The sequence below is a fragment of the Notechis scutatus genome, chromosome 2, assembly GCF_049901735.1.
Source record: "Notechis scutatus isolate UNSWTSFEM ecotype Mainland chromosome 2, rNotScu1.2, whole genome shotgun sequence".
NCBI lineage: Eukaryota > Metazoa > Chordata > Lepidosauria > Squamata > Elapidae > Notechis > Notechis scutatus.
The window spans coordinates 177,331,644-177,384,133 of record NC_142010.1 but is presented as its reverse complement, the minus strand read 5'-3'; the positions used below and the strand labels follow the sequence as shown (position 1 = coordinate 177,384,133).

At 39.8% G+C, this 52,490-nt stretch overlaps 1 protein-coding gene across 6 annotated transcripts; it reads left to right on the top strand.

Annotated features, from left to right (window-relative positions):
* The first annotated feature begins 8,970 nt into the window (after positions 1-8,970).
* LPL (lipoprotein lipase) lies at positions 8,971-40,035 on the top strand. 6 transcript variants are annotated; one of them, XM_087957489.1, is made up of 11 exons: positions 10,784-10,880; positions 13,563-13,663; positions 22,239-22,414; positions 24,693-24,872; positions 27,544-27,655; positions 29,448-29,681; positions 30,993-31,235; positions 32,323-32,443; positions 34,204-34,383; positions 35,527-35,631; positions 38,033-40,035. In XM_087957489.1, coding segments are annotated over exons 4-11 (1,167 nt in total). In that variant the 5' UTR covers positions 10,784-10,880; positions 13,563-13,663; positions 22,239-22,414; positions 24,693-24,701; the 3' UTR covers positions 38,034-40,035. The 6 variants fall into 6 exon arrangements, with proteins under 6 accessions (XP_087813614.1, XP_026536393.1, XP_087813617.1 ...); XM_087957488.1 differs by lacking the exons at positions 10,784-10,880; positions 13,563-13,663 and adding an exon at positions 8,971-9,651; XM_026680608.2 differs by lacking the exons at positions 10,784-10,880; positions 13,563-13,663 and adding an exon at positions 9,728-10,007.
* Positions 40,036-52,490: the final 12,455 nt, after the last annotated feature.

Here is a 52,490-nt window from a genome sequence, read left to right as displayed (position 1 = left end):
TGCACGTTGAGTTGCGGGAGAATAACATGGTTTTTTTTTTATTACTTTTATCTTTTACCAAGGATTTTAAAAAGGGAAAGAACAACAGTGTGGGCACAAAGGATTGACTTATAATGCCACACTATTAAATATTCAAGGAAAATAGAGGGACTGTGACAGTAGTGCTGCCATTTATTACAATGATGATGATGAGTAGCTGGTCAACATTTAGAGAACATGGGTAGATAAGAACTCGCTATGGCTTCACTGTAAACTGGGCTTACCAGTTGAAAGACTGAATGGAATAAATAAATATACCTAGTATTTATACTTAGGGGGTTGAAATGCTCAAAATACTTCTGAAACTGCCCTTTTATACAAATCAGTTGTTTGAAATGGATACAAATACTCCCGATTCAAATTTGAATATTTTTGCCTACAACTAATTCAGATCAATCTTGCATCACTTCGTAATGACAGTGCCCTTATTGCTGTTTGTATTCTGTCATATTCTCTCCTTTGTTATAATTATTGCATTCTGTTTAAATTATGTTGGCTTTACTGTATGCCACTCAGAATTGGGGGGAGTTGGGTGGTGTCTACATTAATTTAATTTAATTAAATAACCAATATTTCCTCCTTAAGCTGTCATAGTACTTTGGTGTAAACATGTCATGGGAAAATCTCCCGTACCTTTTAGGGAAGGTCTGCTCATAAGATGTTGCTTTGTTTGTCATCAATCATTTGCAAGTTAATCTGTATAATTAAAAAGGATGTTGGCAAATACAAACCATTAGTTATTCTTCATCCAATCATGATCCTCAAATTGTTCAGCTACCAGCCATGTGATTATGGCTTGATTCTGCTAAGAAAGTATTCTCTCTTTCCTCTGAAGATCAGGAGGAAAAACAGTAACTTGGTTGATGTTTCTCTGATTAGGTTCTCCTTACACACCATCTGGAAAAAAAATGCAACGTGTTTGCTCTCTCGCTACATAGAAACCCAGAAAAAATACTATATTTAGCCCATATGTGCATTCATATACGGTCATGACAGAATCTCCTCTCTTTGGAACGACCTGAATTATTAAGTCTTTCAAGCAATGCTTGAAAGTAGTTTCATGTCCAGACTACCTAGGACAATCTCAAAGAAAGCAAAGCAAATTTTTCCAAGGATGGCTGTTTATTACAGAACAGATGTGACAGCTAAGGATGTTCTCCTCTATGTTTTATCTGACAATTCCTTCCTGTGATTTAAATCCCATTACTTCATTTCCTGCCCTCCTGTGGACTGGGTGGAAATATACATTTCAACAATCCCACACTATGGATCACAACACAAAGCAGTTGCCAGAGGAGCTAGTCTGTCACAGCAACAGCAATAGCAACAGCAAGTCTTATGGACCTAAGAGACTAATATTAAGCCTTTATTCTGACATTCCATCTTGTCAGATGTATGGAAGATTATGATGGTTGCAGACAGTTTGTACATTCAGTGAGAAATGAAATACAAGAGATGCCAAGAGCGATGATTACCTGCTGATAGATGTCTTTCACAAAGGAGTTGTCGAGCACGATATAGGCATTCAGAAAAATTGACAATTTGAGTTATAGAGTTCATGAAATCTGTAATCTCTCCTTCTAATTGTATGTTTTACTGTATGTTTTTAAAACAGGAAACCATTCTCTAAACTAGGCACAACACAATGTGTTTAGGAAATGTGCAACGGAGTCTTGTGTTTATTTCTTAGTTGGTCCCAGTTTATCCAAGGGATTTGGTGCTTATTACTTTCGCAGGTTAGAGTAGTGTATCTGTTTACTTGTGCTCAAATAATGAGTGCAGACATATTATGATTATGCAAATAGTGCAGGATTGAGGGATAAATAAGAGATGCCGCAGCAATCTGTCAAGTAGTATTTGTATCAATGTTTTTAAACAGCGGTGAGCTGGTAAGAAATCCATGATCTATGATCCTTTACCTAATAGAGATCAGGCAAAAGGAGCACTGTGTTAGTCTATAGTGTTGTGGTCCGCCAGCAGCCTGTGGAGCTGGCAGCAGAGTCAGACAGTGGGGAGGAACATGGGCCAATCTGGGGAGGGCTCGGACAAGGGATCTGCGTCCGACACAGAGATGGGGCCAGGGCCATCTGAGAGTTATGTGCTGACCACGGAGCCTCCAGAATCTGACATCAGTGAGGCAGAGAAACAGGGGGAGCCTGTTTCCAGTGTGCACTTGTGCAGAGCTGCCAGGAGGCAAGAACAGTTAAGACAAAAGGGGTGACTCAGGAGTAAAGCTTGGAGATGATTGGCCCCTCCCATCAGACATAAAAGAGGAGCAAAGGGACATGAGCCTTTGCAGGAAGCAACTTTGTTCTGATCGGTTTAAATTCTGAAGCTCCCTGTTGACTTTGTGCTCTGTTTTGCCTTGTACAGCTAATTGGCAATTTAGTCATTGGCAGCATTTCAAAGAAGATAAAGGTGGGTGCTTATCAGCTTTATCCCAAAAAGACTGTGGCAGACTTCTGTTGGATTATTTCCAAACTGTTTAGGACTCATTATGGGCTGTGAATGAATATAATTCACAGCCGTTGAAATAAAAAGAGGGTTTGGGGGACTAAGCATAAGATTGTTCCCGTCTCAGGAAGTCTTGGTCAGAACAGATAGTAGCTTCAAATCAGAAGGAATCTGGTAGCATTTTTTCCAACTACCAAATGTTATTAAAAGACTTTTATTAAATAAGCAATTTAAGTATGCATTCTATGCATTTAATTACATGAATTTAATAAAAGTCTATGTCTTTTAATAAAATGGATTAATCAGGAAAAGTAATACCAGACTCCTCCTGATTTTGTATAAGGATGAAGAGTCACACCACACACACACACACCTACCAGTAATCTCAAACCAATTCAGCATCCCAACTCCCATTATTTGCATCAGGACAAAAACCCACACCGGAGTCCAAGGCTGATGAAATTCTGCAAATCTAATACCATGCTGTCAATCTCTGAAGGGTCTGGTAAATTTCTCTTCCATCTTCAGAGAAATCTTCTGAGGTATATTTGGCTGAGCAGAGATTATTTATCCCAGGCCCCCAGATATGTCCAATACTTTCCTTTATTGTGACTCGATTTGCATAGGCAATTCCAAAGCAGGCAAAATATATGCATTCCTCGGATAAACCAAAGGGAAACATGCAAATCCTTAGAGGAAATAAGCTGCATAAATCAATCACTTCCTCTTAGTTTATAGGAAGAGTACAGTTTATAGGAAAAGTACACAATACATACCACATTCGTTCAAGAGGTTTTTCTAGCGTAGCAATTCTTCCAGTATTCCTAAGAATTTGCATTAAAAAAAAAATTAGTTGTTCGCAATTGCAATCAGATTGCAAATAGTTTTATGAGATGACCTAAATACACTCAGTTCAATGTTAGATTAAAGTTAGATGAAGTAAATAGCCTATGTGCAAAACTGTATTCATTCCTGAATCTTGACTTTTCCATTTTGAATCAACAAAACTTCAAAGTGCTTAACTTTGACTTAATTGTACGCAGAAAGAATATATGTATAATTTGGAGAGGGGGAGGAAGCTAGGAAAGTGATTCAAAATAGATGTATTAACCATAAACAACTTCATCCTTAATGCAAAAAAAGTGCACCCATGCCAAACACATGCACAAAGGGGTGGGTTGCTTTGATAGTGTAATATAATCTTTTGGCCCCTGCCCCCACCCACCTCTGGAAATCTTTGGTGGAATTCTTATCAAAAAGTTAAGAAGTGTCTACATTTTGAGGTGTGACAGTGGCCAAAATCTGGGAAATGCAGAGTACTATTAAACTTGTATGCCTCTGAATCTCAATTGCTCTGGGCAGCTTACAACAAAGCATCAAATATTTTAACAAAAGGCTGTAGGCTCCCATATGTAACAACCCTTCTGTCCTTTCCTCACATCTCTGTATCTTGTGGAGCATTGCACATGGCCAACAGGTTTCAGGTTGCCCAGCTCTGGCATAGGACTAGCACAGGGGTGGGCAAACTACGGCCCGCGGGCCACATCCGGCCCGTTGGTCTGTCCAATCCGGCCCGCCCCTGAAAAAAAATCGCTGGGCGTGGCGTATTGCCCTGCGCCACGTGGCCCCCAAAGCTGCAAAGCAGTGCGGAGCGCTCTCGGGGTAGGAAAGAAAAGAAGAACTTTGCAAAGGCCTCGGCTGGGAGTTCGAAATCACCTTCGAGTGCAACCTCTCCGAAGGTGAGTCCCCGCCGATCCCCCTTTTTTTTCCGGGGCTTCCAGGCTTAAACTTTGCAAAGGCAAATTTTGCAGGCGGGAGCGTCTTCCGGCCGAGGAGCGGGAAGGGTTCCGCCCGGCGGGCGGGGCGGGCTGCTTGGAGCCACCTAAAGCTAGGCCGCTGCTGGTGGAGCCTTGCCCTGCCTTGGTGCCCCGTTTCCCAGCTCGGCGGTCCTGCTCGGGCGGCACTTTAAAAGCCTGCTCCCAGCAACTTCCCAGCAACTTGCAGCTTCCTTTTTCCTCACGGGCGCTCGCGCCTGGCCCTGAGCCACGCGGTGGAGGGGAAACCCGGAGCACCGCCGGGTCGCCTCCTCCAAGCAGCCCGCCCGCCCACCCGCCGGGCGGAACCCTTCCCGCTCCTTGGCGGGAAGACGCTCCCGCCTGCAAACTTTGCCTGTGCAAAGTTTAAGCCTGGAAGCCCCGGAAACCCGAGCAACTTCCCAGCAACTTTTGGCTTCCTTTTAACTCGAGGGTGCTCGCGTCTGGCCCCGAGCCGCACGGCGGAGGGGAAGCCCGGCGGGCGGGCGGGCTGCTTGGAGGAGGTGACCCGGCGGTGCTCCGGCAGCAGCAACAGGCAGTTCCGCCCGGGCTCCGCTCAGGTGTCCGGCTGGGGCTGTCAGGAGTTGCTACCGCCGGCGCAGCTCCACGCGGCTCCAGTCCCGCATTGCCTTGGGAAGGAAAAGACAAAACTAGGAGCCGCTGAGCCTGAGCCTCCGGTGCCGCTGCTGCTGTTGCAAAGCACCGCCGTGGCTCTTCCTTTTTGCCTTTCCCTTCCCGAGGCAATGCGGGACTGGAGCCGTGCGGAGCCGCGTCGGCGGTAGCAACTCCTGGCTCAGGGGGCCTCCGAGGGGAGGGGAAGGAGGAGAAGAGGGGGGGAAAGGGTGGGGGGGCGATTCCCAAAAAATCTTGTGCTGACCCGGCCCGTCTGTCAAATTTTAAAAGTCAATGCAGCCCCCGAGCCAAAAAGTTTGCCCACCCCTGGACTAGCAGCTACCAAATTCATGGATCATCTGAAATAAAGCTGTTTTGTTATTCATCTTTTAGTCATTAGTTAAAACTGAGCTCAGCAAGGTTGCCTCATTTATCAAGAGCTTTCTCTTGCCTCCCCATTTCATGACACCTATCTACATTACACTGATATGGATTACATACACTAAGGATACATAGAATGTATAAAGTAGTCTAGATATCAATAGTTTATATACACACACACACATATATAGTTTGATCGCATTACAAGCTAATTGCAGTTCTGTTAAATTTGGCATTAAGGTTGTTTCTTGGAAAATACTAGTGGCTAAAAGATGTTTCTTTAAGAGACTGACTAGTGCAAGGGTCTTCAAACACAGCAAGTTTAAGACTTGTGGACTTCAACTCCCAGAATTCCTGAGCTAACATGACTGGAGGAGGAATTCTGGGAGTTGAAGCCCACAAGTTTTAAAGCTGTCAAGTTTGAAGACCCCTGGACTAGTGGATGTGACTGCATTAGTGATGAGATTTATGTTCTATTTGGTGAGATTAAGAGTATAAAGATGAAATGTTGCAGCCAAGGAGGAGGGAGAGAGGGTGGGTCTAGGACAACTCGCTGTAGCCAATCTGCCACAGCCAACTCACTGTGGCCAACTCACCATGGGACATTGGTACAACTCACCAGGGCACAAGAATTACACTATTATCAAAGAAATGGTGGAATAGAATCATTAAACAAAGAAGGCAAAGAAAGGGAGGGACAAGATGAAATGTGAATGATTAATTTTTTTAAAAAAAATAATTAAATTGAATTGTTGATGTGTCCCATGGCAAGTAAGACGTGGCAAGTTGGCTACGGAGAGTTGACCAGTTCCAGGAGGGAGGCGGAGGATTTGTATCTGATCCAAAGACATCCTGTCAAGATTAAGGACTTTATAGTTTGATATTGCTTCACTTTCAAGCACACTAGGCTTTTATATTATAGTGATAGTTAAGCAACATGATAAAAGTTGGCAAAACATAGATATGTAGAACAGGAAAATCTAACCTACAGACTTCAGTCTACTTTAAATAATCCTGCTACAGATTACTGGACAAAACAGCTCACCAACTGGAACCAGAATGGACACAGAGGAATAGGCAACTGGAGGGAAGGAAGGAGGGGTAGCTCTAGTTAATTTTGATACTGGGCCCCCATATATTACTTTTCCTTTGATAGAAAAAATAAGTCTAACTATGGCTGAATGGATGATTGACCTCACAAACCATCTTGAACTTCACTAGCTTTTCCCACCAGATTAGCCTGATAATTAGTCGGTGGGGAAGAGATATCTGGTTACCAGTTTATAATTGCAATAGGAAACAATGAATTGCTAGGGGGAAAGAAGTAAGCCTCATTATCTCCTAGTAACCATTAGCAGGGAAATCAGTTATCTCCGACTGGATTGTTCAAAGGGAAAGGGAATACAGGCTTCCCACCCTCCTCGTGACCCTGTTTAAGTCAGTGGGTTTTTTTCCCCTTTTCTTTCGGGAAGCCATCCAACTGCAAGTGTGTGACTGAGAATGTTGGGGAGACTAAGAGAGTGATCGGGGAACGTTGTAGTTGTGTGCATATCACAATGCACCTATATCCCTTTAGTCCCTACTATAGATGCTCACAAACCCTGCCCTGCACTTCCCAGATTTTGGCCACTGTCACATGTCAAAACGTAGGTGCTTCCTAACATTTTGATAAGGATTCCACCCAAGATTTCCTGGGATGGAGGGAGAGGGAAGGGACCCAAAATGGCTGCATCAAAGCAACCGTCCCTTTGTGCATGTGTTAGGCATGGATGCATGTACAAAACAAGTGAGTCTTTGGGCTTCTTGGTGCTTTCTGAGCTTGGTGGTTTTCTTGTAGAAGTTTCATTACCAAACTACATAACAGCATCAATGCTAGCACTGTTGATGTGGCCTATTTTGTTAATGAAACTTCTGCAAGAAAACTACCAAGCTCAGAGAGCATCAAGGACCACACAGTTCAATCCTGAGCTAGAGATATTTTCTTCTTCTGCTACAGGTGGGTTTTCTTTTTTTCTTTTTTTGCTCCCTGTAGATGCTAATCCTGTTTTATTCCCTGTACAAAGGGAAAGGCAGTGAAAGCAATATTTAATCTACAGTATAATGTGTGTGAGAGGGAAGGGGCAGAGAGAGAGAGGGGAAGAGAGAAATTTGAACGTTGAATACACTGAATGCAAGATATTACTGCTTGATAATTCTTATTTTAACAGGCTACTCTTGAATTCTTCAATTAAGAATCCCCTTTGAGAATATTGCAACATATCCTTGCCCTCCTCATTATCTACTGGAAAAAGTTGTATTTTACATTATCATTAAATAAAAACAGAACTCCCTACTCTCACTTAAAGTCAGTTTGTGTTGCTAAGCAACATAACATCAGAGGAATTTTTTTAAAAAAGTATGAAAAAAAATTGCCAAAATACCTCAGGGAAAAGTTTTCTTTCCAACACCAATCATGCTTTAAGGAAAAACAAGGGAACTGCTTCAGGCATCAGATGCTAAAGAGGTGCCCTGAGAAGCTGGAGGCCAAACTTTTCCTGCTTCATCCCACAAAGTGACCCAGCCATCGTCAGCTGGAGATGTTGCCAAATTGTCAGTGTTGAACCCCTCCCCACAAACTGCCAGTTTAAATTAATTTTCCACATGTATAATAATAGGGCATCATCTCGTCCTTTGCCCCAGGCAACAAAGGTCTTGGATTGACTCTGATTAAATTCATTTTTCCCAAATGGAAAGTGTGATTGCATTCTCTTTCTGATGAAATTGTATACTTCTCATTTGGGACTGCGGAAATGGCTTTTTTTTTTTTTTAAAGAAAGCTTTCCAAATGGAGAGCAAAGTTACTACGACCTGGGATAGAGATTGAGATTGTAGAGTGAATTGCCCCTTAGAAAATTTTAGGAACAAATTTAAACTGCAGGCATCAGAGGAAAAAAAATTACAAAAGAGTTCTGGGGAAAAAAAGGGGGGGATGTGATTTCTCAAGTGAGGAAGATAGGGGTGGCCTGGATACTGCATATTCCGGATTGTAGCACACAGGAGAGAACTGTTATTGAAGCAAGGGGCAAATGATGTGATGAAACAACTTGTGTGAACTTTGATCTGGCAGATCTTCCTAGACTCTTGCACATCCCCTCCTTATGGAATTGGGGTTACACAGAAAATTTTTTCCTTGGGGATTCATCTTTATGTTTCTCAAGCACCAATAAGAAACAGTTGCATTTATTGCAAAGCAGGACTCTAAATGCTCTGATTTTTCTGAAGTTAGAAACCAGTAAATTAAACATAAAATAGGAATAGTATTTTATGTCAGAGCAAGGAGATATTCTTTGCAATCCAGTACAAAATAAAAATAAAAATTATGTTTACTCCTTGCTAGTAGGAAATTACTTTTCCAGAGTTGGGCAGGGAATGGATGATAACTCCTAGACCAAGGTTATCCAACCATGGGCCACTTTAGGACTTGTGGACTTCAACTCCCAGAATTCCCCAGCCAGCATGGGTAGGTGTCATGGCTGGCTGGGGAACCCTGGGAGTTGAAGTCCACAAGTCCTAAAGTGGCCCAAGGTCGGAGACTTCTGTCCTAGACTGAAGACTGTGACTGATTAGTAGACGCAAAACAAATTGAACTTGTTCCTGGCTCTATGAATTGGTGATCACGGTTTGAACAAACGAAATAAGAGGAGCACCCTATCCACCTGACATTATCCCTCCGAAACGCTGTCACCGTGGCGGGAATACCTTTCGTGGAGCAAGCGGCCCTAAACCCACGAAGGCAAAAGGCCTGGCGGCGTTTGGGAGACGAAGCTGGGAAAAGCGATTCGCAGCAACGGAGGAGGGCCTCTTTAAAACGCAAAGGCGTTTCCGGGATGGCGCGGCTCCTGTGGAGAACTCAGGCGGGGAGAAGCGGAGAAAAGGCAAAGAAGCGTCCACCTTCCCGCCCTGCGCTCTTCTTCAGCCTGGGATTCCCAACCCACTTGCCCGCATTAAAAAAAAAAGTACGGGAACAAGGATCCGTGCCGGCGGGTCCGGTCCGGTTGCCCTGGCGAGCTTTGTGCAACACCGTGGCGGATCGAAACCGTCCCTAAACACACACCCCCGCCCCCGCGCACTCCGCCCACGTTCCATGCCAGACCCGTTTGTCCTTGTAGCAAACTCGGCGGCGTTGCAAGGAGAAAGGCCTTCCTTGGGGAAACGCGCTCAGTGCGCAAGGGGCTAAACCCCTCCCGCTCCATGCGAGGGCATCTTTTGGAAGAAGAAAGCGGCCGGTCGGCCTGTCGTCCAGCCGGCTCGGTTCCAATACCAGGGGCTATACAAGGGCCCCTCCCTCCTCCCTCCACCAAGAACGCGTGAGGTAAGAGCCAATAGGTGGGGAGTCTCATTTGCATATTTCTCTTCACGCACTTAAGGCGCGGGGCAAGAGGAGCCGAGCGCGGAGTTAGCGTCTCCTTTGCTCTTCCCGCGGCGGCGCCCCGGTTAAAACTTGAGGAAACTTTTTTTTCTTCCCTTCCTTCCCTCCTCGTTCTTTGTCAACGAACGCTTCCCTTCCCACTGCACCGCCCGCCCTTCGCCCTTGTTTTCGGTCCGGGCCACCGGCCGCCTTTTTCCGAGCCATGTGTAGAAGACCAGTAGCGCTCCTGGCAGCCCTGTGGATGTGCCTCGTCGCGGTTTGCGGGAAGCCGGCTAGCCAGAACGCCGTGACCTCGTCAGGTAAGTACGGTTTCGGGTCGGCGTCCCGAGAGAGGTCGCCTCGCCTCTCCCACGAAAGGTGAGGCGGAAAAAAACCGCTTGCGAGGCTCAGGCTCGCCGTGGAAGGAGAAAAGGAGCCGAAGTGAGTCTGGAGTATATATAACAGGCTGCCGGGCAACGAAGGAAGGAAGGAAGGAAGGGAAGCCGAGAGAGGGGTACGACAAACGGAGGGTTCAATGGGCAGGGATGGCTAACGGGGCGGGGAATTGGGAGGGAGCCTGACAAGCCGGGGTCCCGACCAAGATTTGCAAAGCTTGCGGACTTTGCAGAGAGGGTTTGTTTCGGGACATTCGTTCCAGGAAGGAGGCGGCTAACACGAGGTTGCGCCCGGGACTGTGTAAAAAGGAAGAAGGGCAGAGCTTGTCGCACGTCCCCTGAATGAAACCTACTACCAGCCAGGGGTAGTGTCAGCCTCAGTGGCAGGGACTTGAAGGGCGACCTGGCTGCCTCTTTGCCTTGGGCTGCTGCTGCTGCTGCTGCTCTTGCAGCAGCAGCGAGCGGTCTGCGCTACCGAGAGTATTGACTTGGTATCAGGGGAGAGAGAGAGACGGAGGGCAGGTGCGCAAAACAGGTTCAGGTGGGTTGTATCAGGTTATTCTCTTCGGGGGGGAGGGGGCGTGGCCGAGTGGGACCACCAGAAGAGGGGAGGAGGACGGCCCAACGTTCAGAGGGCGGGCGAGAGGGGCGTGTTTTTCGTCAGCGTCCCCCCCCAAACGTGGCGGTCTCCCGGGGCTTGCAAGGGAAATGTCTTTCGACTGCCTGCGACCCGCGGAGCAATTTAGAGCCACGATTACGCGTCTTGCGGCGGCGGCGTCCCCGCGCGTCTTGAAATCCGTTCGTTCCGTTGCTTTAACAAAAAAAATACATGTTGCGGGCCTTGTGCGTTGCCCGTGAGGAGACTCGCGGCTCGCGAAAGCCCAAGTCCAGCGGCCGGTTCGGCAAAGGGGACGGCTTTCGTAACAGTTGGGAAAGCGGGAAAGCCCTGCCGAGAGGTGCTTGGACCGCTTGGCGCGGGCGGAGCCGTTTTGGCGCGCGTTTAGTTTTGAGTAGCGACGGGAAGGTGAGGCGCAACCTCTGTGTAGCCCGCGGCGTGTCCTTCGAAGGCAACCGGCGCTTCCTTCCGCCGGTTACTTCCCAGCCTCCTCGCGTGTTTAACCTCCCGCGGCGTCAGGAGAGGGCAGAAGCGGCTCAGCCAGTGCGCTCGCTGGCGTGGAGGAGGGCGGGGAAGGGGCCCGCCGAAAGAGAAGCTCGGCTCATGCTTGGTGACCGCTAGTAACTCCTCCGCTGAGGAGCCAGCCGGCGCAGGAATGCCTGGAACGTGGGCCAAGGTCACCCTGGTTCAGGGGGGCTGCTACGAGGCGGGGGAAGGGAGGGGAGGGGGCCGGCGAAACCAGAGCCGGTCGAGAGCGCTCCGGTTCCCCCAGGACCAGAAAAGGCTGGGCTGGGGCGCGTGGCGGCCTGGAGGATGAAAGCGCCTGGCACGGAAGGAGGCTTTTCAGGAAAAAAAATCTGCCTCTGAGGCAAGGCGGCGCGGAAGGACGAGAGCGGCGAGAAGCGGTTTCCCCCACGAGTGGGACTTTCCTGGCGGGAGCAAAACAATAAAAACAGGACGTTAGGAAGCGGGACTTCATTTATTTACTAGAACTGTTTGCCCTACGTGTTCCCGCAATGGTCGTGTGAAAATTCACATAACTTTTTGGCAAGAGAAAAAAAAAAGGGGTATTCTCAAGTCATCCAGGTCATAGTTGTCTCAAAGGTGCAGTTTCCCCAAGCAAATATTCTGCAGGGGGTTGTAAGAAAAACAAAAAGATTTAATCAAATGGTTTTCTAGTTGTTCCTGTTTAGCAGCCAAAACAATTTTTGTTTGGATGCATGCTATGCTAATACTTTACAGTCCTTTCTCCTTATTTGCCCTTTCGAAAGAATTTTGTGGTTCTCCCCTCCTTTTTTAAAGTTACAGTTTCAAGATTGTCTCCTTTCTCCCTCTCTTGCTAGTAAAATTGATTAGTTTTAGCAGAATAGAAATATACTGGGGAGGAGGTGCAGATGTATTAACCTAGTTCAAGGTTAAGGTGAACTAGTATATAGAGTAGTAGACTATACACAAGTTCCTAAAATAGGATAAAACGGTTGCCCTTTGGCTAAAACTGTAGTGGGAAAAGTAATACCCATTTAATAAAGCATAAAACATAACTGCAAAACAAATTTATATAAAAACAGTATATAACAGTGGGATATGCATGACTTGTTCTCATTGGACAGAAATTGAATGCTGAAGCACTAGTACAACTTCTCACAAATAAGAATCTACATAAGTTTTACTGGCACTTTGGCTTGCTACCTGATCCCCTATGTTGCAGATTCATTGCAATGTTTAACTTTATCTTGCAATGCCAGTGTAATCTCTTGTGCTGACTGGACTAATAATATTGCTTCTTCACTTCTACCTGTCTCCATATTCTGCAGTGCTATTGGCAATTTGTGTAACCTTACTCCTTCCCCCCCAAATGTGCACATTTCAGAAATTTTTTAAAAGCAGCTGATATCCTCTGAATGCAGCAGCCTGAAAAGCCTATCAAAGAGATGTATTTTGTCAGATTATCAGGATTTGGGAGCCATTTGCAATGGTACCTAGAAAAAAGCTGCTTATGAAAGAATTTTGTGAAATATTGAGGTTTTCATCTTCTGCTATATAGAAGTCCAAATATTTTTTTTAAGTTTTAGTAGGCTTTTCAGAAGTTGTAGAGAAGCTGAGGGCTATTATCAGTGGAGTGAGGATATGGTATGTACACCCTTGTGTGTGGAGATGGTATCAGGAATGGATCTATCACCGTTGTATGGTGCTAGTACTATTAGAAAGAAATTATTCTTCTGTTATCACCTGGAATTACCATCATAACCTTGGTTATATGTTTGTGAATAATCATTAGCATTCAATTTGGGATAAGAACCATATTTAGGCAAGATCATGTATCATCCATGATCATAGGTCCCTAACATTTTTTTAGATCCTCCAACAGTGTAACTATCACCATTATCACTGAATCTATCTATCTTGCTGCTGGTTAACCTCTTCTTTTTCCTTCCACCGTTGCCAGTGTCAAAGCCTTCTCTAGAAGACAGGTGCAGCACCCTGGTACACCCATGTAAAAGCATAGTTTTATAAGCTACACTTACTTCCAGTTGTCTTCTGGATGCAGTCCAAGGTGCTTATCGTCACCTCTGAAAGCCTGTATGTTGTAGGTCTGCGTCACTTTAGGACTGCCTATCTCCAGTGGTTTCTGTACCTCCCACCAGATTCAATGGGGTGGGCGTGGGTAATGTCGGTCTCCTCTGGTATAGTCTGGTTGGACCTTGGAGATGCTTCTTTTCTGCAGGCATTACGTAATTGGCGCCAAGCATTTGCAATTAGTAGTATGCCCCTAGGCATGTTATGTGGTCAGGATGCATTTTGCTTACAGAATGGCTCTGTATTGTAGTGTGTTTAGTTGACTTTGCTCTTGTTTTCATTAACAGTTATCCTAGATTGACATGAATGGCCTTATAAAGTCTTTAAATTCATACAATTCAGTGACTTCTGTCTATACGGGATTAAGTTAGAATCAAGGCATGAACAGGTTATGTATCTGCTTACTCTGCCACTGAAGTTTTAAATAACCCATGTACAATATGTTTAGCTGAAATATGAAAAGTTTGTGCCCACTTGATTTTGGAATTTGCCTGTTCAAGGTTTCATATTCATATGAATTTGAATGTGTTCATATATAATTTCATATAATTTGAATGCACCAACATTCTTTCAAATCTGCTGAATGCTGCTTCATATCACTGCAGTGTGTTTGCTTTTATTTTATTTTATAAGTCCTGCCTATTTCACCAGCTGGCTGAAGTGGATAGAAAAGTATCCATACATCACTTCTAACATTCCATACTAAGCTGGGATTGTATACATTAAAACATCAGAAACTGGGAATAAGAGAGATGAGAGTACTTTAGTTAAGCATAGAAAATATGCAAAGGTTTTCATAATCCCTTTTGCAAATATATGAACTGCAAATAAGTTAAGCACCATTCCTCAAGGATTAGTTTTAGGACTGGTTCAACACCATACTTCATTTGGTGGACTTTGTTCCTAATTAATGGAGCTAAGGGTTAGCAGCATTATACACTTTGAATTGGAGAATTGGATTCACCAAGATCTGGTATTTTGCGAGTTATATAAATTCGGTTTAACAAGTTGGGTAAGTCAAATTAATGAGATTACTCTGCAGAAAGTTAACAGTATTTTATGTGATGTGTGATATACAGGGGTGGGATTCTACTGGTTCTGCCCGGCTCTGTAGAACTGGTAGCTCTGAAGAGCAGCAGACATAGAACCAGCAAAATGTAAATCACGGAACCGGTAGTTAGACCGGTCGGATCCCATCCCTGGTGATATACATATGCTTTGCTATGATAAAATGCAACATAATTTTCAGTTTATACAAAGAGACTATGTAGGCTCTAAAACTGACTACACTAGCCAAAGATGGAGAAGTTCTATATCTGTGATGGTGAACCTATGGCACGCATGCCACAGGTGGCATGCAGAGCCATTTGTGCGAGCACCAGCCAAACTTACCTGCACTGCGCATGCATGCACCTCCCAGCTGATTTTTGGCCTGTTTGAGGCCATTTTCGCCCTCTTTACAGTCTTTACAGCCTTGGGAGGCCAAAAAATAGGCTTTCTGGAAATACCAGAAGTGCCGAAATGGGCCATTTTCAGCCTCCCGTGGCTGCAGAGCCTTCCCTTGTGGCTCCGGGAGGATGAAAACAGCCTCTCCCGGGCTCCGGAAGCTGTAAATAAGAGACGAGGGTTGTCTTTATAGAGGCATCAATGTGCAAAACTATTTTTAGGCTTTTTCACATGGAAGCATTATTTTGAGCAAAATACCTGGGCCTTTGACATCTTCATTGGGTTCTGGAAACAGGTAATGTATCTAGATATTAGAAGAAACAAAGAAAACAAGAAAATGTCCTGTATAGCCAATTTCCATTTTCTTGCTGGATCGATCATACTAGTCTTGCCAGATCAAAAGCAGACCTGAACTTGATGTCATTTCTTAGCATAATCTTGATTTTACTCCAGAGAAGTGCATGTAAGAAAGTCTAAACTCCTCTAGCAACATTTTTCTTCCTCTGTGACTTGGGATTTGATAGTTAGTTGTCCTTGTACAATATATGTAAGGATTGCATCTTGAAAGCTGCAATAACTTTTCTATTTTTATAAAATATTCATACATTCAGACTTAGTTTGCAGATAATCTAAGCCAGGTGTGTTTTAATTACAGTTTGTAGAGTATCCCATAAGTTGACAGGGCTTGTGTTAATCCAAGTCAAGTGGCTTAGCATTTCCAGCCTGTCATGTCAGTTTCATTAAACTAACAGGAAAGCTAACTTTGATTTCAGTAAAAAAAAAAAAAAAAAAAGGACATTTACGGTGAATGGTTTTCTGGGTGTGAAAGGTTTTGAATATCCAGCAATGCAACATTTAAAAGTATAGTTTATATAAGCTACCACATATGCAGGAAGTCTAGTAAATTTTCTGGGTATGGTTATTTAATTTGAAGGGTGAATGCAGAGAGCCTTTTATATGGTTATATTCATCCACGCTTAGTTCTTTAATTTCAGTGTACCTATCTTGGTTGTGTCTAACTTCTCACTGATTTCAGTAAGTCTGTTCTTGAAAAGCACATAGATATCTCCTCCAATCTGGATGCTCTCCCTGAATTCCCTATTCAATATGGCTATTGATGAGAGCTCCAAAAAACTGAAGATCTGGATCTGGGGAGTTCCTAGTTAAGACAAGGACATCATAGATCCAATTATTTCTGTGAATCTTGATTTTGGTAGAAGTTTCTATTCTCAGCTGACACTTTTGGCCAGGTGGGGGGGGGGGATTTTTGCTGGCAGCATGTTGGGAAGAAAACTATTAGCTTTCTTCCTCCCAAAAGCTCTCTAGTGTTGGCCTATGATAAAAACAAAGCCTTCAAATAGAAATAACAGGCTTTATGTCACGTGTACTTGATGTTTAGTAGTTGTTCACATTCTCCAAAGGAGAATGACTATGAGGATAGGAATTAGAGATGTGTTCCAACCACAAGATTTGCTTTGGGACCCAGTTAAATATTTTGGAACAGTATACTTCAATTAGGATTTAAAATGTAGGCAATTGTGGATTGTGGGAGTAGAATGATCAGGGTGATGTTGGAAAGGAATGGATGGGAGCAGTCTAAGATCTTTTGATGGCCATGCAAATGATTAGGTGCTTACAACTGAGAATTTTTAAAATCCCAAGACGTGTGTAGACTATTGTGTTTAATTTCTTGTTCAATGAAGGAATCCAAATAAAAACATCCCAAGAGCAGATGAGTATTTAACCTCTACTTACATGCAACCAATGAAGGATGACACTCCCATCTTTCTGGTTGTTATTGTTATTGGGGAACTGCTTTTTTTAAAAAAAGATTTATACTTGGATTCATAGATCTTGGGATTTAAATATCACATGTTCAGTAAACTAGGACAACAGGAAGTAAGTCTTGACCATCTATGTGACATTCTATCAGATAAAGGTAGTCCTTGATTTAGAAATACAATTGAACCCAAAATTTCTGTTGCTAAGTGAGACAGTTAAATGAGTTTTGCTCCATTTTATGGCCTTTCTTGCAAAATTGTTATGTGAATCACTAGTTAAGTTAGTAAGACGGTTGTTAAGTGAATCTGGCTTCCCCATTGACTTCGCTTATCAGAAGTTTGCAAAAGGAGATAACATGACCCCAGGACACTGCAACCATCATGTGACCATGGGGATGCTGCAACCGTCGTAAGTGTGAAAAATGGTCATAAGTCACTTTTTTCAGTGCTGCTGTAACTTTGAATGGTCACAAAATGAACTACCCATAAGTCGAGGACTGCCTGTATACAATTTTCAAATCAGCCTCTGGCAACTTCATGGATGTATCCATGTATTTCTTTTTGACAACAGTGTGGAAGTGATTTGTCACTGTCTTTTTTCCTATATGTGCTTTTGAATTCAATCTAGTCTACAACTCTGGTTGTCTGCAAGGTCCACCCAATCCTGCTTAGTTTCCAGTTCTACACAAGATCAACCAGGTGTAGCCATCTGATCAGATTCAGTGACCTTACACTTAGGACCTCTGAGGGAATCGATGTGAAAGCTTAAATGTTGCAATGATTTGTTGTAGCTCTTCAGGATGAATGAACCAGTGCATTGCATCAGTAATTTTCAATATCCTTTCCAGTATATTTGCATGTATAAGAAGCAGATGATTTCTTTAATGTACTGCAACCAGAAAGCCATTGACAAGTATGGCTGTCTTTTAATCCAGGAAAGACAATCTCAGGAAAATAGCAATAGCACTTATATACCGCTTCACAGTGCTTTACAGCCTTCTCTAAGCGGTTTACAGAGTCAGCATATTGCCCCCAACAACCTGGGCCCTCAATTTACCCACCTCAGAAGGATGGAAGGCTGACAACCTTGAGGCTGGTGGGATTTGAACTGCCAAATTGCAGGCAGCCGGCAGGCAGCACAGGTATCATGCAGTACTGCACTCTAACCACTGTGCCACCTTGGCTCTTATAATGTAAAGGAAGATAGATTCCAATGTTTGAAAACCATTGTCCTGTAAACATAACTTTACTTACCTCCCACTGAATGTATAGATTTTTAGTTTGGTGAAGCAAAATTCAACTTTCCAAATGCCACTGTTGAAATGTCTAAAATTTTAAAGCTAAAATTTAGACCTATAGTCCACTGAGTCAGAAATTTCAAAGCTCAGACTGGCATTGGATTTTCATCCTTCTGTAGAACAATCTGTCACTTGAGCAGAAAGATGAGATTGGTTGTTTTATTTCATTCAAGAATGTCTAAATAATAGGATTGACATATGACATGTTAGAGAAGGTGCTGTATGGAGAATTTCTCCCTGCCTTCCGCTATGTTCTCAACTGAGAAAAAAGCAAGATAATCAAACAAGTCTAAAATTTTACTTGCAAGAAGAAGAAACAGATGTTGCTTCTTAATTCCCCTCCCACAGTCTATTTTAACTATCAAATTTATATAGAGCCCCATCTCACAAACAACTGTGTAAGCATGCAATGAAACAAAATTAAAAAGTCTAAAGCAGTGATCTCCAACCTTTTTGATGCCGTGGCCCGGTACCGGCATCAGCTGGGCGCCGCGGACCCGGTACTGGCATCAGCTGGGTGCGCCATCTTTTTGATGAAAAGTGCTTCCGGTGACCTCACGGAAGCACGCGTTTCATCAAAAAATGGCGGCGCTCGCCGATGAGCTTTTCTGGGTAGAAATGGCTTTCTACCCGGAAAAGCTCACCGAAGCTCTGGCGCCACCATCTTTTTTGATGAAAACGTGCTTCCGTGAGGTCACCGGAAGCACTTTTTCATCAAAAAGATGGCGGTGCCCAGCAAGCCAGCAGCCCGGTAGGAGTTGTTCCGCGGACCGGTACCGGTCCGCGGACCGGTGGTTGGGGACCCCTGGTCTAAAGCATCCATTAAAAACAGTTAAGCATAAATACAAATACGACCATGGTAGAATGAACAAATCCTACATAGTCCTTGAGCTGCAACCATTCATTTAAAGTTACAGAAAGAAATGACTTATCATTGGTCTTCATGCTTTACAACCATTGTAGCATCCCTATGGTCATGTGATCAAAGTTCAGGAGATTGGCAACCAGCATTCATTTATGATGCCTCCTGCATCCTGCAGTTATGTGATCATCATTTGCAATCTTTCCAACTGGCTTCTGACCAGCAAGTGGGATATGCCAGATTCATTTAATGGCTACACAAAGCACTTAACAACTGTAGTGATTTGCTTAACCATGGCAAAAAAATTTTTTTGATATAATTGAGTGTAAATGCACTTAGCAATGGCCTTGCTTAGCAATGGAAATTCTGGTTTCAGCTGCAGTCATATATAACAATCCTTCACTCTCCCTATTTCCATGGGATCCTACTGGAACCCTACTGGAAAAATCATGTATTAAAGAGATTTCCAGAAGGCCAGTAGATCTGGGACTAACCTCATTTCAGGGAATGAGGTTCCAGGGTGCCATGGCAGAAAAGGCTTGTCTCCTGGTCCCATCAGATGGAATTCTTCAGCAGACACGATCTGTAATTTGCAAGCCTGCCAGACCTATTGCTGTGATAAAGTTGCATATGTTCTGATGTCTGGATTGCTTTGCTTGCATATTAAATGAATACCCTTCAACACTGCTAATACATGAGAAAAGTTGACATGTCAGCCTGCTTTAATACTGGCTCAGTGTTAGGAATTCTAATGACTTTGCAGTAGAAAGATATTTAAAATTAGAGTATGCATATCTTTATCCCCAGAACCTTTTACAAGCAATTCGTCTTTTTCTTATTAAGCAAAACCTCAAAACAAATTGAGAGTAGTACTGCTATTCTTGTATGCAAATATAGTATTTCCTTATTTTAATTTTGTTTTTGCTCTTTTTGAAGTTCACAAATGCATTTCAGGAGTGTTGTAATATCGTCATGGAAATTATACATCAAATGCAAAATTGAGTAATCAGCAGTGCAGGCTTGTTGACATTTGTGTTACAAAAAGATGAATCAATATTTGAGAGATGGAGGTAAACCAAGTAGGACATGTGTTACCTAACTAAGGGATGAGTTTGTGGTTTGCCTGTTCAGAAAACAATTCAGATTGTTGCCATGAGGGTTCTGTTAAAATGCTTTCTAACCTTGGTAAAAGAGCAATATTTTGCACAGAATTTCCCAACATAGTGCTTTCCAGGAGTGTTATGACCTACCATTATCAAATAGCCTAGAAATTGTAATCCAACACTTTTGTAAGGTATTCAGTGTGGGCAGCCTGATGAACAATAGTTTGTTGTACGTGACATATCTACTTGATGGCTGCAAATGGATGGATTCAAAAATCAACTTATGGGACTCTTTAGTATATTAGGAAATAGAACTTAGGGTGTGATACATAAAGGAAAAGGCAAAATTGGGCTGATTTATTGTACCAATAAAAGAATATTTGTAGTTCAGGTTGATGTGAGGGGTGCTCTGATGCTCTCTGAGCTTGATTGTTTTCTTGCAGATGTTTCATTACCCAAACTAGGTAACATCATTATTGCTCCACTAATGGTGTTGTTACCTAGTTTGGGTAATGAAATGTCTGCAAGAAACTACTGCAAGAAAACAACAAGCTTAGAGAGCACCAAGGACCCCTGATTCATTATACTTCTCTGGACAGCTTTTCATCAATATGGGATAGGCTGAAGCAAAAATTTCAGTTTTGTTGCAGGATACTTACCTTTATTGAACAGAGACCTCATGAGAGATACAATAAACCTTTGGCTTTCAACAATCTCAGAAATGCATAAATCAACTTCTTCCTGCTACATGCAGTTTAATAGGAAAGCAGTCATTTCACTAGTTTTTGAGTAAGTCATAACACAAGAGCCACTGTGTTCTCGTCTATGGTTGCCCTATGTAAAATATAACTACTTCAAGCAAAGCTGGCTCTTTGTCATGGTTGCTTGTGCCCAATTGCTAACTTCATGTTAAAAAAAATAAATTATTTTATACATACATACATGCATACGAATGAGAGAGAGAGACCATAAATCTATCTTTCATCAAAACAAACAATAGTTTTTAACGAATAATATTTTCCAAAGTATTGGGTTTTCCCGTATCCTCCTACTTTTTTTAAGAGGACATTTTGTAGATTAATATACCCAAATGTTGCATGTTGCTGGTGCCTAATTATATTGTTATTGCCGGAATGATATACAAGTAGTCCTTGACTTACGACCACAATTGAGCCCAAAATTTCTGTTGTTAACTGAGACATTTGTGAGTTTTGCCCCATTTTATAAACTTTCTTGCCATAGTTGTTAAGTGAGTCACTGCAGTTGATAAGTTAGTAAACTGGATGTTAAGTGAACCTGGCTTCCCCATTGACTTTGCTTATCAGAAGGTCACAAAAGGGGATCACATGACCTGGGACACAGCACGGTCATAAATAGGAGCCAGTTGCCAAGCATCTGGATTTTGATCACATGATCATGATGCTACAAAGGTAGTAACTGTGAAAAACAGTCATAAGTCACATTTTTCAGTGCCATTGTAACTTTGAACGGTCACTAAACAAATTGCTGTAAGTCAAAGACTATCTGTGGAAGCCATGTCAAATATAAATGCAAGTTTTTAAAGCATATCTTAAAAGGGTGCCAGGACAACTTATAGACCATTTTTTGACTGAAATGTAGAATGAGTTTAATAAACTATTACATAATCTTCCAAGCAAATTTGCTTTGTTTCTGATGACATTCATCATCCATACCATAATCAAAATGCACTCAATAGGAAATATATTTGTTATGTAAAATATATTCACACGAACAATTAATAATGGGGTATTGCAAACCCATAAGATTTTATTAAAATCTTTCAAAATTGGCTTAAAATGATTGAATTTATTAAAAAAACCATTTTGTACCACTTCTTCAATATGTTAATATTTATGCTGGAATTATAACACTTTTTTTGCCTCAACTTTTATTAAAGGGTTAAATGGAGGCTAATGATGAAGACTAAAAATTATGGTCTGTATAAAATTTATGGTGAAAATAAATGTACTAGTAAATGCCCATCTAACAGAAGGAATACTTTATGTGTAAACTGGAAGTGTTTATAAACTGAACATAAGCAATATAATGAGATGTGTGAATTTCTGCAGGTAGACTGAACTTACTGAAATATAATAAGATGATATATAAATATTATATTGTGACTTTTCCTGCTCTCTATCATATGAAAATAATATTCTTGCTTTGCTTCATTGTATGGAAACAAAGAATCAATAAAATGGGTGGCCTGTTTGTCTTTTTAGCTGCCACTGCAGAAATCTGTATCAAAAAGGTACCTGGATAAATAGTTCTCCTGGCCCATCTATGCCCTGTTTGATGTTACTGTGGATGCTTATAAATCACTATTAGTGCTGAGTCAGTTAGCTTCTTATTTTATTGATTTCTATAACAGAATCTTAGACTTTTCATGTTATTTGCTGGCAGTTCCTTTCTTTCAAACCATATAAAAATTCTCTCTCTCTTTTAACTTCAGGAAACGTTATAGAAAACGAGAAAGACTTCAGCAGTATTGAGAGTAAATTTTCTTTAAGGACACCTGAAAAGCCTGAAGAAGACCTTTGTCACCTAGTGCCTGGACAGGAAACAAGTGTAGCAGATTGCAGCTTCAATCATACCAGTAAAACCTTTGTGATTATACATGGATGGACGGTAAGAGGAGTCAAACATTTGCATAGCTATTCACTGAAGACTTAGTCAGTCTGATATGAACAGAGACCCAAATAGTGATTTTAAAAACCCTACAAATTAATTGCCATACATTTTTACTTATAGCCAGCTCATTTCTGGTTGGGATGGGTAGCCTTTTAAGCTCTGTAGGTAATCCTAGACTAATGACTGCAATTGAGCCCACTATTTTGGTCATAAGTCATGATGGTCATAAAGTGGCTCCCCATATGACCAGATTCAATTTGATAATTATTTTGGTAGCAATCATTAAGCAATCCCTCTGACCCAAAGTTCACTATGGGAAGTTTTTCCAGAAGCTGAAAGTAAGTGCCTTTTCCAGAAATTTTTTTTATCATCAATTGTGATCACATGACCATAAGTTACAACTCGCTGTAAATGTTGGTTTGTTGCTGAGCACCCAAAATGCCTTCATATGACTCTAGGGCCCCAGACGGCAGAAGTTCAAATTCTTGTTATAAGTCCTATTTTAGGGTGGACTCTTATTATAATTCTCGTCCCAGATCATGCTTGGAAATTATAATATGTGTTTTTTTTAAAGCAACTCCAATCTTAAACATCACAATTTGATCATAACTCTTACAAAAATCCCCAACTGTTTTTGCTGCATGAGGCCATCTGCTCTAGCATTCTTTTTTTCAGTAGCGCTGAAATCTAATAAGCTGTCATGCTACATGGAATATAGCTGTAAAGGTGATTCAGGCAATTCTATTCATGAAGACAACTAGAAGCCATTGCTTGGGGAGCAATGAAACCCATTGGAGCTGCAAAGACCTTGTGGCTTAAGGAAGACATGAATCCTTAATAGGGAACTGTTTGTAGCTTTTCCTGTCTGGGAAGAACTAAATGGCCAGGGCCACCTAGAGTTTGCCTAAATTCCAAAGGGCAGACTTGACATAGGGAAATGGAAGCTGGATCTTTTCTAGGCTTACCTGGAAAAGCCAGAGATTAAACCCAGGCAAAGCAAAAACACTGCTGTTGCACTACAGCCTCTCCCTGCAGCTAGGGAACATTTTCTCGAGACTAGCATATTAGTGTATTAGAAAGTCTTTTGCAGTAAGAATGGTAAAGAAACTGGGAACTCATTTACACCCATGTTGTTCGTTAATCTTTTTTTCCCACCTGCTAACATAACACACACATTTGCATTTCTTAAAATTTATGTTGTCCAAAGGTTAGGTACAAGAGACTTAAGCATTATCCCATCAGGGTTTTTTGTTACAGTAATATGGCTTGTTACGGGAGAAATAGGAGATGGGGGTATTAGCTATGTTTATCACTTTTGAATTATATATTTAAAAGGCAAGATAGAAATCTAATAATTGTAATAATTATTATTAAATAAGTGTCAGATGCAAGAAACCAGGAACCAAGGCTGTTTAGATGAGTACAGGTTTAATCCATACTAGCTCACCACAAGTATCTGAACTACTAATGGTCAGTGCAACTTGGTGTTAGTTAAGAGTCAATGGAATTCAAGGAAAGGTGGACTTAGGTCTCTAGTGGACATAAAGGGGCTCAAAACTAATGATGCACTTGACCCACTCAGCCTGGTCATCTCATACAATCAGCAGCCATACAACTTACTTTTTCATCACCAAGGTCTGCATGAGATAAAAGAAAACTAACACTTGTGCTTTGCTCAACTTATATAGATTCAGTGCAAATCCTCAGTTCTTTCTAAAAATCTTCTTTATTTCCCCCTCTCCTATATTTCCCGAAAACCGCTAGAAATCCTCAACAAAAAAACCCACAATATGTTTCTTGTTTTTGCACAGATGTTTTTCTAATGACCTTCAAATAGCCACAACAGCATGGGGGTTACTTGGAAAGGGAGGCATAATTCACTATTTCCCCATTTTGCAATAAATATATAATGATACTGGCCTTTGTGCAACTTGTGGCAGTGAATTTCCTATTTATTAAAGGATTAATCTTTTATTATTAAAATATAATATGCCTAGGCAACCTTTCCCAGCTGGGTGTTTTCCACATGTTTTGAACAATCCCCATAAATTCTTAACATGGAAATATGTATGGAAGTTTTAGTCTGCTACAACTGTAAAGCACCAGATTGGTCAAGGTTACTATCGGTGCACTCCTAAGCTAATCTATGAACTTGTTTATTGTTACTTACTTTGAAAAATATTTGACGATTATACTTTTTCTCTCTGTAAGTATACTTAATATCTATCTTTTGAGGTTAATATTATACATTGACATTGAGTTTATTGTATTCTAGGTGATTGGCATGTTTGAGAGCTGGGTTCCTAAACTGGTGAGGGCACTGTATAACAGGGAGCCTGATTCTAACGTCATTGTGGTTAACTGGTTAGCTCGAGCTAGTTTGCATTATACAACGGCTGCATACTTTACAAAGGATGTGGGAAAAGATATTGCTGCATTCTTTGATTGGATGGAGGTAAGCATCTATTTGCAAGTTCTGTACAGCACAATGTCTTGAGAGTTAAAGGTGTTGAATACCTAGAATACAAGCTAAGGGCATTTCCAAATGAGGGATTTTTGCCTGCTAAAAAAAAAAGGCCTCAGGGTTTTGATTCCACAACGTGTTAGCTATATTTATTTCTGGCTGAACTGTATTATAAACCATAGTTACCAATTTTTTTAAAGTTAAAGTTAAATAGAGCTTATAGGTGGTCCATTTTCTGCTTCATCACACTTCTTGCTATTGCGCTTTTAAGGGGAAAAGTGGCTTGATGACTTTTTGGCACTCCCATCGTGTGGCCAGCAAATGTATACTGCATGCAATAAGGCCTTGGAGTGAAAACAATTGATTTCGTTTTTCATTTCTGTGGAGTGATGGAGAAAAGGGGTTTTGTGGCAGGACCTGTAATAACTCACAACAGAGCAGTTATTTTTACTGTCAGTACATCTCCAATTTGTGAAGGTTTTCAAAGCAGAATTTGTGGATTCTCGTGATGAAGCTATTGTTACGCTGTACCCCTTGGTGAGAATTACATGTTGGGATGCTTCGTCATTGGAAAAAAATGTGTCTGTTTGGTATTGACTTATGTAACATTTGCTAACATGCAGGATAGATAACTCTATCATATTGTTATTCACTGTTAATTCTTATTTTTAATATGTGGAAACATCCAAACATTTACATTCCAGCTCTTGCCTGAAAAGTTATCTTAGCAATATTTTCACTATTTCTTATGAGAGTGAGAATCTATATGATGATTGGAAAGTAGAGATAGTCCTTGACTTATGACCACAATTGAACCCAACATTTCTTGCTAAGGGAGACATTTAAGTTTTGTCCCATTTTACAACCTTTCTTGCCACAGTTGTTAAGTGAATAACTGCAGTTGTTAAGTTAGTAACATAGTTTTAAGTAAATTTGGCTTCCCCATTGACTTTGCTTGTCAGAAGGTTACCAAAGGTGATCACATGCTAAGCATCTGAAATTTGATTGCATGATCATGGGGATGCTGCAAGTGTGAAAAATGGTCATAATTCACTTTTTTTCAGTGCCTTGGAAAAAAAACTTTGAACAGTAACTAAAAAAATCTGTTGTAAGTCAAGGATTTACCTGTATTAAATGCAAATGATGTAGTATCAGTTTTGTAATTAAGGATTCACCTGTATTAAATGCAAATGATGTAGTATCAGTTTTGTAATTAAGGGATCAAGATATTTGAATGTTTGCTTATATACTTCAGGGACTTCTTTCACCTAGAGTATTTTCTATTCCTGATGTGCTAAATGTGCCCTCTGGTGGGTAGTGATGAATGTATTGCTGTTACTCACATTCTTGCATTAGGACTGTTCAAAGCCTGTAAAAGAAGGCATACAGGAATATATCAAACAGCTTGCTATATTGATTGTTAAAACTGCTGTTTCTTTTACAAGCTATGTATGGCTATAATGTTGGAAACTATCCCGACTATCCCTGCAAGTATTCTTAACACACTGCTGCTTAACTCCATAAATTCCTTTGCAATCACCTTACATCCCTCATTATAATATAGTCCCTTCACATTGCCTTCTGAATGCATGAGGTTGTTCTCAGTAAATTTTGGATGCAACAAGCTATGCCCATAATCAGTTCTTGTAAACAAGCAGCCATATAAATTTGATAAACTAATAACTTCAAATGATCTGGAGCGGAGTACTATGACTCTGTTTAGATCAACATCTGACATTCTGTTTTTAGCAACAGTAAGGCAGTGCTGATTCTTGGAAAGCAGACACTGTTATTTTTTTTTAATGGCTGTTGAAGAGTGCTCATAAAGGATTGGAGGCCTTGGAAAGTTCACTTAAAATATTTGCAGGTGGCCTTCTTTCTCCCTTTCCTCATCTAGGCAGGTGGGACATAGTCACAAATTGAGTACCTCTTTCAATGGAGAGTAAGCATGAGGATAAGCTAGTTCTGGTATTTTACATTTTGCAGATAACAGGCTGTAAACTGAGTTTGCTTCCCCTCAAGCCAGATCCCATATGAGAATAAATATACACATATGCTAGCTTGCAGTATCTCTAAGGAATTTTTTCTCATTGTATCTCCATATTCAAATTCATCCATTCTAAAACATAAATTATTATTATTTCATCAGAAATGCTTATCTTCCTTTAATACCTTTGTCAATAAATGCTCTTCTTATAATAAAGCCCTTGTGCAGGATGTTGAACACTGCTGGATTATATTTTCTTTTCTGGCTGGTGTTCTATTTATTTTTGTTGTGATATTGCTTTTAAATGTTCTATGTATACTTAAACTTTTTAAAAAATAAATAAAATGTGCTGCTTTGGGCATTGTGTTGATGGAGAAAGCTGAGTTATCAATAATTTAGAAAAAGTACCTCTGACTTTAGAAGTCTTTCTGAATGCTTTAAGCACACAATCCTTTTTTAAAAAATCCACTTTTCTTTTGCTGCTCTCAAGTTTTGTCCCTTAGCCGACTTACATAGATTTTTATGTATTTGCATCTTATATAAAACAGTGCAGATTTCCTTCTGTTACTATAATATTTTTGTCCTTGAAGTGAAACTGATACTTTATTTTTTGACTAACAAGCAAGTTAAAGTTTGCATTTGAAGCTTAATCTTTTAAAAAATGATTGTTCTCAGGAGCAGTTTGGTTATTCTCTTGACAAAGTCCATTTGCTGGGGTACAGCCTTGGTGCCCATGTTGCTGGCATTGCTGGAAGTCTGACTAATAAAAAGATTAATAGAATTACAGGTAAGCAAATCATTATAATAATTAGAAGAGGAAGTACAATGAGTCTTTCAAAGCACTAAATATTTTAACGTAGAATTCTGGCATATGTTGATAGCAACTATTGTAAAATGAGGAGCTAATGAAAACTGCGTTTTCCAGCATACATACCATTGCTTTCCCCTCGAGATTGTAAAGAGCCATTGTGTGTTAAAAATCCTCCTCCTCCTCTTTCTCAAAAATAAAACAAAACAAAACAAAAAAGTAAGTGCCTTAGTGGCAGTCTTTGCCCTGGGAAGTCATTGGCTTCAGTGGGATTTATGAACTGAGGATTTCCGCCATTATAAAAGCAACACATGACCTGTAAAATAAGCTATTTGGATGGCAATCTTAAGCTTTCTATTTAAATGGGTACTTATTTGAGGCCTTAATTATAACTTTGGAATTAATTGCCTCTGTAGACAATTGTGCGATTCATTTATAAATGCTGGAAATTGAATTTTTTTAAGAAGAGGTGCTTGACATTTCAGAAATATTTAGAGCATTTATGTAACATTTGCACAAACCTTTAATGGTTTTGTTCTGTATCAGTGAGAAGTTTTTCATACTTTTTTCTTTTAACTTCTTTGTATTTGAATTTTTTGAAATAACATAGAAATGTTAAAGCATTTATCTTACTTTGTGTATGGTACAGCTAAATAAATAAACAAACCACTACAGGTGGCCATTGACTTATAACCACAATTGAGCCCAAAATTTTCATTGCTAAGCAAGACAGTTAAGTGAATTTTGTCCCATTTTACAACTTTTCTAGTCACAGTTGTTAAGTGAATCATTGCAGTTGTTAGTTTAGTAACATAGTTGTTAAGGTAATCTAAAGTAAGGTAAGGTAATTTCCCCATTGACTTTGTTTGTCAGAAGGTCGCAAAAGATGATCATGTGACCCCAGGACACTGCAACCACTATACATACCCTCCAGGTGCCAAAAGTCAGAATTTTGATCACGTGACTATGGCGGTTACAGGCATGAAAAATGGTCATAAGTCACTTTTTCCCCAGTGCTGTTGGTAACTGTCAGTGGTCACTAAATAAATGGTTGTAAGCCAAGGATTAGCTAGATTTTTATGAATGTTTTTTTTTTAATAGAGTATCTTAAGTTTCACTTTGACTGATTATTCTAGGGTTGCATGCTATTTTTGGGCACAGTCCAATTATAGCTGAATTCTTGTTGTTTATTCTAGAACTACAGCCTGCTTCCTTCCTTACTTGTTTTTTCAGGACAGCAGTTTGGTGTAATGGTTAAAGCACCAGACTAGAAACTAGGTGATCGGGAGTTCTAGTCCAGGGGTCTCCAACCTTGCCAACTTTAAGATGTGTGGACTTCAACTCCCAGAATTCCTCAGCCAGAATTCTGGGAGTTGAAGTCCACACGTCTTAAAGTTGGCAAGGTTGGAGACCCCTGTTCTAGTCCTGCCTTAAACATGAAAGCCAGCTGAGTGACTTTAGACCAGTCACATGTTTTTGGCCCAACTTACCTCTCATGGTTGTTATGGGGAAAATAGGAGGAGAAAGGAGCACTAGGCATATTTATTGACTCAAGTTATTCATAAAAAGAATAAAGGCAAAATATAAGTAAATTTCTCATTTGCCAGATAGTGTTGTAAAACCCAAAACAATATTGATAGGAAATTTTGCAGCGATAATGAATAAAAATGTGGACCAAGTCTGCAAATTTTATCATGATGCAACCAGTGGCATCCAAAGGCCAAAAGACCAATAATGTGACTCTTTTTTTAAACTCTGTCTTCACATTAAGGTTTAGATCCTGCTGGGCCTCTCTTTGAATATGCCGAGGCATCTAGGCGCCTTTCTCCAGACGATGCTGTCTTTGTGGATGTCTTGCATACTTACATCAGAGGCTCCCCAGATCGCAGCATTGGCATACAGCAGCCGGTGGGCCACATTGATATCTATCCCAATGGAGGTAGCTTCCAGCCAGGTTGCAATTTAGCTCAAGCCTTGCGTATGATTGCCCAGAAAGGCTTTCAAGGTAAGTTTTCAAATCTGATTCCGCACCCCGCCCCCCCAAAAGACATTGACATGAAGATTTCATGGCTTCTGCTACTCATGATTAATGTTAGTTCTGTTCGGAATAGTTCCTCTTTCTTAGATTCATTATAGAAACATCTACTAAGGAAGGTGTTTGTCTCTATTTTTGTTCCTCATATGGCTCAGAGTTTTGTTCACACTGGCTCCAAATTAAGCAGGGGCTTGGAATTACAGTCATAAAACATGCTGATTATTAGTGAATCATCATATGACCAATTTTATGACATTTTTTGCCATGGTTAAAGGAATCCATCATTAAAGTAACCCCTTGTCCACAATAGATGATTTTTTATTTTTTTGCCAGAAACAGGAACTAAACACCAGTTTCCAGCAGAAAATGTCATAAATTGCATTTATGTCACTATGGGATGCTGCAAACAGCCATAAATGTTGGCCGGTTGCTGAGCACTCAAAAGTGGGGAGGTTGAAGGGACATTTTTTTTGGGGGGGGGGGTGTCTGTTATAATGGTTATAACAGTCGCTAAGGGACTAATCATAAATTGAGGACTACCTATGTTGATCTGTGTCTTGACTAACTTCCCTTCTCAAGTTACAGAAGATAAAAAAGTAAAAGAGTGCTCCAGAGATACTCAAGATGCGTTATGTGTTAGTGTTCTGCTCACTTTTCATTGCATGCATGTGATACTTGGATTGAGTGATAGCCAGTCCAACTACGTTTAGCATGTAAAAGGCAAAATTATATTATTGGGTGTGCTTGTCTATGTGTAGTCAGTTATAGATGCCCATTGTTATGCTCAAATATTCAGTCTAGACCAGGAATGGGTAACTATGGCTCTTTTACGATCTGTGAACGTCAACTCACAGAATGGCTTAGGGATTCTGGGAGTTGAAGTCCATAGATTGTAAAAAGATCACAGTTCCCCACCCCTGGTCTAGACTGTCCTTAATATCTTCCTTATCTAGCAAACACAATGAGCTATAGATCATTATGGTTATTATCACCAGTATTGTATAATTCCTAACTGGAGGACACTATTGATAAGATTTAATGCAAGAAAGGGGGAATAGGGTGAAATAGTACCGAAGAAGCAGTGAAGAAAAACCATGGCATTCAGTGTGCCTAAAAATGAACATTATCTTCACAGCTGAAACATTTTTCAGAGGGTGAGAGAATTCTCACCAAATTTGTTACACTGGAGAATGTCTGGTGCAGATTTGCTTATCGTAATTGTTGAACAATAGTAATGCATCTCTATTACAGTACAACTTGTGTCATTTTTCTCCCCCTAAGAATCTGATCAGCTGGTGAAATGCTCTCATGAACGCTCCATCCTCCTCTTCATTGATTCCCTCTTGTATGAAGAAAAGCCAATCATAGCGTACCGATGCAATTCAAAAGAAACGTTTGAAAGAGGGCTTTGCTTGAGCTGCCGAAAGAATCGTTGCAACAATTTAGGGTATGAAGTCAAAAGAGTGGGAAGCAAGAAGAGCAGCAAAATGTATCTAAAGACCCGTGCACATGCACCTTATAAAGGTATTAGTGATCTGTTGCAAACCTTTTATTTTTAGTCATGAGTGCTGGAATATAACATGTGAAAACAAACTAATTTCAGAACAAATTCAACTCTTGCACAGACCTTATTGAAATAACATTCTGCTTGATTAAATTCTGAGTTCATTATAAATTTAAGAACGATAGAATTATTAGATTCAAATTAAGCACTTGTTTTAATTAATCCTACTATTGAAATTGAAAATTAAGCAGTTGATATCCAGTGTGATAATGTTTGTATTTCTCAGGTGCATGGTAAGTACCAATATCAATCCAGTGACCTGATTTTTTGTAAGTGAATACAGATATTCTGAGGCAGGATCTCCCAAAGTAGTCAATATTAACTCCTAAAGCTTGATGTGACCATCCATTGTTGATATTAGGTGGTTGTTGTTATGTGTGAGTAATCTACAGTTAGATTCACTATCTAAGACTGAGAAACTTAATTGAAGTCCTAATCAAGGACTTAAGAATGTATGTGTTATGGTTGTTGAACAATCAGCCAGCTGTTTAGACTAAATTTGGCATTTTTATCTACCCAAGTCCTTCCCAAGGACTGAGATAGGAAGATGTTATTTGAGCTGTTATTTGCAGTGCTATTAATTAAAGTAGCAACGTTTAAATTATTTTCATATAATAAATGTTTTTTGGAGGGGGTCAAGCATATACTTCAAAATCTCATAATAAAAGACCTCTTCGTATTTATAACTGAATGCTTTTTACATTATAGCAGAATTAGATAATTTATACTTGGAATTAATCAGTTGTAATAGGAGGAAATTCCTTTATCTCATACAACCATACTTAGTATTGCAGTACAGAATTTCCAAATAATACTCTGATCTGATCTTCTGACTTTGGGAAGTTAGAAGGGAGAATATCAGCATTTTATACCGCCCCCTCCTGTTTGCAGATTATCTGAGATTTTGTGGGGGAGGGCAACTTTAAAAAAAAAAGCTTATGAAACGTTGTCTATAAAATTAATTTGCATACTTAAGCACAAAACTAGTACCTTCCAAACCAAAAATAGCAGAATTTATTAATAATATTTTGTATATTTTGCTCTCAGTCTTTCATTACCAGGTCAAGATACATTTTTTTGGAAAATGGAACATTACCAAGAGAAACGAACCATTTCTTATTTCTTTTTATGGCACCAAGAAGGAAAGTGAGAACATACCGTTTGTAATGTGAGTATCAGCTGAAACAGCTGCCTACACATTTATCAGTGTACTGTTGCATTTTAAAACGTCTTCCTATTGGCTGCAGACATTGCTTGCAGAGTCGTTTGAGAATGGTTCCTTGCATGTGCATATTGTGGGTTTTCACTGAAGGATGTGGTACATTTTGTTCCATTTAATTGTTCCCAGTGTCTTCGAGAAAGAATTCTCAAATAATTTTTGGCATATTATACAAAAGTGCTGCATGAGACAAATGAGTGATTGTCACTGTTATCCTACCCGCCACCTTTCAAGGAAGTGTACAAAAGAGATAATATTTAGGCTTTTGACACACCCTGTAAGCACAAAGAAGGAAAAGTTGATTGTGTCCAGTTGCTCTGTTTGGGAAATGTACATTTGTATATAGAAAGCTGTACAAATGGTGGTTTCCCATTATGCATTTTCATTATGCAAATATGCACCTCATGACCCTGGGATTAGACCTTTTGCATACAAAGGCAAGGAGCTAAGCAGCAGAAGTAGCTAATGGTACCTTTGGAAAAAAATATTAAGCGTGCTAATTAGTTTAATGATCACATATTACAAACCAATCATTCGTTAAAAGACAATCTGGTGAAATGCTCCCTGGTTGAAAATGTGCTATTTTTCTAAGAAAGCCTATTGGTGCATTCTAGCTTCCCAATAAATTTTTGAAAGTAAAAGTATATAAGGGATCAGTCTGTGAGTATACTGGCACTTATCACTCATGTTTGATATGGTATGGGATCTAGCAGGAGTAATAAAGAATGGGATTACCAGTTGCATGCTTTAATCTGAATTGTCTCAGTTTGCATCCATAGTTCTCCTTCTAGCTACTATCTTGGCATCTAATGGGCATGTGCTTGTTTGTGAATGAAAGGGGTCTGGAAAGAAGAGGGCTGAAACTGGCAAAAATAAATGTAAGCTGCCCAAAGTCGTATGTTTTGTGAAATGGGCAGCTATATAAATTGGACAAATAAGTAAAACCGATGCTCCTTGAGATATTTCTTTGAACTTATCATTCTGTGAAGATTATACCAACTTCCCCAACTTAGTCACCTCCAAATATATTGAGAGTTCAGCTCTTCCATTTCCAGCAGTCTCTAGAGTTGGAGTGGTGTCATATCTGGAGAACACTAAGTAAGGAAAGGAAAATTTATAATAGGAGGTCAGCTTTGCTTGGGTCACAGGTTGTTCCAGCTTTTAACTGGCATGCCTAGGGCTACTACTCTGAAAAGGAGTGAATCTGTATTGAAAAGATTCAAAAGTCAGATCAAAACAACATTTAAATTAATTAAATAACTCATGCAAGGAACTTCTTGAGGTGGAACATGAAGTAATGAGGAAAAGAGAAGTCTTGGAGGGCTTTTCAACTGGTCGGGGAAGAAAGTTGGAAGGATGTAATAGCTTCTAACCAGGGTTAGAGAAACCAGGAGAGACAATAGTGGTGGAATGGAGGATAAGATGTGGGAGGCTGGGGTGATATATCTGAAATTTAGAAGGTAAGAATCAAGAGACAGAAGATGTTGGAAATGGCATCTGGGTCATTAACAGGCCATCAGGATTCCCTGGATTTACAAGGAGGGTATATCATTTTTATGATACAATTTTGCTGCTTCTAATTAAAAGGTTTTGTTATATTCTATGAATAAAAACCTTTTCTTCACTTTCTCTGATAAAGGAATAGGCTCCTGAGGTGAGTTGAAGACAAGCACTGACTGAACTTATATGTGGTTTCTTTTTTAAAACAGGCCTGAGATCTCCACTAACAAAACAAGTTCCTTCCTGGTATATACCGAAGTTGATATTGGAGAACTGCTTATAGTAAAACTTCAGTGGGAAAAAGAGTCTTTTTTCAGTTTGAGATGGTGGGATACCCCTGAATTTAGCATACGGGTACTCAGAATCAAGGCCGGAGAAACCCAGAAAAAGTAAGTTTACTTTCTTTCTTTTTTGTGGTCAATCATTTTGTCACCATCCAAGATTACTGATTATCTGTTCTCTTGGATTCAGTTGTATCCAGAGTTTTCTGAAAGATAATCCCATATGAATATAATGATAAAGAACATTTCTTGGTATATTTTTATAGGAAGAGTTTCTTGTGATTTGGAACTGGAGAATTACAAGGAGTGTTTTTCCTTAGCCAAGGCACTTACTTCATGCAGGAGAATATGTTTTCCATTGTCTTCTCTTTCCATTAACAGCTTACTTATGCAAATAGGAGGAGATACAACAAAGAAGAGGACATGGCAAATTCCCTATTCCACAACCAGAATGCTTTAGTTTCAACTCACATAGCATCTTCGAATCACTATAAATAACACTGACTTTTAATTTATTGCTGCTACTATAATAATAATTCACTCTCCCTTTCAATTCTGTGACGCAGTATGACAATTTTCCAATTCTCAGCTGTGTCTTAGAAGTAATGCTATGTTTTCTAGAGTACTAGGTGCATAGTAAACAAGAAACAAAAGTGTTGTTGGAAGTATCTCTTTGCACATGGTACAGAGATATTATTCCATGGTACAGAGATATTATGGTAACACAAATAACCTTGTAATTGCCTTGGTCTACATGGGAGGATGGGAAATTTTCTTGAATAGTAAAATTGATCCAGAATTACAAAAACTGATGGAGAAGCTGTAGAGCAAATGCCTTGAAATATGCACATGCCTAGTTTTTTCGGATATGTGGTACATTATGCATTTTGTGGAATTTTTTTTGTATTTAATATATGGGATTAGATTGAGTTATTGATTCTGCATGTATTTATACATCTTATTTTGCTTGTAGGCTATGAATGATTTGCTAGTAATGATTTCCTATTTGTAATGTCTCACCTTCACTGTTCCGTTCTAGGCATATATACTAAATACTCCTCTAACTGCAAATGAATATTATAAAAACATATATAGTAGATATTGTTCTTTTATAGTTCTGAACTAACCTATCAGTTAAACAATGCCTTGTCAGAAATTCTATTTTAGATTTAAGATATAGTTGAGATAATGAAATACGGCTTTTTAGAAGATACGTTTATAGCTACTTCAGCGGTTCTGTTTATTGTGCAGGGTGATGTTCTGCTCACAGAATGGATCCTCTTTTCTCCAAAAAGGGGGTGAAGCTGCAGAATTTATGAGATGTAATAAGAAAAGACATAATGACACAGATTCATGGTAAGCTTTTTTCATTTGCTGTGCAGTGGAGCCCTGAAAATCATTCCATGTTGCAGTTCTCAAATAGTAAGAAGCAGGCTCTTTGGACAGAATTGTGTGACACACTTGTTGTTTCTGATCTCTTTCTCTGCTGCAGGTTAAATTGCAGTGATAAAGGGAATTCTATGTATAAACCATTTAAACATTAGACACTTATAGTGGAAATTAATAATTTCCTCTAACCTGTTAGTTTTCTCTCAACTTTACGGAGGATATTTTCTCAACTTTAGGGAGAGATTCTATTCAAACTACAGTCTTCCACCTGCATTTGGGAAGGAAAAGCTGACCTGATTAATGGTTCTGCTATAGATGTATAACTTAGTTCTTTTTAATTATTTTTTAATTATTTTATTTTGAATAAAAATAATGCAAACATACTTATAAATCTAAATACAAAAAAGAGGGGAAAATACAGATATTACAGTGTACACCCCCGGAGACAATTTTTCTTTTATTTCTTATATTGTATATCTTTTAGTTGTTATAGAAGATGTATAACTTAGTTTTAAAACTAGGTAGTTATAAGTGTCTTGAAGAGAATCCATTGTCAATCATAAAATGCAGTAGATATAAGGCATCCTTGTGCCTGGCAGGCATTATTTCACAGATTATATTGCTCTTAACAAAGTCTGAATAATTTCAAAACAGAGACAGCTAAATAGGCTTGTTGAAGCTAAATCTGAACTTCAGCAGAATGTCACAAAAGCTTCTGTCCTCAGGAAAGTATTGCTTGTTCTAGATTTTAGGGAGGTAACAAAGGACTTGGATGTTTCCTGCAAATTCCAGGAGAGATGGGAAGATAGATTTCACTAGATCTCTGTGTCTTGCATTTAACCCACTGTTCCTGCCATAAAGAGTCTTCAAAAATACGAAGATGATGCAGATGAAGGCCTTCTGCTTCTGAGAGCAGAATTCTGCACATGAGAGAACTAGACAAAGTTTTTCTCATAATGCTAACACAGATATATTTGTGGTTGAGAATGGGTAGAAAGAGTAGGGCTTTAAGTACTTCGTTTACCCTGTGATTTAAAAAAAAATATATATTCTGTACTTTGTGTCCCCACACTGTTCTGATAGCTTTGAGATTTGAAGGAATTGAGATAGAGTTTGCAATTTATTATCAATCAATCAATCAATCAATCACATTATTAATATTTATCCCCACAAGTGCTTTATTTCTAAGAGTGACAAGTCTTTTGCTAGAATAGCTGTCAGATTTGGGTAGCAAAAATCCAAAAGACCTCTAGATCAGGGGTCCCCAACCACCGGGCCCCGGACCGGTACCGGTTCGTGGAACATTTTCTACCGGGCCGCCGGTTTGCTGGGCGCCGCCATCTTGTTTTGATGAGAAAGTGCTTCTGGGTGAGCTTTTCCGGTTGGAAAGCAGCGTTTGGGTCCTGAAGGAATCCTCACGCCTTAGTTTCATCGAAGGGGGTGGTGGCTTCGAACAAAACTAAGGCGCGAGGATTCTTTCAGCACCCAAGGCAAGGCGAGCCGAGCGACCGTCCCGAAGCCCATCAATAAAGGTACAAAGGAGGAGTTGAAGGTGGTGGGGAGAAGCGGGGGACGGCTGGCTGGCCGGTCGCTCGGCCCGCCTTGCCATGCGTGCTGATGCCGGTACCGGGCCACGGATCATTTTGTGATGCCGGTACCGGGCCGTGGCACAAAAAAGGTTGGGGGCCATTGCTCTAGATCACAGCAAAGAGTTGGACATTTTCTGCATCTTTTTGCTGCCATCTAGTGGCTCAACTGGATATTTGCATGTCACATCTGGTAACCATATTTATTTGAGAATGCATATCTAGGAGTATAAAATTCTGTTCTGCTAGTCTACTGTTTTTCTATATATTGTGCCTATATAGCCATTAGATTTGTGGAAAGGGGTTATAAAATCTTGGTAGAAAGTCTCTGTATATTAGTATTCATTACACTTCACATCTCAGAGCAGTTAGGAATTGATTTCACTGTTCCTATTTGCTTTGCTTTGCTTTGCTTTACTTGTTCAACTCCTGCAGGGTTTGCAAATGTAAAATGTGTAGAAAACTTTAATCTTACATCTTGCTCAAGGAAAGGCAGTTGTGTTCTTTGGAATGGAGTATATGGATGATCCATTAAATTGCATCCTAAGCACTTCAGAAACAGAAGCTCAGAGTTTTTTCCAGAAAAAAAACTGGGAAATGTAGTTTAGTAAGGAAGTTGAATACTGATAGAATTACATTTCCCAACATCTGAGCAAATAACTTAAAGACGTTACCTGTTGCTACCCCATCAGATTGCTGAAATAGATATCTGAAGTCACCAACACAATTAATTTAGAAAATAGTGTTAACTATTGATTTTTTTTTAAAATGTTTCTTTTTAGAGACCAGGCCAGGATAATGAATGAACACATTCTACTTTGGGAAGAATTTCTCCAGAATACTGACCAAACAGGAATGATTGTACTGACATAATTATCTATCTTCTGTAATACTGTCAGCTGACACTGCCCTAGGAATTATTTGCCTAGACTGAAATCTCGATTTGGTTTTGCCTGAATATGACTAGCAATATATATTCAAATTCACATCCAACTGGAAACACGGAACTGCAGATGGGCAGTATCTTCATCCAGATCAATATCCGAATGCACCGTTGATTCCTGATTCAGTGAGCCGCATGTATGTAAAACCTACTTCTACTGGTAGATCTCCTTATTTGGATCAGCCCAACATATACCAAAAACTACATAAACCAACTTTATTTTTATAATTAAGAAATCTCTCACGGATGGTGATTTTTGTATTTGAAACGAACTCCAATAATTCTTATACCAACTCTCTTGTTTTATAATGCACTTGTATTAAAAAAAATCTATTTATTGAAGAATTGCTTATTTTTACATGTATTTGGGTTAAGGTATTTGCTTTTTTTTTAAGTTCTAGAAGTGGGTATTTTGCTGTGCAATGACCATTTAGCTGATATTTGCAGCTTTGGAGCTTTGGCTGGCTATAAATTACTTTTATAAGCAATTAAGAGCAATATTTAGACTTTTTATTCAATAAATGCTTACAAGCCACAATATATATGAATAATGACGTTTTGTAGGTCTGAAAGATTCCAGAGAAAGCTGTTTCACAGTAGGTAAATAATTAAATTTAGGAAACACTTAGCAATCCTTAATCTCTTTATATGACAGTAAATTCACCACAGGAGAAAATACCTAACGTAGTGTCTCATGCTTTTCCTTTAAAAAGGAATCCAATGCATTTATAGTAAACATACTTGTCTTTATCAAATGACTATCCCTAAAAAATGAGCAGCAGTATGATAACAATTGTGGGAATATTGCTTCTTATAACAATGTTGTTTCTAGACACAAAATTTCTGTATTGATTATGGACAGTGATGACAACTAAACCTATAACTTTCACAAATCCATATCCCAAACAAATAATGATCCTCTTTTTGGACACTGTTGTTTCTAACTTGGAAAATAATATTTTTTCTTGAGGTAATATAAGCATATGACTATGGAATATTAGACTTTCACTTTTGGAGAATACATAAATATATGTTTTGTTGAATCAGGAAGTATGGACACACAAAAAGGTATTTGATGCAGATATTTATTGGCATGTTCAAAATAATTCATCAATTTTATTTTTTGTAATCAAAATCTCAGACTTTCAAAGTTACAACCAATTATATTCACAGTGGTTTAGTAAGTTGTACACTAAAAGAAAGATAATTTTTACTTCTGTGAAGATACATAAAAACATAGATGTGCCTGAGCTTAGATACTGCCACTTTAGTATCTGATTGTCTAATACATTAGCTCTTACTACAGAAAAAAAGTTGTCAAATGTGTGGCAAAAATTAAAAGCAATGCTTTTAAGACTTTTTTTTTTTTAAAAAAATTGAGATGGTTTCCCTGCACATCGGTCTTTCATTCAGGCAGGAAAAACAAGTGAACACTGAAGGATACCTTTAAAGATGTACATTTCTTCTGGATGAAGCCAATATCTCAGGAAGGAGGTTTAAAAGACTATTTCTTAATAAGTTGAAGATTTTTAATGCAAAGTCAAAAACAATGCCAACAGCACTTGATCACCCAAAGGAGTTTTATATATGAGAAGATATATCTTGACTTTAATTGTTTCTATTTATTTGTAAAATATATTCGTGTACATATGTAAAAGTTAGTTTGTATATATTGCTGAAGTAATTAAAGCTATATTCATTTATAGACTGGTGACAAAGGTTTCTCAAAACGAATATGTTACATGAAAAAATATGCTGCAATGATCATTTGTTGTTTCGAGACATCTCTACTTTGTATATACTGACATTTGCAAACATTAAAAGAAGCCGTTGTTAATAAAATCTCTGGAATGATTTGCTATATTTGCCGAACCAGAAGAGAGCATGTTGGTGGGGGAAAAAAATAAACCAATGGTTATCTGTTTGAAATTAGCATCTCTGTAAAACCCAATTGTGCAGACACACTGGGCCTTTATCTTTTGGGCATCTGACAGTGCACCAAATGCAACAACTTTTTTTTTTGGCCATGTTCTTTTTAAATCTCATTCCCAGGTCAAAAATGAGTCAGATTTGAGTCATCCTTAGTTATGCTGGATATTAGAAAAACGTATGTTTCTCCGTTAAACTGGCATCATCCAATTATAGCGGCAGGGGATGTCGAATATGCTAGGATTGCTGTACAGAATTGTGGTATATTCTGTAGTGGGATGAATCTGAGAGATGTATACTGACCATTTCAAGCCCAGGTAGGCAGACACCTCTGATCCACAGTCGGTCTTATTTATAATTATGTTGCTGACATTTTGAAGAGCTGATCTCAGCAGTGTTGCAATAATTATCCTTTGGATTTGCAGAAAAGCAATTCAGCAACCTTTTTAAGTACAAAGTACAACCTTTTTGTGTTCTGATTATTGTACCTTAACTGCATGTAAATTATTTCCTCCCACCGATATGCTCCTATAATATTTAATGCAGCATGATAGTTGGGTGTTGCTCTTTTACACCTCTATACTAGTCATTCTCAAAGTATGGGCTATGGACTGCAGGTGATCTGCAGAGATCTGCCAGGGAGTCTGCCATAGCCATCCCATTTTCAGGGGCCAGAGCACATTCTTTATCTCACCCCTGCATTCCCATGGTGGCCAAGAGATGGTGAAAGCCTTATTATCTTAGACCATGGGTGCAAACACAAGGCCCGCGAGCTGCATCCGGCCTGCAATGTTTGATCTGGCCTGCAGGGCCATCCTGGAAAATGTAATCTAGCCCACGTGGCTTTGGCCCGGTCTACCCAATGCGAAGTGGAAACATCGGGTCAGCGTGGCTTCAGCCTGGTCTGCCCAGTGCGAAGGTGGAAACAGCAGTTTGGAGACTGGCATCAAGCTGGCCATGCCCACCCAGTTGGTCACACCCACCTGGTCTCCCAAGGTCAATACAGCCCTAATGTGGCCCTCAATGAAATTGAGTTTGACACTCCTGCTTTAAACCCTACCACTCCATAACCCCTGGCAAGTAGTTCAAAAGAAAATGTGAATGGCTGAACACTATCCATTAAACCATACAAGTGATAATGTGAGTAGTCAAAGTAAGAAAAGTGATAATAAGTTTCAAGTGCAGCTTTTGACTGAATCTGCATGTATTGCATTAAGTGAAACACTCTTGCAAAAAGAAAAATGAATCTACAAATGAGATTTGATTAAGCTGGAGATCTTCCCTCCAGATCTTCCTTAGTAATTGAGAGATCTGTACTGAAGAACATTAATGACCAAGTGATTCAAGTGATAAACAGTTGCTTTTGATTAATTTGGGAGTTCAATATTGAAGAGACCTTGAGTGTAAACCAAATGGACCTATAATCATCTGCCCAAAAGAAGTGAGTTGTGAGTATGCTCTTTAAGATGAAAACACAAGAAGTGGGTTGTTTGCTAAATAGGGTGATTTTTGCATTTTCCAAATCTAATGACAAACGTAATGGTTCACAACTGTAGAAAATTTGAGAAGTGTTGGCAGTAGACTGCTTTGTTGGCAGGATTATACATGTTTTAACTCTGGGTGCTATCAATGCTACCAATTGCTACCAAGACTGCCATAATAGAATGGTGGGACCAAGTCTTCCTCTATTTCAAATTATCTCCTGAATGGAACATTGAATCTGGAAGCTTGCCTTTCTGACATGTATAAATAAAGGGCATAGATGTTTTAAAATAAAAGCATTGGTTGTGATTCGGCTCCCTTTGGAACTGCTCTGTTAAAAATAAAAAGAATAGGTTATAGCAGGAAGCAACACAGAAAAAGCCAAATTCTGCAGCCAGTCCATTTCTGCTAACGGTGTCATGATTATCAGATATCATTTCCCTCTGGGATGATGCAGAAGAGATGGCAGCAAAGTTGGAAGAATCAACCAATTTATTTATCCAATTCTGCACACGAATAAGCAAAGCAGCTCCATTTGGCAGTGACTTAGAGACAACAGAGATAGGATCTATACACTCAGCATTGTTTTCTGCCGACCCATGAATCAATGAATTGCATTTTAATTTAGCAGTGTGGAAAGGCTCTTAGTTTTTGTAAGAATGCCTATATTAAATTAGGTGGTGTGGCTTGATAGTCCATACAAAGAGCATACCAGAAATTCTAACATGTAGCCATGTAATTCTGGACACGACCACCCATTCAGGTTCTAGTGCCTGATTCTGTGATTTAGTTTGAGTAGTTTGGTTTCATTTTTCAGGCATGTCTGGGAAGTAATCTTGATGGTGTTCTCAGCCTTTCTATGGGTGCGCTCCTCAGACTAATAAATTATCAGTATGCCATGGAAAACCTCAAGGAATAACTAGAACAGACCATCACAGCAAAGCACATAGTCATGATCAACATGTCCAGTCACTCACTACTGCAGAACACAATATTCTACAGAAAAGCTTTATAACACAGATTAGGCTAATCAACTAGAATCCTTTGCAGCCTTGGAAGGTGCGTTTAAAACCACAGGACTTCCCACAGAAATCCAAGAAAGAATAAGACAAATTATCATTCTACAGACCAGAAGAAGATGAGAACAAAACTAACTCAAAGTAGAGGGCAGAGCAGACCTCAAAAACCTAAAGAAGACTGAACCATAATAGATAGATAGATAGATAGATAGATAGATAGATAGATAGATAGATAGATAGATAGATAGATATAGATATAGATATAGATAGATAGATAGATAGATAGATAGATAGATAGATAGATAGATAGATAGATAGATAGATAGATGAGAGAGAGAGAGAGATAGAGATAGTGTGTATGGTATTCAGCTTTTTTCAGGTATTTTCCCATGTCATAGTTGTGCTTTTAAAGTTGTAGCAAAAGCACAACTATAATGACGTGGGAAAATACCCGAACAAAGCTGAATACCATACATATAAATACCCGCGAAAACTTAAGAAAACAAATATATATATATATATATATACAAAGAATTACTAGATGACAAAGAAACTTACATCCTAGTGAACACCAAACCAATACAGAAACTAGACAATTGAATCAAAAGAACTCTCAGGGACCTTAGTGAGAAAGGTCAAATCACTCAAGAGGAACAATCAAATGCCAACAAGGAGAAAAAGAAAATACCTTCTCATCAGCAATAAACACCCATATGAGTAGAGATTAACACCAAGATTAATACTAGACCAACAATCAAAGAGCAAATAATATTCTAATCAAGAAACCACCAACTCAGACAAACAAGCTAACAGTAAACAACTTAATCAAAGCACCACCAAATCCACTCCCACCAACACTGACAGGGCAAGCATTAGTATATAAAATAAGGGAAAACCCCACTCTTCTTACACTGATTATGTTACCTAGTTTGGTAATGAGATGTCTGCAAGAAAACAAGCTCAGAGCACAAAGTTATAATTTGTTATCTAGTTTTCCAAAAAGTTAACTACCAGATATATAACTCCTTCAAATGTACGAAACCTAGATGTCATCAGCTAAGCTGAAAACAACTAAGATAACAACTTTCCTACAGATGATGATCATAATTATCATCAGCTACCCTCCTAGTTTGTAATATACATGGATGATCATTTGGTGTTGACCAAGAAGAAGGATGTTTTTCTATGGCAGACCACCTTTGTAGATGCAGTCTGAAATTGATACTATTTATTGCAATTTGCCATTTCTGCAAAGCAAATTAGGGGCAAATTACACTCCATGTCAGAATTCATAGCCTAATTCTAAAATCAGGCAGAGGTGTCTGTGGAAAAATAGCTCTCTGGTCAGAAAGACATTGTGTTATGACACAATGTGTGTCTCTTTGGCTCACAGATGCAACGTCACAATACCTGTAGGAAAGAGCCAGATTTTCCATTGTGATACTAAAAACACTGCCTTCGTCCATCTATTCCTCCTTGCATATGCCTCTGAAAGCAGATACTGTTTTGTGCATGAAATACAAACTTTCATGATTCCCCTTGGTGACGAAACTCCAATGAGTGGATCATGTCTGCAACATAAAATAACAGGATTCAAAGCATTTCCATTTCCCAGCTCAAATCCTCTCTGCATTAAAAGAAAAAAAGGAAACAAAAATTGTGCTGAGAGTTGCATCTTGAATAGCTTAAGATATAGTGACATGAAGTAAGGAAGAAGGACGAATTTATTAAACTGCTCAGGTAAGCTTCTGCAGATATTGCAGGGAAGATAGACTAAATAAAAATTAAAAAGCTAACTTTTTCCAGCCTAAAGTGGGGGGTATGTGTGTGTGGACAAACCAGGGAGAGAGAAATAAGATCTAAATTTTATAAGGGGATTTACAGTGTTTAGACTTTGGGCAATTCCATACTGGAACCCAAAGAGTCTGACTCTTGTTCTGCTCCTTTTGTAAATTAACTTCAGAGATTCTACTCTAGATTGTAATGAGTTGGCAAAGGGGCTGAGTTAATGCCAGTACAGGGGCTCAATGGTCATTTCCATGTCTCTTGCCTCCCTCATCTGTACAAGAGAGAGAGGCCTCATTGGCTGGCCTGTGTGGCAGCAGGTCTACAAGGCTTGGCCTTTTTAAAGGGATTAATCCCTCCTCACTAACCCTAGTTCTTTTGCTTTCCCAGCTGTGGGTACACATCCCTCATTCATCCTTCATTATCTCTTTTTGACACTCCAGTATTGATAGGGGTGGGCTTCAAAAATTGTAGCAAAGGGTTCTCTGCCTGGTTGCTGGGTGGGCGTGGCCATGATGGGCATGGCCTAGTCCAGAGATGCCCAAACTTGGCAACTTTAAGACTTGTGGACTTCAACTCCCAGAATTCTCCAGCCAGCATAGCTGGCATAGAATTCTGGGAGTTGAAGTCCACAAGTCTTAAAGTTGCCAAGTTTGGAGACCTCTGGCCTAGTCAGCCTCCTACACCACAGTTGGAGGGGGAGGGGGCATTTTTGCCCTCACTGGGTTCCGGAGGTTTTCCTCGAGCCTCCGGGAGGGCGAAAACGGCCTCCCCGGGTTCTGCAGGCTCTCTGGAAGTTGGGCCCATTTCAGGCCTTCCTGAACTTCTGGGAGGCCCATTTTTCACCCTCCCCGAGCCTCCGTGTGCATCCTAAACTTACCTGCATCCAAAATGGGCCACATGGGGACTATTAGGAGGGGCGGGGAAAGGTAGGTGGGACCAGCCAGGAGTGGGATTTGGAGGTTGTCTGAACTGCACAGAATCTTAGCTAGGGGCTCTACCCGAACCCCTGCAAACCCCCAACAGCCCACCCCTGACTTTCCCTCTTTTGCAATGATGTGATAAAGCAACAGGGAGCAGCATCTTCCATTTCTAAGTTTTCTGATAGGCCTGGGGAAATGTTGTAGCAAGGAGGCTGTTCTTGCTGACAGTTCAGTTTCCTAGAAACAAAGTAATAATGGGAACTTAAACTAGTTTTTTTTTTTAAAGGGCTGGATGGGAGGAAGGAACATTTTCCAGAATTGTGTAAGGAAGAGGAGCTTGCTTCATCTACCTGAGCAGAAGTCAAAAGAGTGTCAGCTGGGAGATGAAAGCATTGAATGGAGCATGAGCTTCTAGGGTTAAGGATAGTTAACTGGCTTAATGGTTCATTGTTGGATCAACTGCAATATTATATTAAAAAATGGCAAATGCCAACTAGCAGAGAGCAGATGGCTCTGGCAGCTGAGGACAAAATGGCAGCCCAGGGCAGTAACTGTCCATTGGGGAAGGTTGCCTGCCAATCTCTGCAGCCAGTTGGTGCTGCAGTTGCTACTAGAACAGAATAAAGATCTCGAGACCATCTTGAATAGTTTAAGATAGGCAGAATAAAGGTCATAAGACCATTCTGAACAGCTTAAGACAGATCAGATCAGAAAGAGCAGGCTTGAATCAAAGATGGAAAACCTTGATACAAATGGATGCATTCGTGATGCATGGGAGTTACCTGTTCCTGCATTCGGAAGGGCAGCCTATACTGGTGATGGGCTAAGCAGAATGTGCAGATGTATCCTTTAATCATTTGGGGAATTAATCAGATATTTTGAGTAGATGAAAACTTGCAACATTTGCCTGATAAAATGATGTTTCACTTTGTCCAAGGTAACGCATTCAGTCATTTAGTTTCTGTTGACATTTTCATTGTGTGTTGGTGGAAGGCAGTCTGCTGCAATACAAATCATCTTGTAGTTTATTTTCAAGCTTTCACTCCCAATCTGATGATGATTTTGTGAAATACTCGTTCTCCACCCTTCACATTGGTTAGGTTCATATTGCAAATCCATTCATTTGGAGAGACTGCTTTCCCAATAGTCCCATAGCAAGCAAAGCTCTGAGGCAGGTGAATTCCTCAAAGAGTAGCTTTTTTGGAAATACCATATTGGCACAGATCTGGTGAAAACCGATTCTGAAGACTCCCATGGTTTTTTACCTAATTAAAAGTAAACGCTTTTCACTTCCCCAAAACAATCAGATCACATGGTCCAATCATGGTGCAGTCTGGCAGCTGGGTGACATCACTCCGCCTTCTTCCGACCAGGTGTGAGAATGTCCTTGGTTCCCAAGAGAAAATATTTTGTTTTGGCTACAGAATCCCAACTATCTCAAATCCTCTCTCCCTATCTCTCAGCTCCAGTGTGGCAGCACTGAAGTGGTCAAGACGGCTTTGATCAGGTCAGCTTCAGGGTTGACACTCCACTTATTGGGAATTCAGTGATGATTTTCTGTGGGAGCTCCCCACTTCAGGAACAGTCTTCCCCCTTCTGGAACGGCCTTCTGGAATCTGGCAAAACTATTTCTTCTTTCCAAGAAAAAAGCTATGATAAATTATTGGGGTTTTATATTGTTGTTGATAATATTTTTGTCCCTGTGCCTGGAATAGGCCCATATGCCACTATGTCTGTGGTCATCTTCAGCAATAAAATCCTCCTTTAATGGGTTCCCTCCCATTCCCAGGAATGCCCCCCAAGTCCTTGTAAAACAGCACAATCTCCTCAGATTGTCTAGACTTGGCTTCTCTATTACACACAATCCAAGTTATTTGTTCTTGTTGTATGATATCATTAATGACCTAAGATGATTGGAATGATATCATGAGATCTCAGTTTAATTAAAAAAAACACACAACACTCTCTACAGGGTCTTTTCCAGACCTATAATCTAAGCTGTCTGCCCTTTCATCTATAATATTCAACTTGTGAAGATGAAATTGGCAAAAGAAAAGCTGAAAAGTGGGAGTTGGGGACCCCAGAGAGAACATAAATATCTCTGCTCACAGTAAACTCTGGACCTGTAATGGATTGTTTGGATGACCATAGAATGTTATGGTTAGTTTATGATTCAGTGTATCCCTGAGATGTTTAGCCAAAGCTTTCAAACAATTATCCAAACTAACCTCAAGGCCAGCAACCTGAAAGACTGGCTTTGAGAAAGTTGCTAACTATCTAACCACGTAAAGTTTGCAGAGGAGATGATTCTGTAACACACACACTCCATACACATACAAACATGTAATTTTACACAGCCGTGTCTTTTTCAGGATTCTGGGATTGGGCCTGGTAGTCTGAATGATGTGAAATGTATCTCCTATCTACCTGTCTGTTTCGTTACTTGCTTTGGGGCAGAAGTAAGAGTGAATAAGATTTCTTTAAATGAGGCATATTTTCATTTTTTAAAACTATAGTATAAATAAGTATATTATTTGACAATTTGCTGCAAAATTTCTGTCGGTGTTGAAAAGGAATGAAGATGCGGTGAGACACTTCAAATACAGGAAGCACCTTCTGTTCTTTATTACCACTTGCAGTTGTCCTGGTGATAAATTGAGATAAATGTCTGTTTTGGAGTTTACCATTTACTCTGGTTGGATGCCATTATGTCTAGGGCAAGCGTGAAGAAGAAGCTCACTGAGGATTAGGATTTGTTAAATAGCAAAGTTAACAAGAACAGACTATGGCCCTGGGCACAGTGCAATATCTGATTATATATGACTCTTGGGAATGAACTAGCATTTAAAAAAAATGGTTTTCAAATATTTATGCACTCTGTATACATATCTGGAAGAAAGATGCAGAAGAGAACACGAGATTCAGTTCAGTGAACTGGATTGTCAGGCTCGAAAGCCAAACATATCAAGTAAACTCATTTCTTATATCAAAATAAATCCCAATTCTTTTCAATGATGTTAATTATTGTGAAGATTCCTCATTGGATTAGCGCAATGCACTCTGTGCAACAATGCCTTTGAACCAAAAGTGCACATGATCCAGAAAGTTGCAGTTTAGCTGATGTTATAGTTGCCAATCAGAGCAGCTAATATATCTAATATCTAGTATAAGTTAATTGCACTAATGATTAGTTTGTTGTCACTGGGTTCAGTTCAAATTACGTTTTTCTTACAAGTTGATAAACAAGAAAATAAGATGGGTTGTTCCTGTTTTGTGTTCTATATTAATAGGCAAATCAGCAATTCCCTGCACATCATTTTGTGGGCTGGGCCTTGAGAGGAAGGAATGAAGGACAATTTTCAATTTAGGCGCATACATCTTTTTCTCCTCCTCCTCCTGCTGTCCATATTTTAATTCCTTGAGCTTTTCCAGTGAGTTGTCACAATGCATACCTGAATCTGTGGAAAAGTCAGATTCATATAGCTATTCTTGTTTAGAGTGTTGAAATTTGGGAAGGCTTTTGGAAAACCAATGAGCAAATGGCTTCAGTTTTAGTTAGTTCTGCTTCTGACTTTTAATTGGTTTGCATTACTAACAGTGAAATTTCTAATGCCATTTTTAAACACTGTATAGGTGGGTTTCCATATTGCACTAAGCCACAGTAAAGTTGGTTGACTTGTGCTTAGTATATCAGTAGTACAGCCATTTTGATTTATCCGCCTGGTCATAACTAAATAAAACCCAATTTAAGCTGCTTAAAGTTGCCACTTTGCCCTTAAATGTTGATAATGGAAGCAGATAAGAGTAATGGGACTTTGCTTTGTCCTGCTTTGCAAATAACAAATCACTTCAATTGTTGGAAAAGAATGAATGCAGAAAGACTCCCCCCCCCCTCATAATCTTTCTAGTTTTTACAAAAGACAGACAGATGCACCTGTCCAGTCTATATATTGCTTTATCAACATTCCCTTGCCACGCACACACAAACAAACCCTTCCATACATTGCTTCTGTAGTAGAATTGCTGCGACCTCTTTGCTAAGCTTACTTTGGAAGTCTTCTGTCAAAGATTCAATATAAACATACTCAGTTTGCTGAAATGTCTTCATAGACCCTAGGAAGATTGAGGGGAATGGAAAAATTTGAAGTTTTATCTATTTTTTAAGCCCCCTAATCAGGCTCAAATAATCCATACATGCCTTCAGAACTATTTTCCACCAGCTGAGGGAAAAAGACACCTGAAAGATTATCAACATTCTTATCTGTATTTCTCTTTGAAGTAAAACTTCATTGTACTAGAGAAGAGAGAGAGAGAGAGAGAGTTTCTTTCACCAAGCAGGAATTATTTACATTCAGAAATAGGAAAATTGAATTGTATTTTTAAAATAAACATCCATACCTTGTTTGGTTTTGGATCTTTTTTATTAGGATATGCACTTTGTAAAGTTTTTCTCAGTTTTGCTCTTGAGTTTTCCTTTGTAAAGAAAAAATATAAACATAAAAAAAATAGTTTTATTCTTGTTGTGTAGCGTGCAAGGAACAGGCCAGCATAATACAACAACATTTATTGACTCTAAACTGGAACTGAGGAACAGCAGGCCAAGGCCTGTAATTTTACACTCTGGGTCGACAGGGCCTTAACCAATCATAATACTTGAAAACCCCACCCAAACATGAATGTTCTAAGTTTCCCTCCCAAACAGTTGGGGTTAACAGTTGGGGGTCATCTAAAGATTAGTCTCACTTTAGCAGGGCTTCACACAACTTTATACGCTCAATACAAAACAATTCTCATGAACCTCTTCTAGATTTTGAAACCCTTTTCCAGGTTGTTCCTTTACTTTTCCAAGAAAATGTGGTCACCCTAGTGAAGGATCAGATGATGGAATATATGTACAGAGGAGGCCCTGGGGATCAGAGGAAGGGTCATATGTGGAGATAGGACCCAGGTATGGATGGAATAGACACGAGAGTGAAGAATATGAATTCTGATAAAACATTTTCTCTTGTCTTCATTTCTTTGCCTTAAGCAGCCTTGCTCCTTCCTGTCTTCTCTCTCTCTACAGAAGGAGGGGGGGTCATGGGGGTGGGGGTGCTGCCTCAAAGATTTAAAACTGTTTTTACTTTTCTCTGTGGAAGGAGGGGGGTCGTGAGGAGTGGGGGAGCTACCTTAAGCAGCTCTGCAATAGGAAAGGGATTGGAACCACACATTCTTAGCCAGGCAGGAGTTAACACCTTAAACCACTAGCCAGGATATTAGGAACAAGAATAGCTTGCTTATAAAGAAAAACCCCAAAAACCACACAGCTGGCACATGAAACTAGGACACTTTACAAGATACCCGTGACCTGGGGTGAAACACAGGTGATGCGACATTTAGCTATGTAGGGGGCTGAGAGCCAAATAACCAATCAATATTATCTTTTATGCATGCATTATTAAGGGAAAGGGCAAAGGGCTAAATGTGACCACCCCTTGACTATACAAATTGCTGTAAGATTGCAATTGGGGCCCTTGGTTAGCTTTTGAGCCAGGGTCCTTATATCTCGGTACCAAAATGAAAGTATAATTTTGTACCACACCTTGTGTCCGGTGACTTATCGGCTTTGACACCAAGCAAGAGCCCAGTTTTGGAGACAACACCAGCCATAGAACAATGCAAGTAATCCTCAAATTATGTCTGTAATGGAGCCTGCCTGTCATAGTCAAAATTTGTGACAGTCCTAAAGAAGGTCAGTCAGTTATTTTATTATTATTTTATTATTATTATTATTCCTTTTATATTATGCTTTTATGTATGTATATATATATTTATTTCTTTTATATTATGTTATATATATATAACATAGAATAAGACACCAAGTCACTAACATCCTATGCACAAGCAAACCACCCAGAAGCAACTTGCACAAAGAGGAACTAAAAGCCCTGCAAGCCCTAAGGAACGACAGCAGCATAATCATACTTCCAGCAGATAAAAGTAATGCTACAGTAGTAATGGATAGAAAAGACTATGAAACAAAATTGACAGACCTACTCCAAGACTCCACATACAAATCCATAAACATGGACCCAACCACATATCTGGAAAAAATAACCAAGAAGAAAATTATAACCAGCCACATGAGCAAAGAGATCCAACAGACGATCATCCCAAGAGAAAAATCTTCCAGATGCCCCAAACTATACGGCCTCCCAAAAATACACAAAGAAGGCATACCTCTCAGACCCATAGTCAGCTCCAGAGGAGCACCACTACAAAACCTAGCCAAATACCTAGCAAAGCAGCTACAGCCCCATGTACAAAACTCATACCACCTCTTGGAAATGATCAAAGATCTACACGTGGAACAAGAAGAACTGCTTGTAAGTTTCGACGTGGTTTCACTATTCACTCAAGTCCCGATAAAAGAAACCCTACAAATCATCAAAAATAAATACCAACCACCCAAACACCTCATGGAACTAACAGAACACTGCTTAACCAACACATATTTCATAAACAAAGGACAAAGATACAAGCAAATTGAAGGAGCCCCTATGGGATCACCACTGTCACCCGTCATTGTAAACCTGTTCATGGAAGAATTTGATTCCAGAGCCCTAGCCAATGCCACCCACAAATCCAAACTATGGTTAAGGTACATCGATGACACATTTGTTATTTGGCCCCATGGAAAAGAAAACCTAAACAATTTCCTAACACACCTAAACAGCACACACCCCAAAATCAAATTCACCATGGAAACGGAAACAAACAAACAACTACCATTCCTAGATGTACTAATCTACAAAAAAACAGACGGCACACTAGGACACACCATATACCAGAAGAAAATACACACCAACCGCTACCTCAACGCCCAATCCCACCACCACCCAGCACAGATAAACTCTGTGGTCAAAACACTAATCACCAGAACAAAAAACCTGGCAGACAAGACACACATAAAGACTGAACTATGCACCCTGACTAAAGTACTGACAGCTAACAGCTTCCACAAAAGCAAAATCACCGGCTTGACCCACAAAAACACACTGAGACATAATGGAGACCTAGAAGATGAACAGACCTATGGAATAGCTGTCCTGCGCTACATAAGAGGTACTACAGACAAAATCAGTAAGATACTATACAGGCATCACATCAAGACTGCCTT

Excerpts from the sequence above, each read along its gene's own strand:
- LPL (XM_026680608.2), top strand. The coding sequence starts at position 9,911 with ATGTGTAGAAGACCAGTAGCGCTCCTGGCAGCCCTGTGGATGTGCCTC. Across the intron at positions 27,656-29,447 it reads AAAGATTAATAGAATTACAG|GTTTAGATCCTGCTGGGCCT; the intron begins GTAAGCAAATCA and ends CTTCACATTAAG. Across the intron at positions 32,444-34,203 it reads GAGAACATACCGTTTGTAAT|GCCTGAGATCTCCACTAACA; the intron begins GTGAGTATCAGC and ends TTTTTAAAACAG.